The following is a 59,680-nucleotide window of genomic DNA, read 5'->3' as shown; positions in this document are numbered from 1 at the left end:
AAATATGCCCTGGAAGAAGTGACACTTGAAAACAAAGTGATTATATTTTATCGATTATTTGGAAAGTAACAAACCAGAAAGAAAGAAAGAACTGTTAAACATCGCAGATTGGGTTCGTATTGGAAAAATTTTACGCACTGGTCACACAATTCATTCACCCACCTGCACGATATAATTTTTTCTTCTCATGGAACAAGTACATATACATGATCTTCCTATCTATGCAATATAAGACATGAGCTGATAAATGTTTAAAGGAACTTTTTACTTTCTCGGGTTAGAACGAGTGATCAAGAAAAAATACGATTGCTATATCGAAAGCTACAAGTTAGAGTCCTAGTGATGTGTTTCCCAGCAACAACTTATATTGTTTCATGGTCAAATTACCTCAGTCCATACACTTAGACTGAAAGGCCCTTTACGAAGTGGCTTCGGTAGAAAACGTTCATCCCGCTCAAGTCTGGAATGTGGTTCGTCTTAATAGTCAATAAACAAGTGCAAGGACACTGAAAAACGATTCTGGTTGTTACGAATCGAACACACCATCGATAGTGAAACCCCAACGGAAATCCCACGCCAAAAACGGTGTCCATCACTTTTTCACAGTTTGTTTGCTATCCTGGATGTAAGCACGAGCACAGCACAGCAGTGACAAGATATCATCAAAAATCATCTTTCCTACATGTATTCTGGCTACCCTATCGAATTGGAGGAATCACTGAATTCGATAATTGAGTATTGTGATGTCGTCTAAGACACTGTAATCGAAAACGCCGCTGCTCAGTTGCTGAGTGTCACCCGTTTCAGAATGGATTCTATCGTGTCTGCTTACCATGAAGGAGGAAACAAGTAAACGTTCACCAAAAATTTGTATATCCTCGTTATCCTCCAGATAGCAAATCGGATTTTCACAGTGTCAGTGTTAGTACAAAATGAGATATCGAATACAATATTCTATGTTCGTAAGGATAAGTCACCGGGAAACTACATTTTTGAAAACGATTCTCGAACGAATTGCATCAGAGGTATTTCCAGTGTACAGACGAGTAGGTCAACAAGAATGACATGGTTAAGTATATATGTTACCTAAAGCAGGAACAATGTGTTGATTCAAACAGAAATAAAGATCTAGTGGGTCGCTGAGACACCCATATACATTATTTTCAAACCCATGGCGTAGAGATTAATTCGTTCTCTACGGCACACTTTCCTTCAATATGGTCGTATAACCACGTTATTATCATGCAAAACTACGGATATCTACACATCGTATCACACTTCACTGTGTTATTTTAAAATACTATGATGAAATTTGCACAACCTACATGGATACGGACACAACCCTGGCAAGAGAAAAATATAGCAACCAGACAGTTTTGGTCTTTTGAGCTTAGCTGCATCTTCAAACTAATCAATTATTATAGAGTAAATCCTCAACCAATACAAGTTTGATTGGAAGAATGAGCCTAAGACAAATTATGACGTAAACTAAACACAATCGCTGATAGCAATCTTTGTCCAATAAATTATAAATATTGTTTGTGAAAATACCGATATGTCTAATATGGTACTAATAGTACTTGTGTATGACAGGAGTTCGTATACTAGATATATACTGTACTATGTTTACGACGATTTGATAAGTTGCAATTATCTTAATATAATTATCTTTAACGTTAGTTAGTCACAGACATATAATTATCATCGATGTTACTCAGTCACAGACTGAATTTACCATGTACAGACTGATATAGGTGTCTTCAGTGTTAGTCACAAACTAGATTTACAATGCAAAAACAGATATAATTATTATTGTTAGTCACCAACTGAATTTAATATGTACATGTTAGTCAGTTACAGACTGGATTTACTATGTACAGACATAATTATCATCAATGTTAGTCACATACAAGATTTACTCTGCACAAACTGATATTATTATAGTCAATGTTAACCAGTCATTGACCGGGTTGATGTATTATTATACACATGGAAACGCATGACAAAAACTAGTATTGATAACAGTCTGTGTCAAAATGGACATGAGTAAATCACCGGATATTGCTTTCAGTATTGTGTTAGTGTCTTATATTTATGCCTATACGATCTGTCATCATGCAAATGACCAGATAGTGCTTTTGGTGGGAAATTGGACCCCAGTTCGATTTCAAAACTGATGGCATCTCGCAGTAAGTAGAGCTTTTAACTTACACAAATAGTAACATGAATAGTTTTGTTCACTTAGAAAAGGAACACGTGAGATGTAAAAGCTTGAACATACAATTTACCGTATTTGTCCTGAATAATACACTCAACTACTTGCAAATAAATGCCACTGATCCTATATCCCCCTCTCCTCTCTTAATATCTAAAATATTGCGAAACTAAATAAGATTCGTATACATGTTACAGAAACATTGCATTGTCCAAAAAAAAAAAAAATCTCAGTGAACAACTGTTGGTAACTACATGGGGATGAAAAAGACTCATATGTCCAAAGACAAGTGATACTAATTATCCGTCATATTCCATAGAGTCATATGCCCAAAGACGTGATACTAATTATCCGTCATATTCCATAGAGTCATATGCCCAAAGACAAGTGATACTAATTATCCGCCATATTCCATAGAGTCATATGCCCAAAGACAAGTGATACTAATTATCCGTCATATTCCATAGTCATATGCCCAAAGACAAGTGATACTAATTATCCGTCATATTCCATAGACTCATATGCTCAAACACAAATGATACTAATTATCCGTCATGTTCCATAGACTAATATGCCCAAAGACAAGTGATACTAATTATCCGTCATGTTCCATAGACTCATTTGCTCAAACACAAGTATCCGTCATATTCCATAGACTCATTTGCTCAAACACAAATGATACTAATTATCCGTCATGTTCCATAGACTCATTTGCTCAAACACAAGTGATACTAATTATCCGTCATGTTCCATAGACTCATTTGCTCAAACACAAGTATCCGTCATATTCCATAGACTCATATGCCCAAAGACAAGTGATACTAATTATCCGTAATGTTCCATATATTCATTTGCTCAAACACAAGTGATACTAATTATCCGTCATATTTCATAGACTCCTATGCTCAGACACAAATGATCCTAATTATCCGTCATATTCCATAGACTCATATGCCCAAAGACAAGTGATACTAATTATCAGTCATGTTTCATAGACTCATTTGCTCAAACACAAGTGATACTAATTATCCATCATATTTCATAGACTCCTATGCTCAAACACAAATGATACTAATTATCCGTCATATTCCATAGACTCATATGCCCAAAGACAAGTGATACTAATTATCCGTCATGTTCTATAGACTCATTTGCTCAAACACAAGTGATACTAATTATCCGTCATGTTCCATAGACTCATTTGCTCAAACACAAGTGATACTAATTATCCGTCATATTTCATAGACTCCTATGCTGAAACACAAATGATACTAATTATCTGTCATGTTCCATAGACTCATATGCCCAAAGACAAGTGATACTAATCATCCACAGACATATGTTCCCAAATCGATAACTATTTTATAAAATGTTTAAAGGACATTGAACATGTAAGGAGTCATCAAGTGAAAAAGAGAATTAAAACATATGAAGTAAATCGATTAATTAAATCAAAACGCTTAAATGACATGCCCGAATGTACAATGTTGTCATTAGTAATCCAGAGCAGTTATATCAGATATTACTGTATACCTGGAACACTTTTGGAACTTAAGAGAATTTAACATGGATGGGTCAGTATGGGGCCGTATGGAAAATTAACATATAATGGTCATGACAGCCTGCTTTGGGATTCAACAAGGATGAGCCGACTTGACCCTCTATTGGAATTTAACATGGATGGAACATGGATGGGGCAACATGTGGCCCGTATGGGAATTAAACGTTCATGGTCCAAATGGGGAATGGGTCGGTATGATTCTCTGAGGGAGATGAATATAGAAGAATGCATCAGTGGGAATTCTGACTTCAAATATTTTGATACTTCTCGAAACATACTCACTTCCAATTAAGCATTGTGGGATTGAAACTACAAACCTAAAACAATTGAAGAGTTTGACAACGCGGAATAACTGCTTACTTCCGAAACTGAAAAAGGTTTGACAACGGAAGCGCTCAAATTATTTTTGTTCAGTTTTAGATTTTTATAAAGTAACACGTATTAGCACACTTTTGCCAAGAATATTACTTAGTTACAATTACAGTCCAATCATATGTTATTGTAACTTTAGTCAGTAATCAGAACAATGCAAGTAATGGGGTAAAGACTACGAGGAACTATTTTGTTGGACTCTTAACAATGCACATGCGTCTGCCGTGAAATACTACATACGATGATGATGATGGTCACACGAGATTTAGAAGACAGCTTCTCTCTATAAGCTCTGACTTGCGTGACAGCAATCCATTAATGGAATTGGGTGGATACCATTTCCAGTATACTTTCACCTTCTTGATATGACATTTTTCCTATTGTGCGTACTCTTTATTTGAAGATACACTCTGTATTACTGACGCCGTTCTCTCTCTTTTTCACTCTATTTAAACTAAGGGAGGGAAACGTATCTTTTAAAGCCTATATCTTTATATCGTCCCATCTTTATGTGAATTCACCAAGTCTTCTCGTCACAATAACAATTATAGAGTGCAATTTGGTAAGTACCTGTTGACGAAAGTGTTTCTTTCCTTATGCAAACCCGATTTCCCGTTTTCAGCGGAAGAGAAGGATGACGATTACTGGTGTGATCCACTTTGTTCTTATTCTCTGATATCTCAGTACATTTCTAGGTATATTATCCTTTTGAAGCAATTGTTATATAAATACAAATATGAGGTTGTATTCATGTAAACTTGATAAGTCAAGTCCTTACTCTATAGTTATGAAATTATTTGGAACATGATAAGTTAAGGTTCAAATTACAAAATTAAATTACACACACACACACACACAGATATATATATATATATATATATATATATATATATATATATATATATATATATATATATATATATATAGAGAGAGAGAGAGAGAGAGAGAGAGAGAGAGAGAGAACACGTAGAGTAAAGAAATGAAGCAGTCTATGCAAAAGACTAAAATCTGTAAAATTCCCAGTTCACAATATCTATCTAATGTAAATCAGTGTCAAAGTTTTGAGACTTGGAGCATGGGTCTGGGTTTTCAGTGCTGGATGCGGGTGGGGGTGGTGGCATGTTTTCCGGCACTCCCGCTTAAAAAAACAACCCCCCCTACACACACACCCTAACATACAGTCCCTTGTAACTTGACAAAATGTGACTATCGTTTTATTCTTTCGCACTTTTCTTGGGTATTATGCACACGTTGATTAAACAGACACATAGAATTAGCTGCGGTGCTCATTCGAGGAAAGTCAGGGCCCTTTTCAAATTTTGGAATCCCCACCCCCAATCAACACTTGACTTGATTCGACTCTGATTTTGAGCATATATTTTACCAACATAACATAAGGTTGGACTGATACATAAAAATCAAAGTATAAAGTTAAAATGTTCATATTATGCATCAGCAAAAGATAGATTACCAACTTTGTGGAAAAGAAAAGAAAAATATATATTTACAGTACAGTATAATTATCTTTTACGACAGACACGAAGGTTGATCTTAATGTCCTTCCGTGTCCATGTTATAGTTACATCTCACAATCGGACTAAAACGCCCAAGGGGTGGTGGTGGTGGGACCGTCATAAGACGTTTGTGTGTATGTACTGCAGTAAAGACCTCCTTATATCAATATTACCTGTCCCCAATATATCCTCTGTCTTCAATATTGCATGTCCCCAATAGACCCTCTGTTTTCAATATTGCCTGTCCTCAATAAACCCTCTGTTTTCAATATTGTATGTCCCTCACTTTCAACCTGAACCGATATAGACCACTCCTTATCAGTACTCACAAATTCACCTCGGATTATGGTCAGTTATATTAGAGTTCAGGTTTTGGGCGATTACAGTTCCATGAAGTTTTAATTCTGAGCTGGATCGGTGTAAAGAGACCGATGAGTACTGAACTACCTCCGATTTCTAACATTAGGAGGTTAGTGTTAAGATTGCCTGCCTGGTGTCAGGATGATGTGACTGTCTCATGCGGCATGATGCCCCAGTGCTAGATATCACTATAATTTCCCGCACTTCAGACATCGTAGCTATGTTAAAAATCTAAATCACACACACACACACACACACACACACATAAACTTGTACTGGTGATTGTATACAGTTTTTTTTTACCTTCAGAATGAAAACGATGGTCAGTTGTAGTTATTATATTCAAACACAGTGATAACAAAAAAGAAAGCTATGTTGGAAATTGATACATAACAAATCATCCTCGCATATTTCATACTTGTAATTAAATAATATAAGGTTGAAAAAGCGTAGACATATTTTATTGTACGTTGAGGTACATACGAGGAATATAATCAAGTAAATCGGTTTCATCTAGCAAAACTAAATCTTAAAATTGTCACAGCTTTCATTCCCCTAGAAATGCAGGTATCGCGATATGAATATTAGTATCGGCATTGTTCAATACGCTAGAAATAATAGAACATGACTTTGCATCTGACGAAACAGTAAATGTTCGCTGACGGACTGGCCCATCTGATGAAGGCACATGGGACACGGAAGTTTAGATAGCATTACAAGGGAAAAGTCATCATGATGTTGGGTCGCCTGATCTTTGGGTATTTACGAATTTTTGACCCAGCCCGTCATGGACAATGTTCGCAGTGATGAGCTAAACTGCACATATAGTATTATCTTTAGTCCAATGTTTGATAAACACGGCCTTTGCCCGTTGTATGTAATCATACATGTATATCCTGGGTGTATTGCTACATACTCGTTAACACGTTACATTGATGAAAGTAATCATTAATACTGAGTCAGTGTTTTATGAAAATGCATGACAGTAGAATAATGTATATCGTCTCACATAGTCTGCTATTTCTTCTTATTTTTTGCCTATTCCGACCAGTAGTAGGAAAATGCAGCAAGACGGGACCTTGTTCGTGTCAAACAGAAGATGGCGGGAAATTAGACCTACATCCAATTTCTAAAACGGACGGCACACCGCAGTGAGTAGAACTTTCATCTTATGCAGATGGTGAAAAACATTCCTTTGTAACAAACATACGTGTATTCTACATGTACTTCTTTTGTTAGAAACAAAAATTGTACCTTTTATTTAGGATATAAATTGTAAATTTTACGTCCGTCACATGTAATCTCTCTCTCTCTCTCTCTCTCAATATCTTTAAAATTATATTTACTACTCATACAGAGCTGTCAACATTACCTCAGAATACATAATTTATGAGTATTGAGTAGTGATGATAGTGGTGCATATGGTACGGGCCCCTTTATAGTATGTAACAGGAAGGAAGTGAAACCAACATTTATGTAAAATCAACAAGCAATTTATTTATCTACAATACAAATTGAAACTTCAAAATACACTTAAATTTGTTTAGAATTATATTCCAAATAATGGTATATCACAAGTCCAAATATATAGAATGTTCCGAATGAATTCCATCAGTATTCAAATATAATGATACACCAAAATGATGCAGTCAAGAACGTCTTTGAATTGTTCACAACAAAATTCAAAGTAATAAATTAATTCAAAGTCAATGAGCACTTTAGAAATTCCAATGAATGTTTTAGATGTTTTATTCCTTTCAAATTATATTTGGGGCCCCGAGTGGCCGAGTGGTCTAAAGCGCTCTCAGTTACGAATCAATGCCATCTCACCTCTGTCTGCGTGGGTTCGAGTCTCGGATTGAGCCAATGTGGGTATGTGAGAAAGCTTGCCAGTAGCTTCTCGTGGGTCGGTGGTTCTTTCTGGTGTTTTCCCGGGTTCTTCCTCCACCATTAATACTGGCCGCCATGTATAGCCTATCATGTGCTGCAAAATGGCGTTAAACCCCACAACAACAACAACAACAACATCAAATTATATTACAACTGTAACCCCTGAGCAATGGATTCCGTGAGTCTGATATAAAACAGGAGTGAATTATTTGTTTAACAAACCCTATTTATACAAGTAATAACTTGATCAATAACCTGATATAATGTGAATATTTCCAAAGGAAAAACCTAGTCTAATTGTAAGCAAGACTGACCATTTTTTAGAACTTATAACCACGGACAAAGGTTGTCTATGTAAACAGTCTGCTTAAAACTTACAATCATGTACAAAAATTTTGCACACTATATAAATTAAACATGCATAACAGATTAATCTTACTAATGGATTACATTGTGAATATTAACTTTCAGAACGTACCTTTCTAGCTTAATATGTTGACCTTTAAGCGGTAATATTAAAACAATACATCCAAATGAAAACGACAAGCTCAACAGTAATTGAATACGACAGCCATACGAGACGTTAACGGTCAAGGCCGAATTTAAAGAGCATTTGTCTCCAAGGGATCGTTTTATTTTGTAAGAAAATATGCAATAAATGTGAGATTGCGTCGCAAATTAAAACTCAAACAATACAAAAAAAAAATCATTTAGTTTTTATTTTTCCATATGCTTTCCTTAATAGAAAGCAACAATTACTATCGACGACACGAGTACCTTTAATATTTATTACAAAACATATCGTTGTGGTAGTGATACTATAAGAAGGGACTGAGTTGCGTTTTATATCTTGTTATGTATATTCTTCGTTTCCATTGTTTGTTATTTATTTATTTTTAAATTGTTCTATTTCATTATGTGCTATTGAAATGTAACATTCTGCATGTTGGTCTTAACCTTGTCGAAAATCAAGTTTTTTCTTCTAATTGATCTGAGTTATCGAATTTTTTAATATTCTGTAAACAACTGATACATAGCAAACATATTCTTTATGTGTATGGGTTTAATATTATTATAATTATTAATATAAGTAAACATGTTTATTTGGGTCTGGGTCTAGGTTACTGGGATTCCCCTGGCGTACCTGACATTGTCCAGGTTATATATTAGTAACAAACTTTCTAATTATATCTAACCTTCTATTTTGTAATCATTAAGAAGTTTTTAGAAGGTTAATTTCCATTAGGTAATATATTTTTTTAGAAATTGATAATTGTGCCCTCAGGTCATGTGGGGGACTATATAATCTTATCGCGGTATAAAATATTCATTCGTGTTTTTACGTCCGAGCAGAATCATTTTATTCTTGTATACAATATTTAAGTTGGAATTATTTAAATTATTTTGTCTCTGATAATACAAAAGTTCTCTTATAAGATTCTTTGAAATAGAGACTTGAATTTATACTGCAATTTCCAATAAGGATTTCCTCTAGGATTGTATTATTGTGATCCAACAAAAGAGATTTGGAACATCAGCACCTTACAGGTACATCAACACTTTACAAGCCATCAAGGCACATGAACCCTTTCAGCGTTGGACTTAATTTGGATTTCCAGTAATGTTTATTCAGAACTTTTGTTATTAGGACTTGTGTCTGTAATTCTAAGATTTTTTCTGGGTATTTAATTCCCAATATCATAAGTCTTTTGTTTTTATTTTTACATAGTATTCAATTGAGAAATAAATTATTGGTTGAATTTTATAATGTTTGTTGCTCTTCACCTTTTTCTTTTACTTATGTTAAGAGCATAGACTCGTAACAGAAAATTGTGCGCTCGTCTGGGATACGAATTTGTCGAAAACATTTCAGGAAACTGTTTTTCAAATTTAAATTCACCTTGTTTTTGGAATTTCCTTTGACAAAGTTTTTTTGTTTTATATATACTCAATTTGGCCTTCCTAAATCTGTACAATCTGATCAAGGGTAAAATTTTATGTCCGGAATTTTTCAGCAAGTTAATAATAAGTTAGGTATCAGTATGTTAAAGGGGTATGCTGATAGAGATAGCCATGTTAATCACGCAATCAGTTTTGTTGCTACTGTCCCATACAGTGAGGAGTTAAGCGATGGAATGCAATCGGACTGTAATAACATTGAATCAACCAGTTTTCGGAATTCAGAAATTACTTGTAATCTGAACCAGAAACGTCCACATCTGCAGCAACAAGAAAACAATGAACTAACAGCCGTTATTTGAATATGAGCACATGTTTCCAGATTAATTCCTTCACGAACACATACAATCTACCATGATGTTGAAATTCTCGATTCCACACTTGTGAAACAGCATCCGTACAGGATGAACCCTCTCAAATATAAATGTTTGGAAAACGAAATTCAGTATTTGCTGGAGAATAGTTTCATATAACCGAGTAACGGTGACTGGATTTCACCATGTGTACTTGTTCCGAACACAGATAATACTTTCGGCATGTGCACTGACTATAATAAGGCGAACAGTGTGACTACAACAGGCCAAGGATCGATGACTGCATTGATAAAATTGGAAATGCAAAGTATGTCACCAAATTTGACCTTCTGAAAGGATTCTGGAAAATTTCACTGACGGAAAGAGCAAAAGTAAATGTCGGCATTTGTTACTCCAGATGGATTATATCAATATAAAGCGAAGCCGCTTGAGATGAAAGGTTCGCCTTGTACTTTTCAACGTTTGATGGACTTGATTACATCTGATGTAGATAATTGTAATGCTTACATCGATGATGTCATCCACTACAATGACAGCTCGAAAAATCACTCAGAGATAAGTCGGGAATTCTATTACAGACTCAAAAATGCAAATTTGACAACTACATTTATCCAAAGAGAGATTGGTCGTGTCTTAACATCAGAGCAGAATCAAGTTATTCTTGTGTACAGTATTTGACTTGGAATGATTTAAATTATTTCGTCTCTGGAAATACAAAATCACGCTGATAAGACTCTTGGAAATATAGGCTTCAATGTAGGCTGAAAGTTTACATAAGGATTTCATCTTGGATTGTATTATTGTGACCCAACAAAAAAATGTTGGCATATCAACACCTTACCAGCCATCACATACTTATCAACACTTTACGAGTTATCACAGGCCCATCACCACTTTCGTCGTTGGAGGAGGTAATTTGCATTTTCGCTAAAGTTTATTCAGAACATTTATTATTAGGATTTGTATCTATAATTCTAGAAATTAATTTGTTATTTGATTTGCAATACCGTAAGTTCGCTCCGGTGGCCTAGTGGTTAGAGCGTACTCCTTGAATGCAGTAGGTCGCGTGTTTGAACCCGGCCGAGTCGTACCAAAAAATGATAATCAGCATTAAGAGGTTAGTATTAGGACTGGATGGCCTGTTGTCAGGATAATGTAGCTGGGTGGGACATCATGCTACGTGTCTGAGGCATAATGTCTCAGTGCCCCCCCCCCCCCAGTGCCAGACATCAATATAAACTGTCAAAATGCAGATCTGGTAGCAATATGACTGAAAATGTTTTAAAGCTACATTAAAATCCATATCACACACACGCAATGCCGTAAGTTCTTTTTTTTCCATTTCCACTTCGTATTCTAGGGAAGTAAATTATTTGTTGAATTTTACAAAGCTTGTTCCTGTTCACTCTTTTCTGTTACTTATTTTAAGAGCATAGACTCGTGAAAATATAAAAGTTACCTTTTACCAAAATGTAAAATGCTTTTTCAAAACTTGTACTGGTTTCATTTTAGTCATTACTTAACGTTATTACTCTTGTGTTTTGAACAGCTCATTAGTTCCCATGTACAGACAGCGTGTCACATTAATCGGTTAACAGACTGCCCCAGACGCGCGGCTTGTTGTATCTGGAAGGATCTGTTAACCTTGATCACAATTCCCTCGGGACACGTTAACAGTCAGTACAGAATAGACCAGTCTGCTGATGATGCCATTTGTATGAGGACGAAAGCTTCAAGTTAGCTTTCTATATTTATTGTATATGTGATTTTAAAGTTAAGCACTATCAAATATAGGTTTCGCATTTACTTTCACATACAAAACTATTGTCTGAATCGTCATTACCATATTCTGATGAACAAGCTTTTGATCCAACATCCTATTTAAAAATACATAGTATAAAATGTAATAAATACTTTACTATTCCTTCTAAGCATGAATGGAGATATATCACTGTAAACAAATATTATGATATATAATTACTACACAGAAGATAAAACAGTAGATCATGGCAGTAAATAAACTACGCCGGAAATTAAAATTACAATATTAATAAATGAGAAAAGAATAGGGTGCTTTATATATGCAAGACAGCAACGGATTTAAGTAGAAAGGGATATCTATTCTAGACTAAATAAAATAATTTGGTCTTTTTATATATACTTTACCTGAGGTTTCAATACTTTATATTGATCTTTATCTGTCTATAAACTATGTATACCAAATTTTTGTATTGATTAAATCTATTTGAAGTTGACTGCAAAAACCCATTGATTGATAAAATTATCACTAATTATTGCATCCGTAGTTTGTTCCACATTATCATCGTTTTAAAAAGGTAAAAAATCGTCTAATTACCATTAACCAAATCATGTCATTTTATACTATTTAAATGGATATAAAAACAATTTGAAAAATAACTCAGTACGGTTGAAGAAAAATTTAAGTGAGAGAACCGGTGCGAAACAAGGCGATCGAAAAAAAAAAACGAAATAAGCGTAGTAAACAAGAATAAAGAAGTATAAAAGAACTGTAAATGAGAGAAAAGCAATAATGTTAAAACCATTGTCAGATTTATTAATATATGGAGTAACATCTCTAATTACAAAATTACATCCACTTTATAATATTAATGAAATACTTAGAGAGTTAAAAAAAAGATTATATTACATTAAACGGTATGGTTTGATCATTCAGTTTCGGAATACCTCTGCTGCATTGAGTGCAACTGAAATAACATTTAATTGCATATCTTTTAAAATAGCAACATAAAGAAACCAAAGCACATAAATCATGGAAACAGAAAAATGCTAAACAAATAGCATGCAAGAAGCGGAAAGGAGTGATAACAACGCATTGCTCTACACAAAAACAATAAATATGCAACTTTTTCAATTAATATACCAACAAAGCTGGATAAATCGCATTTTTGTTTTTAAATCCAGGAGGCATATTTCTTTATTACCTATGATACCTTATTACCTTTGAGACTATATACTTTATTGTGTTTCGTGTTGATCTCGTCAAACACTGAACTGATGACTTGTTGTTGTCTATTATTTTAGTGTTATAGTTTTAAAATACTGTTTATTTAGTGAATGAGTTAAACGCACTGACTATATCTTTTAACCAGAGACTTGGAAATTAAACAATTTTTTTTTGGTTTGTGTGATTAGGATTTGATCTGGAGGGTTGAACTATGAAAATACTGGGTTTGTTTTCAGTCGACGGGTCATGCAAACCGAATGAATGGAAGCTTATAACACCTAACCAGATGCCTATATCTTAAAATATTGTGGTCGCTTTGATGGTGTTGAGGTTCGGAGGTCATTTGTTTAAATTACTTTTTGTTTAAATTTTGTTGTGAAAGAGGTATTTGTGTTTTTTAGAACTGTCTCAATAAATGGATGAATTGTTGCTCTTGGCTTCGGTTAAAGTTTTAGGGTATAATTATAGAATACGTAAATGTTTGCGTTGATTCTACAGTCAGTTTTGAATGTTCATTTTCTCGTTCTACATTATAATGTTGTTATGTTGAATGCATTTAGTTTAATTTTCGCTTGGATTTATAATATATTTTAATTGGTGGAGACATTCTAGTTTTCTTGGTACAGGTTAGAGGGAATAAAATAGTGGGATACATGAACTCGAAACCGTTTGCCTCGGTTTGATTGGTAAGAATAGAATAAACTATAATCTCTATTTTAATAAGCTATAACCTTTATTATTTAAATTTATTTTTGACTAGTAATGTTTTGCATTTTTAGTTTGATATTTTCACTTGTTTTTATAAGACATATTTTAATTGGGGAAAAACCGTGACTCTGCGCTGGAATAAAATACATAACTTTTATTTACCGATAAAGTAAAACTGCGTTTAATCTCTTTGCTTTATTTCAGATTCTTAGATATTGATGACCAAAAAGGACGGGATAAGTTTTCTTGGAACCCATGCACGCCTTTTAATGAAGGGACGGCTGTTGGTGTGATGGTATGGAGAAATATAGGTTGAATATTGTAGCTAAGTCAAGATACCTATGACGTAAATAAATTTATCGTTTTTAAATTATATAGTTTTCTTTGAAAAATTCATTTTGACGGGTGATGGCGGGGGTGGGTAGAAGGTAAGGTATAAACTATTGAAATGTTTAAGAATATGTTATTTGTGGCCGATCTACGATTCATTAGACGCATTAAGCTTTAATAAAAAGGGAACGAGGTTGGCCGAGTTTCCTTTCAATGAAGAAGGTTGATAAAGTGTGGTATATCAGATATGCAATATATATACTATACGTATAATTTATTTTTACCTAATACGAATGAACATATTTTCATTTCCATCCGTATTAATATCGATAACAGGAAACTTTGTATTGGCAGAGGAAGGGAACTCTTCATTTCCCTCCTGACTATGTCCGCTACAAAATGAAGTTTGGCGGCTATACACAATTTTGCTTTGGAAATACTAAGTTGCTTCATATTTTAACGAGATTATATTTTCATTCATGCTGATATTAAAAATAAGAAGACTCTTACGACTTAAACACGAAATTTGGTCTACATAAAAAAGTGCGCTACAACATTACATATCTAGCGCTCCGAACAGAGAAAACATGACTATTCCATCATCGGCGAGTAATGAGTATATACCCAACGAACGACGAATCAACAAGACTTCTATGCAGCGACAAGATAGTTAGTAACTTTCACAACATACGTTGGAATATACAATGAACTTACATTTTGTATTTTAGCAGCAGGAAAAGTATTCCAAGCCGCAATTTATGAGACTTTAGAAGGACTGGTTGGTACTAAAACAATGAGTGGTAACATAAATGTTTATGGCACGATTAAAGAACAACACGACAAACGCCTGCGTGCATCACCAATGCTTGCATAACTCAATATAGCGCTTGACAAAACAAAATGTGAATTCATTAAAGATAATCTAGAATTCTTTGGACTCATATTCTCAGAGGAAAGAAGTTTAATTGGGGCTAACATGGTGAAGGCAATCTAAAGCGCACAGGCACCGAAAAAAAGTAGCAGATTTGTTGAGTTTTCTTTGAATGACAAACATCGTATACAAGCTCGTAAATGACTTCTAAACCATCATTGAGCCAATGAGAAAACTCAATGAAAAGGATACAAAATATCATTGCGAAGCTATTCGCAGAATGCATTGAACAAACTAAAGGAAAGCTTGACAAGCGAGTCTGTCATGGCATACTCTCGTGCAAACAAACCAAGAAAGCTAATTACAAATACCAGCCTTGTGGCAAAATAATAGAGGTTATGCACATAAAAGCAAACTAATACTGAACAATGTTATTCACAGATAGAGGAAAAACGTTCTAGGGGTTGTTTGAGCCTGTGACCGCTTCTGTTATATCTCAACAGTCATATATTGAGACTTTTCACTCACTATCCACCAGCCCCTTCCTGAAGCAACTTTCAACAACCTCAAGGTAAAAACAGCCATCAAGAATTTAAAGATTGAAAGGTTCTACTAAAACCTTAGGACTATGATGTTCAGTACAGAAAAGTAGCTGATAACCCAGTTGAGAACATATCAAGGTACCCATCAATGGAATTCGCATTTAATTTCATACGAGTCTAAGATAGTTTAGGAATGTATCTTCTTCTCAGCACAAATTGCCAACCGATGGAAGACATTTCTTAAAAATTTTATTCGGATTTCCATCACTGAAGTGTTACTGCCTGTGTTTCTACAAGGAACTGTAGACCACAGCGCAATACAGGATAAAGCATACGTAATCGCCTTCAATCTTGGATTCTTCGTCGGGACTCGAACTTGAAATCATTAGAACATTTTGTTATTATGGCTTCAAACATTTTATTCGTAGATTATTCTTGGATTATATTTGGATTTGATTCTTAAAACCGTATGTTCATATTTTTTAATTTGTTTTACATTATTTGTCCAGGGAAATAAACTATTTGTTATATTGTTCAAAGCTTGTTGTTTTCACTCTTTCTTGTGTTACTGTTAATTCAATCCTAAACGCGTAACATAAGAATATGTGTTGTGGACATTCTCCACTTCCAAGCGTAAGTTAGCATCGTTATTTCCCCCTATAATTGCTCTCTCTCTCTCTCTCTCTCTCTCTAAATATATATATATATATATATATATATATATATATATATATATATATATATATATATATATATATATATATATATATGCATATATATATATATATATATATATATATATATATATATATATATATATATATATATATATATATATATATATATAATAATAATAATAATAATAATAATGAGGACTTTGTATAGCGCCTAATCTTTAGAAGCTCTAAGAGCTTTACAACATTAGACAACACCTATAAGATAAGAAACATAATAATATTATTACAAAAACAAACAACACGAAATAAAAAACATGCTGAGAATATTTCAGGTAGGAAACATTATTAGATGTTTAAGTTTGTTCTTGCAGTCGAAATACGTGAGTTTTGAGAGCCCTCTTGAATGTGATCACTGTGTCTTTGCGTCTAAGTTCGGTGGGCAATTCATTTCACATTGCTGGGCCCTGGTATGCAAAAGAACGCTGTCCATATGACTTTGTTTTCATACTTGGAATAATGAGTATACGATTGTCAGAAGAGGAGCGTAAGTATCTTGCTGGTGTGTACACATGGATGAGGTCAGATAGGTACGTTGGTTGGACTAGAGTCCGACAGTGAAATGGAGCACAGAGAACAAATTTCGTGTTTGATTCTGGATCGAATGGATAGCCAGTGTAGGGTACAGAGTAGCGGGGAGGTGTGCTCTGATCGTGGTACTCTAAGTATGATCCAAGCAGCTGTGTTTTGAACTTTTCGAAGTTTCTGGAGTAGATATTGAGATGAACCTGACAGAATTGAGCTAAAATAGTCCAGTCTTGAAAGTACTAATGAACACACAAGTGTTTTAGTGGCATCAACTGAAAGATATTTGCGAATTGAGCTGATGCGTCTCAGCTCAAGATATGCAGCCTTGCATATGTTCATGACATGTTGGTGCAACGTGAGAGTACTGTCCAGAGTAACACCTAGGTTTCGTACTGATTGTGTGAATTTAATGTTGGCATTGCTGATATTTATTGTTTGAGGTAAAGAATGTGAATGAGAAAGTCTTTGTGTTGTGATCAGAATGGCCGCAGTTTTATCATCTGCAGCTTGTTAAAAGTCATCCATGATTTCACATCAGAAATGGACCTCTCTACACCTTGGATGGTAGCATCAACTTCAGTTGGGTGGCTAGATTTGTATATTTGGGTGTCATCGGCGTACAATTGGTGAGACACTGGATGATGATCTATGACACTTGAGAGCGACTGACTGTACAGAATGAAGAGAACAGGTCCAAGAACAGACCCATGTGGAACACCACAACATAGATCAGCTGGGCTGGAGTGTATTCCATTTGCAGATACAATTTGTGTCCTGTTGACCAAGTAGGACTTGAACTACAGTAAGGCTGTATCATGAATGCCAAATATATGCTGGAGACGGTGAAGTAATATATCATGGTCTATTGTGTCAAATGCTGCAGACAAATCAAGGAGGGTGAATACTGTAATCTTTCCGCTATCCAAAGCAGAGAGAAGTCATTAACTACTTTTAGAAGAGTTGTTTCAGTACTGTGGCAAGGGCGATATGCAGATTGTACATTGCTAAAAAGACTATTTGAATTTAGATGAGATACAAGCTGGGATAGAACAACCTTTTCTAAGATTTTTGAAATGAATGGGAGATTAGAAACTGGGCGGTAGTTCTTTACATCGTTATGGTCTAGTGTTGGTTTCTTCAGCAGAGGCTTTACAATGGCAGTTTTGAAAAATGATGGGAATTCCCCAGATGAGAGAGAGGTATTAATAACATCAGTTAGTGAAGACAATACTGGATCTAAGCACTCAAGCAGCAGTGATGTTGGAATTGGATCAAGTTCACATAGCTTTGGTGCACTCTTCATCACGATTGTACGTACGAAATCCATAGAGACAGGTTCAAATGCTACTAATGGTTGCCGCTCAAATTCTGTATTCCAACTGTATGGTGACGACGAGTCAATTGAAATTGTGGTGTCAAGCTTATCTCTAATGGTTTGTACTTCGTCACGGAAGAAATTTACAAACTTGTCGACTGGGGAGAAGGCAGTTGTAAGTGGTGTTGATTTGTTCCTTGACATTAGCTTGCTAGCAATCTCGAAGAGCTCTTTGCAGCTGGAACTTTCCATGATCTTAGTAGTGTAGTGGGCTGATTTCGCTGCATGGACTATATTTGTGACATTCTTCTTAGCGGCTTCATAGATTTGCTTATGAATAGTGAGTTTGGTGGAAAGCCAAAGCCTCTCAGCTTTACGGCGGTCTCTTTTAGCAGTGCGAAGCTGGTCCCTAACACTGCTATACCATGGAGAACACTTTTGAATTGATACTCTGCACTTGGTAGCTTTGGCATGTTTGTCAAGTAATGAACGCAGACAGTTATCGAGTTGTTCTGCGGTAGGAGGTAAGCAAGTTGTTAGGTTAGCTTGGATGTCGTGCATTTAGTTTGGTTCTATTTATCATACTGAGGTTTCTCTTAGTAGCAGATAAAGGTGGAGGGTTAGGGACTGATGCGGTAAGATGGCATATAATGCAAAGGTGATCTATATATATATATATATATATATATATATATATATATATATATATATATATATATATATATATATATATAATTGCCACAAAATCTTATTAAATGACGACATTTGTTTCCATTATGTCCAGGTGGTTCAAGCTAGATTCGCAGTCCCACGTGCATTTTACTATAACCTGGGTACACAGGACAGTGCCAACTTCTATGATACCAGTACAGGTTTGGTTCTTCAATACAGCGCTGACGCCTTAAAGGAAAATACGCTCCGGTAATTTTTGCATTTTGCACGTATGTTTATCCATCCTGTCGTGTCCGTTGATGTGTGTTTAATTTCCTAGATTGATAAAGGATATATTTAGTTTGGGACAAAAATGTGATTGGTTAAAGAGTGACGAAACCAGGAGCTAAAATACATGATTTGTTTTACCGCACGGAGAAATGTATCATGTATGAACGCAGGAAATGATAAGTCTCTTTCAATTATATACCAGACGTGATACTGAACCAAAGCTTCGAAGATTAAACGCACTCTTCTGCGCCCACCTCCGACCCTTTTTTCGTAAATTCATATCATATATAATCGTACATAAACTTACCATCAAACTGTCATCAACTTAAGGTAGCAACTGGTCTGTGATGATATAATCCAGCGAAGTTAATTACAGCTTTGACTTTTTCTAAACTATCTCACCCTATCTGATCACAAAGCAAGTCCAATTCAACAGTGAAGCACTAAAGTGTTCCATGCCTGAAAAGCAATTTAATTTTCATCTATTTATTTTAGCTCTAAAATTTCTCATTTTCCTTGCCGCAAAAATAACGTCTACCTCCACATAAGTAGAACTTGATGATAAGGGAACATGGGAGCATCCGATGTTCAAACGGGTAAAACGTTTCTGTTGACAAGTATAATTTATCATTTTGCCGCTATGCTGAAATTTATAAGATGTAATATTAAAAAATTAGTTCATAGGTTTCATATGTTGAGTCTGGATGGATGGAAATGTAACCTGTGATATGTAGGTCTGTCTGGCGGGAGATGCAACATGCAGTCTGTCTGCCTCAAACTGAAATGAATAACATGATGGTTTAATATTAAAGCTACATTTTCTATTTACCAAGCCTTTTGGAGTGGCCAACATTTACTAACACACAGTGTAAGATGTACAAAATGCTATATAAAAGAGTAATAGGATGGGTCTGTCTGAGTGGAAATGTAAGAGGTTAGGTCTGTATGGTCTTTTGCGGAAATATAAGATTCTCTCTAAATATTGCTATTTATTACCGACAGTTAGTTTGCCAAAAACGTCAGTAAGATGAAGATTGCGAAATTGGATTTTTTGGGGGGTTATTGTTAAGGCTTATTATGTAGCATTACAACGGATTTGTGGACATTGTTGCCTATATGTGCATGACTGCTCACTGGATAAATCCTGTGTGGGAACTGGAATCAGCTATTTTGCAGATAAGGGAGACTCCAGAACGACAAACTGGGAAAAATAGCAGTGTTCGTCTGAGTGATTGTGCCAATGAGTGGAACATTCCGGTGAACAAAATAGCTGCAACAGTCAATGACAATGGATCAAATACTAGTTGAACCATGGACTTGCTGGATGACTGGTCAGACCAACGTTGCCACGCTCATACGTTGCAATTGGCAAACGTGTAAGCCATAGCCAGAATTATTAGTGCTGCCAGAAGAATAGTTGCACATTTTAAACGCAGTACAGTTGCAGCTGAGTGTTTGAGTGTAAAGCAGAAAGCGCTACAAAATAATGCCACCGCTTCAGTTTCGGAAGTTATCATAGATTGTTCCACAAAGTGGAATTCGATTCTGGATATGTTGGAACGCCTCGTGAAATTACGGTGGGCGATCGGTGCAGTTCTGTCTGACCCACATGTAACAGTCCGTAGCATCGTTTCTACTTTTGAAATGACGGACGAAAACTGATCATCGGCTGAAGCTCTCATACCTATACTAAAGCCGTTCAACCATTATATATATATAATTCTGTTGATATTGTTTTCTTTGTGTTGTTATATTTTATACTCATTGTAGATAAATTTAATAATATTGTGTAGATTTTGTATGAAAAATTACTCCGGCATGTTTATCATGGCGAAATGTTTCAAAGATTGTTTGATGCGTAAAGTATTTTGAATGGATTTATGAGCGTATCTAATGTGTGAGTTATTTTACCCGAAATATGGAGTGTTTGTAGCGTGTACGTAAACGATTAAATACTATTTCTCTTCAATGCATCATAAGTAATCTTCAAAGAAGCTCAAAAGATGTTTTTTGATTTTATATACGGATCTGAAGCGTCCTGATATATCAATCGACTTAGGGATTGTATTGGAAGAACAACAATGTAAACTCGGTCAAGCTTATGACAAAACGTATGCAAAGTCATATTATGATAAAGCCTAAAGTGTTCCGGTTCAAGTACAAGTTTATGATATTTCGTGGTATTGACACATAGTCTTGCAAACATTCATTGGACACCGTATGCGGCCAACCACTCGTGGATAAGTTTCGGAGTATATTTGCACGTGTCATTCAGGAATCGTATATTAATCTCACTATTGACTTGACCAGAACTTCCAGGGGAAAACATTGCTGTGACCTGTGACGGAAATGTGATAATTATGATAAATACATACAATGCCCCAAAAAAAACAGAGAAAACTGCCAACGATATCATAGTAGAGTTTGGAGAGCGACGCGGTTACATGGATGTAAATTCGTAACATACTTCAAGAGAAGACCTCAAAGAGCGTCTTGAATAAAGGTTTGCTGCTCTTTTCAAACACAAGCATCAATCCGCAACCAGAATGCGTCTCCATATTAAATTCTTTCTCTGGTAAGAGTTATTGGAATTATCATAGAGGTATGAGTGGTAGTTTATTTTATATAAGAGATGGGTAGGTTAGTTATCGGGGAATAAGGGTTTCATTTTGTTTATAATGGATTTAATTCTTGTTGTTGTCCGCTTTTTTCAAACCTACCTTGTGTGGTTAGTAGATACGTAATTGTTGGTCAGCCCAAACGACGTGCGAAACAGTCACACCAACACTCCTTTTAGGAAAAGTTAACATATATCAGTCCATGCTAGGGCATGCAGATTTGTAACATGGTTTCAACAACACACAATGAGTAAATCAAGGTCACAGTCAGAGGTAGGACAGTTTCAAGTCATTTAGGCTGACAATCTCGTGATTGATTTAAGAACCAAATTTTGGACACGAGAATGTAGCAAATAACACTTGTTTTCAGAAAGTGATGAATGACAATTTGTCTTGACATTGGATTATCATTTTGCAAACCCATACCTGGTCGACAGTACGGCTGATAAATCGATCTTCTTCCTAACTGATAAAAAAATCCAATCTGGCAAGCTTCACATTGGATATTTTTGGCGAACATGCTGTCTGTACAATACATTGCAATTTGAAGTGAGAATCTTAAATTTTCCTTATAGACCAGGACGACCTAACCTGTTACATTTCCATCATGTTACACTTTATATAGCCTTCTTTTACAAACCTATGTTGTCAGTAAGTGAGTGAATGTTGGTCATTACAAAAGGCATGTTAAATAGTAGGTGTAGCTTTAACATTAAATCTCGTGTTATGTGGCAGAAAAAGCCACCATCTTAAACTTAAGATGTAATACTCTTTTCAGTTGGAGGCTATATACCTGCATGTTAAATTTCCCGCCAGACAGACACCTTTGTCACATTTTTACATTTCCATTCAGACAGACTCATTATCTGAAATCTATGAACCAAATTTTAACATAAGATCTTGCCCCTATTAATTTCAGCATGGCGGCCTAAAGTTAAATTCGTTTTGCTACAAGAATCTTTTTATCCTTTTTAGCTTTACCCCCTTTCGGTTTTCGCTGCCATGCATATAAAATCAAGAGTCAGATACAATTATGATGTTTGCGTTTGTGGGATTTCACGCCATATTTAAACACATAATAGGCTATACATAGCAGCCACAAAATTTGGCGGATGAAGACTCCGTTAAGATTCTGGGAAGAACCACCGACCGACGGGACGCTACTGGCAAGCTTTCTCACATACCTACGATGGTCTAGCCGAGACTCGAATTTACACGGACAGAGGCGAGATGTGTGAATGATCTGTAAAGGCGAGTTAGTTAGACCACTTGCTAGCGTGTGTCCCCTCTTGGTATTATGAGAAATGTTGTAGTTTCACAAGTGAACATGTAAGGATACAATTTTTACATCAGAAAATACAGGAATGAAGAATAATTATGGTAAATATTTTGCCAACAACTGTATCTATTACAAAATAAAAATATGATACATTGGTTTGTCATGTATTTTACGCACGTATAATAACTATCATTGATGTCACAAGTTACATGAGGACATCTTAGAAAGTAAAGTGGAATATCAAAAACATCCGAGTATACTCGAAGGACATTTCGTTGGATCTTACCGGGTAATCTCTCCATGTATATCCTATTAGTTGCTAAAACAATGGCGTTAAAACCCACCAAATCATATCACATCCACTCGCCCAGACCAGCCTGTGTGGGACTGTCTCAAGGTGTCCCTTGGAAAGGCGCTTGCCAAGCAAACTATTGTAGTTAAAAGTGCCCTTAAATCCCATCACTTACCTTTTGCACTTCAAGTGTCTTTTCCAATATAATGTACATCTTCAGTATATAAAAAATTTATATAGAAACATGGAAAGATTAATCAGTAAAATTTCTCTAATATATATATATATATATATATATATATATATATATATATATATATATATATATATATATATATATATATATATATATATATATATATATATATATATTTTACAATTTAATTTATGGTATTAAAATTGATGTCCCATGTTTCATTATTAAAATTGTTACGAGTCTATGCTGTTTTTATTTATAAGTAACATAATTTTATAAGTATATTTATAAGTAACAGAAAAGAACCGAAGAAAACAAGCTTTGTAAAATTTAACAAATAATATTTTTGCCAAGAATACAAAGTGAAAAATGAGAAAAAAGAACTTATGGTATTGCGAATTAAGTCCCAAAATAATCCAAGAATCACAGACGCAATTCTTAATAATTTAAAATCCTGAATAAAACTGAGTTGAAGTCCAGAATAAACCCAAAAACTAAACACGATGACTTTTTTTGTTATAGCTCCTAGTTTGCTGATGTGCCAACAGTCTTTTGTTGAATCAAAGTAATATAATTCCAGATTTGAATTCCGTATAAATTCTATTGAATGTTTTATCCACTAATTTTATCGGAGCATTTTTGTATTTCAAGAGAAAATAACTTTAATTCAGTAATTTGAACAAAAACGATTCCAGCCCAAAACTACTAGTCACAACATATAATATACAACTTGTAGGTGCTAGATGTTAAAGCACGAATGACATAATCCTATCAGTTACAATGTATATAGTTCGTTATTTGACCTCAGGTCACAATTAACACTACATGATGGAAAACCTCCTTTTTTAATGATCCTGACGTTAATAGAACAAAAACCTGGAGTATGTATAATTCACGTAGGACCCGAAAAACATATTTATTTATTCTATTAATAATGATAATATTGATTTTTAACCCATACATAAACTGTTTACAATGAATAAAAAATGCACTTTTGCAATTTAGTTAGCAGATTCAAGCACAGTATTCATCAAGTACTATTATTGCTTCTTACTCTGTATATAGGTCATCCTTCTTTTGTACTCATTTTTGAAAATCTGAATAATTATCTAAGTAGAATCCAGCTAAATATGGTGCTCTTAGAAACGGAAGAAAAAACCATGAAAAAAGTTAAAATTTTATTGGAAATATTTTGCCACGAGTGCCTCTAGCCACGTGCTATTGTTGTTCAAAATACTGCACACTTATACGAATATGTTAATTATGGTAATGGAGTACCTGTCGACCCTAAGTAAACAAGTTCTACGCATGAGTAAAAAGGAAACGTAAAACCATTTGATATTACTATTGTAGTAGCACATTTAATCGATTGATGTCATATGAAAAAAAGCAATAAGTAAATATATTTTATACAGATAACTTAGCTTTCATCAGTTCTAATTTGGAATAAGTTCTATGGTTGGCGGCAGTATGATACATCATAATATTGGGTACAGACTACATTACAGTTCTAAATCTTGGAAATAAATATTTGTTCTTTCGTGGAAATTTGGCAAGTGTTGCTGTTACTAGTTCAGTGATATGCTAAATGGTAATCTTGTGGAATAGCTCGTGGGCTGATGAATGAACGACTCCGATTTGTAAGTGAATGCATTTTCATATGCTTACAATGTTTGATTGAACTCGAACAGATGTTTGGAGGTGTTTGACAAAGTTTGAAGAACGCAGGTCTGACAGAGCACATTTCTGGCTGTTGCCGTATTAGCGGTAGTTCTTGAGAATTACTTTTTTTTAGTCAGTGATGTGTATCGCCTGTCCGCATGAAAAAGTTTTCTATCATAGTTTGTTTCACACAGCATTGCGAATTTTACCCAATCCATAGTTTTGAAACGTTCAGGTCATCGCCATTAAATGTAGCTAATATTACCTAATTCATTTCACACGAAGTATTAAAAACTAATTACATACTTTTAGCTACACTAAATGACGATTACCTGAAACTTTACTAAGTTAGGCCTAGATATATTACACAACCGACCATGCTGTGTGCAAAAAAAATATAGTTTCTTGCATAATGCCAAATAGTTCGACTTCTTGTGCGTGTGTATATCTGTCTCCCTCAAAATTGTTTTGTGTCCTGTGTTCTTTTATGTATATTGGATTTAATTTATTTCTGTTTTAATTGTTTATAAGTTTTACAATCTTTCTTTTTTAAAATTTCATTTTATGTCAAAATAATCTAGTATTATAGTAACTCATATTTTTTCCAGAAAATAGCTTGACCGTGACTGTTCATTTTTGTAAACATAAAGCTGATTTAATTGTTTGTAAGTTATAAAATCTTTCTATTTTTTAATTTCATTATATGTCAAAATAATGTAGTTCAGTTTACGAGGAACTCATATTTTGTCCAGAAAATGCTTTGACCGTGACTGTTCATTTTTGTAAACATAAGGCTGACCTGCTTCCCTACCTTAATTCAAAATTAGTAACAACCACGTGAACAAGTTATCTTTAGTTTATTTTTATTGTCAGAATCATAGGTTTGAGATCGAGGCTGTGTTGGATACCTGACCCTAGACTTGTAAATAGTTTTAGTGAAGTAAACAGCTTTTATTCTCGGAGTACAATGATTGCTTGTTATCAAGGACATACAGGGGCTATGTGATTTTTTTTTGCATGTGTAAAGATGATCACGTGACTCTTATCTGGGTATCTGTTTTGGGTAAAATTTGAGTTTTAAGTAATCGTTTTAGAGGAATAATCTCAGTTGGGCTTCTAAACACTGAGACGTAAAGGTGTTTCTTTTGTTGTGTCATTGTTGAATTACAGTTTAGTGTTTATTCACATTATTTGGATTCAAAAGGGTTAATTCGTTTCTCTGGAAATATTTTTAAGCGCTCATACATAATTTTTGAACAAAGACCTTTCTTGAAAATTTTATTTGGATTTCCGAAACCTGAGGATTATTTATTGTGTTTCTACAAGGAACTGTAGACAACAACATTGAACAGGATACAGCATACGTCATCGCCTTCCATCTTGGAGTCTTCGTCGGCACTCGAACTTGAAATCATTAGACCATTTCAATAACAGTACTTCTAAAGTTGTATTCGTGATTTGTTCTTGGATTAATTTTTGGATTTGATGCTTAAAACCTTAAGTTCTTATTTTTTCATTTTTACAGTATTTTTCCAGGGAAATAAATTATTTGTTAGATTTTTCAAAGCTCGTTGTATTCACTTTTTCTTGTGTTACTGTGTATTTGAGCCTAAACACGTAACATAAACGTTCTAAAGGTTGGAGAAACCTTAAGTTGCTATATGGGTGTTTTTTAATATTTTGTTATATATCTTTTGTTATTGCTGTTGTTTGATTTGATAACAACTCTTTCAGGTACAACAGCAAACAGCAAGAGTTTCTTCTTTTTAAATGTAGTTCTTAGGTCGTGGACACCATGACTGACCGAGACGACCGTCTGAGAAAAGAAAAGTAAGGTTAAAAAACCAGAGAGATTTCTCTCTATCTTGTGTGAGCAAAGTCTGCACTTTTGTATTGTGTGGGTCTTTTGTAATTTATGCTGTAAACATTGCTTTTTTATCAGTACTTCAGTTGCCTCGGCAGTAAAAATGACACACTCATGTCGCCTTGCTGTAAAATCACCAAACCAAACTCTTTTTTTCAGCACATCAATCTTCACACTGATCTGTGATGAGAGTCAAGAAGGAACACTAACTGCATTGGGGGAGAGAGGGGAGCAGGCAATTTATGTAAATCTCGGATTTAAGAATTTGATATTTTGCTACGATTTTAAATAATCATGTGTTCAAAAATACGAATTTGTAAATTTGTTGTCCGGTGGCGAAAAAAACCCCAATTCTTTCTTTAAATCTCAATCCGCCTTGATCATGTTTTTTGTATGAACGAACAACAACTTGTAATACCTTTATTTCAATGACTTTTATTTAGCAACTATACATATTTCTGACAATTCTCGGATGCATATTCAAAGACTAAACATTGAAAATAAGAGGTTAATTACGAAATTTTAATTAAAATATTTGCACGCAGAAATCATAAAATGTAAGCGTTAGGTTAATATGTATTTAGAATGATTTTGCACAGTTTTCCTATCTTTTGGCATCCCAATACGCTATGGTAAGAAAATTGGAAGCACTGAAGTCAAAATCAAATATATCATTACTGATTTTATTGTATTCACAAGTTTGTGTTGATGGAAAGGAAAATAGGTACATACATCTATACATACCCAGGCAAATGCATGAAATCTTTGATCTGACATTCCAAGGACAGCTCAATTTGTGGAAACATTCTTTATCTACTTAATCTACTATTTTATAATTTCATTAGTCGTTTTCAGTTCTTTCATCCTTTGTTAATATTTTTTAATTTGATTAGTAGCGGTGGTAATAGTAGCAGTTGTGATATTATCAATACTAATACTACCCAGTAAGTGCTAAATATAGTTTGTATGTCATTATCTTATTATATTACATAGTAATATCGCGATTAAATCCTGAGTTGTTTCCCTTTCTTTTGTAAACGTGTAGTGTAAATTTTCCATATTGTTCGTGCTGCAAATGATTCAGAATAACTGAATGCCCCTGACCTGACATCGATGTTAAAGATCATCTTCCCCATATTAGTCCCTTAAACAAAGCGCTTCTTCTAACTTGTATTACGTCTTTGTATTAAATGAACTACAGTATTTAATCTTTTACCTCTCTTCATCACTGGGATTACTTCTACTAGTCAGACTCTGTCCGCAATTTGAAATAGAATGGTTAGTCATTCCAAGGATTTGTTCTTCTTTAAACTATGCAACTCCCTAGGAGCCAAATAGCATACGGGACATTATCCAGTCTGAGCCAGGCGATTGTTCAGACATGCTGTATTATTCCTTGCATAGTTCAATCGACAGTTATGACACTAAAAGACCATCAACTTTTGGCAAATATTTTAAGCAGTTATAAGTTACAGGATGTAAATACAATACGAAAATAGATACGGATATCCAATTTAAACACGAAAAATAATAGTAAATCAATCCGGTTTTCTGCCTTCCTATTCTAAACGTGGTCTTGAATAATACCTTACTTGTTTAATGACGAATGATGCTATATAAGATACTATATAAACAGTTGTCTAAAACTTGACTAGTTTGCCTCATACCAGCACCAGCGTTGTATTAATTTGCATGGTACCTCCTTTTTTATACATTTAAATTGTTGGGTTTAGATGACTCTAAATATTTAGCCATTAGCAGCAAATTATTGTAAATAGCTCTTAATACCATTGCATTAAAAATTATCACCATTGATTAGAAATCCTCTTCGATTCGGGTGTTTGGCCCAACATGTGTAAGATCCAGTCTTGGACAAGAAAAATTCAGGGCCGCAGAAAACGAGAACATTATTCATTTTTTATTGAAACATATATACTTGTGATAATATCTAATTATCTAATTTTAGTACTCCGTAAAAATCAACTTTTCGCCCGATGAATTGTTTCAGCAATACCTCACTTGACAAAGTTAAAGATAACATTTATAGAAGAACGGACAGCTTTGCTCACTGTTATTTGCAGTATATCGATATCACGTGCTTTTATTTCGAACTGTTCGACATTTCTACATTAATTGGATAGCAGTTACTAAATCCTAGTGGAGTACATAGGAGAATCATTCATAATTCTTCTCTGATGTGTCCTGTAGATGTGATAACCAGTGAAGAATATTTTACTTGCATTTGATAGAAAGCAACGCTGAAGTCGAAACAGAAAATATTATTTTACTTTAAACTTATGTCCCTTAGGCTTTGCCAACAGGCGTGATTCGGCCACTTCGCTTGAATAAACATGTAATTCAATGTTTCAAATGCATTAATTTGTCGAAAATGCAACATCTAATTTGTATATAGTGTACACGTTAGTGCCTAAGTTTAATAAAACGGTCTTGGCGTATCTGAATTCGTAAATAATGCATTTAATTTAATAAAGATCTAGAAAAATGAAGGAAATATTGTAAGAACTCAATTGGCATAGTTATGTCAATATATCTTCTCGCACAAATGTTAGCAAACAGTGCAGCCAGAAAATAAACGTAGTGATGCAGCATAAGGATTACGATGTCACTACGACACTAACGTCTCAAGGCTTGACCACCGTAACTTCACAAGGATTTGCAACCATCCCTTCACAAGGCATGACCATCATGACTTCACAAGACTTGGTAACCATATCTTCAGATGACCTTACCCTGCATTCTCGAAATTATTGTAAGCACAAAACTCAATTTCAAGCTCACAAACCTCCAAAATCAGAATTAATATATATATATATATATATATATATATATATATATATATATATATATATATATATATATATATATATATATATATAGTTTACAAAATGAGGAATATATATATATAGTTTACAAAATGAGGAAGTCTATGTGTATGACCCAAGCTAAGACAATTATATGGTTCCGATATATTGTTATTTAATGTGACATACTTCAAAGTTTTAATACTATGGGCTTTCAACCGAGAATCGTTCTTAGATGTATTGACTTACCTGGCTCGACTTCTACCATTAGTGCATTATTATTTACTTGAGTATATCAATTAAGGTCTAGAATAAATGATGAAATATAAATCTGACTTAGCTTTGACTAATAATATCTCCTGAAGAATGCTACTGATATTTTACACTTCCAGTGGAAAAAGACGGTAGTGTATTGCCTGTTGCTGTAAAACTTGTCCTGTAACAAGGGCATGTATACGTTGTTTTAAACGTGTCACTGTCAAACAGCCACCGTATAAGTGTTACACGTTCACGTGTTGCTATATTGGTCAATGCAAATGTAACAAATTATCAAATTCGTGATATTGAAATAGAAAAAGCTTGTATTAAGAGCACAATGTAATTAGCTTTAGCGAAAAGGTAGAAAGTAGATTCTAATATCGGCTGGACAGTCACATTTCACCTTGGAATATAATGGATGGTTATGCGCCGATGTAAAGACCATCTTTCAGTAATACTGCGTATTTCAAAATTGCCTTTCTCAAAAATGCCAACAATTTCAACCTGAACCTCTCAATAGATCGCTGTTAAGCGGTCCTGAACTCCGATCACATTCGGTTCTGACTACGGCCAATAGTTATGTCCTCTTAGTACGGTTGTGATCAGCGAGTTTAGAAAGAACTCAGGTCCCTAATCGAACAGGACACGTGTCCCTAGCGAGTCCATGTAAAGAAATATATGTCACTTGATTGATATGCCTTATTTTAAATTGTAGGATTTCGAATTAAGAAGTAAATATGCCTGCATACAAAGAGGCTCTAGTATTTCTGCTGGAACTGTCCTGTGTATCGTGTGAGTAAATTATTATGTATACTTCGTATTCGGTCTCTTTACTGTCTGTCCTGTTACCATTAGTTCAGTTGGAATATCTCTCTCTCTCTCTCTCTCTCTCTCTCTCTCTCTCTCTCTCTCTCTCTCTCTCTCTCTCTATATATATATATATATATATATATATATATATATATATATATATATATATATATATATATATATATATATATATATATATATATATATATATATATTAGACAGACTAGAAATAACAACGGAGGCAGTTTTAATTTTGTATTGAATTTCTTTCTTTCTTTACTATAGCTGAATCTCTTTAGTCTATAATTCCAAAAGTTTACAATTGCTACACTGGTAACTATGATTTCCAATGCAGCAAGACATTCACTTATCTGTCAAATGATACAGTGGTAATTCTACTTTCCAATACAGCAAGACACTCACGTACCTGTCATTATTACAATGGCAACTCTACTTTCCAGTACAGCAGGTCATTCACTTACTTATTGATTGCCACATTGATAACTCAGTTTTCATATATGGCAGGCCAATTCCTTAATTCTCAATAGCTAAACTGGTATCTCTACCTTTCTAAAAGCAGGCAACTTCCTTACATGTCAATTCGCTCCGTTGGTAACTCTACTTTCCAAGATAGCAGGTCAATGCCTTACCTGTCAATTGCTAAATTGGAAATCCTATTTCCCAATACAACAGGCAACTTCCATAACTGTCAGTTGCCACATTGGTAACTATACTGTCTAATATACTGTTCGGATGGCCCAAGTTGTTAGAGCATCCGTCTCGGATGCAGGCGGTAGCTGGTTCGAATCCTAAAGACTTATAACAATGGTGCTATCAGCTCCCTTGCTTGACTCTCACCATAAAGAGGTTAGTCTCAGAATAACGTGACCGGGTGGAATGTGATGCTACATGTGTGCATCATGATGAGCTAATGCTAGACATCACTATATGCCACACTGTAGACATCGCACTATATGACTAAAATTGTTAATGTTCGTTATAAATACACACACAGACGATCTTACTTTACAATACAACAGGTCAATTCCTTACCTCTCTACTGGAAACTCAGCTTTCGATATTGCAGGTCAGTTCCTTACTTGTCAGATGTTACATTGGTAACTCTACTTGCCAATATATCAGGTCAATTCTCTGTCTTCAGTTTAAGTAGAAATTTTCATATTTTCGCAGACTAGAATTGTTTCCATGTACAACACGTGGTGAGTTTTTTTTTTTTTTTAAATTCCAGTAATAATATTGCCCGTTGTTTTACAATGTCAAAATTGTATTTGAAATGTATATAATAGTAATCATATACATATTGAGAATTTTTAATTGGAACTCTACGACAGAAATCAAGGTATATAGAATTAACTATATAAAGAATTACAAGTGTACATCAAACTAAACGGAAAGTGCTATCCAGGGACGTCATTTAAACTTTTTTTCAGGGGAGAGAGGCAAAACTTGATGGGGGGGGGGGGGAGGAGGCAAAAATTGACGGGCTAGTTAATTTTTGTATACAGGCAACAGCAATATTACATTTTGCAGCACATGCAAATTCGGGGGGTGGGGGTGGGCAAGTGCCTTCCTGCCCCACCCCACCCCCTAAATGACGTCCCTGGTGCTATCCCTGGAGTATACAAAATAATGATTTATAATACTCGGCAGAATTATTATATAAATACAAATGATACTATCATACAGGTTAGGGGATTTTTAAATTGTACTTTTGAACAAGATACACTTATGGCTGTCTCAGAACGGTCAACCATATTAAAGTTTCGTTTCTTCATCTTCATTCCTTTCTGGTTCCTCGCAGGTTTGTCGTCTTGGTGTTCATTTACATCGTGGGAGGAATCCTGTTCCAGACATTTGTGCGGAAAGCTACGGGCAAAGAAAGGTTTCCAAACTATGATATGTGGAGACAGTTCCCAATTTTTGTTAAGGTATGTTCGAAAAATTGTTATGCAATCAGTATATCGTTGGGGAACATGCGTGCTAAGTATAGTCTTGAGATAACATGTAATCCTCGACTGTGATGAATGGGAGGACCGGAATCTAGCTATAGGGACAGTATTTTGTTTACTGCAGGTACGTATATGAATATTGTTTTTACCGCATTTATGTATGTTGACAATGTTTGTGCTGAAGCAAGGTAAAGAGATGGGATCTTTGGAAGTTACTTAGCACTCCATGCTTTTATATTTCTTAAAATCTTGCTCCGAAAGACTGAGATCCTAAATTAGAAACGATCAGGTTTGTTTCTCACGTCAAATTCTAGACACTGGAACCTTTGACTCACCCACCCATCCGGTGATACACTGATGAAACAACTTGCTGTACTGCTTCGGGAAACTTGGCTCTGGAGCATTGCAGTCCTAAGTTAGATACGATCAGGTAAGTTTCTCACGTCAAATTCAAGACAATCAATCCTTTGAGCACCACTGTGATATACAGCTGAAACTAGTTGATTCCATCTGGATCTGTCCTTTTACTTTTCCAACAGACCTCACGGTGATATATGCATAGGAATGGAACTTAGATATGGTTTGTATTTTCTTGTTTTATTTGTCGGGGGAGGGGCAAGAGAAGTTTTTTGGGGTATCTTTTGCATATGAACATCACACACACACATTCACATCCCTGTCTGTCTGTCTGTCTGTCTCTCTGTCTGTCTCTCTGTATGTTTCTCTGTCTGTCTGTCTGTCTGTCTCTCTCTCTCTCTCTCTCTCTCTCTATATATATATATATATATATATATATATATATATATATATATATATATATATATATAGAGAGAGAGAGAGAGAGAGAGAGAGAGAGAGAATTATAAATATATACCATACAGAATGGAGAGTGCTATCCCTTGATTCTATAGAAGAATGCGTGATAATAGTAGTCAGAATTAATATTTAATACAAATAATACTATCATACAGCTTAGAGAATCTTTTAATTGGTACTTTACGGATATTCGAACCCAGGTCCGCGGGTAAACGGTACTCACGCCTTGCCTCATCGCCTTCACGACTAAGCACACATCACCAAAAAATGATGCTACTATAGAATCCAGAGAAAGCACATTCCATTCTGTCTGGTGTGTATTTATAATTCTCTTTAATTAAATTAAATGTACCTTGCTGTCTGTCATAGGAATCCGGAATGACTATGTAGATAGATGAGAATTAATTACTATGTCGTAATGCGAGTGTGTCTGCTACACACGGGTGCATATAACACCGACTGAGTAGCATCAGTGTTTGGATTAGTGTGCTTAGTCGTGAAGGCATATGGACCACGTGTGTGCAGGCAAGGCGATGGGTGCCGTTTATCCGTGGACCTGGGTTCGAATCTCCGTACAGTACGAATTAAAAATCTTCTTACCTGTATGATAGTATTATATATATATATATATATATATATATATATATATATATATATATATATATATATATATATATATATATATATATATATATATATACGAACCCCTAACTTAATCTCTTATTTAGCATGACCGGCCGCAAAATGTCGGTAATGTTACGACATTAATTGATTCTTTTCCCTTCACTTTTGATTGTGAAAGAAAATCACATCCCAGAGAATATGGATGGCACCTGTAGTCCTTATCTCTTTCATGTGAATCTGAATCGGAATTAGTCTTACAGATTTCTTGATTTATAACCATTTTCATATCGTATTTACGGTTCTGTCAGCATTCGGATTCGTGTTAAAGCCGTTTTCCATTAGCAGAAAGTCCTTTCCGATGCATATACTGTTATTTACAATCTATATGAGATGCAAAGAATGACCTCTGTATTCAGATCTTCGGTGGCCAAGTTGTAAAAATGACAGCCATGTTTTTTTCTATGGATGGAGCGGGCATAGTGAGCATATTTCCGTCTGTCGCTTCTTCGCCAGTCTATCCTTTCGTTGGGCCGTCAAACTTGTGTGCGCCATATAATTTGAGACTCATTGCGAGAATGGATTGTTTATTTTGTTTTGTTATGCCCTAAGCTGTATTCTCGTGATTAATTTTAAAGTTCAAGATTGCATGTAATCTTGTTTACTTTTCGTACTCAATTTATGATCCTGAAGTAGTTCGAAATAAGTCTGGAATAACTGATCTGCGAACCTAAGCCATCTTAGAATTGTAGTTCAAAGGTGACTTGAGGAAATATTATCAAAGCTGTTACGATGCATATAATAATAATAATAATAATAATAATAATAATAATAATAACTATTATTATTATAGTGGTATTCGTGGTTCCATAAGCTCCGCCTTGGTCGATATGTTAGTCTTTATCATATGACAGTTTTAAGTATGCAAAAAGTTATGCTCTTTAACATAAACCTGAAGAAATACTTTGTAGACCCAAATTAGACTCAATGTATTTATATTTTACAAAAAGTCCTAGAGTTGGGAATAGTTTACTTACTATTCGATATTTCTTTATCCAAAACTTTCTATGGGACGGATAAATCTCCGCAGGAGAACTACTTAAGGGTAAGTTTCCCGCTCGAAAGTTTGGTCCTAGAACATTCTTCCCGGATAAATATATTTTCATGTTTTTTAGTTAGTAAAAACTATTTACAAAGTTTATAAAGATTTATGTGTTCTCGTCGTTGGAGCGCAAAGGTTTTATTCATTTCGCTCTATTGTTTTTATTTTCTTTTTTCAGACTGGTATCATGTTTGTAATTCGGAGAGGAAAAAACGTGCCAGTGTACCAGGCTATATGAGACCGGATGTCACAAATTTAAGGCATAAACTTGGACATAAACTGTTTCTAAATGAAGGATCCACGAATATTTCTAACTCATACCAGATATTCTGGAAGATTCCTCATCTAAAAATCGAAATTGATAATTATCATCTGATGTCGCACTGACATTACATCATCCATGTGATATAAAACAGCACAAAGCATATTACGACAATAACTCTTTTCCAGTTAAATACCTTTGTCATTGTCTTTATTTATTTTTTGTGCAAAAATTAAAAGCAACAAATGGCGTTGTTAAGCTCTGTGTATTCGGTTAATCATATTCATTGAAGAGTAGGAGATCGTCTGATGAAATAATACTAAAGCAATATTACATTTTCATTTTAGAATGTGTGTTGCCGATTTAGCAAGGTCCTTCGTTTTGTTCCAAAAGTGTGTGATTCCAAGCGCTAAGTTTCGTGTATTGTGGCAATTATTGAAGTATGGTTCATACTTATGGGACGATCAGAAACATTTGAGGTTCTGATAAGTCTTTTTACTTAAATTTGTTTGGATAGAATGTGTTTACTTTGGATGCCTTATTTGTTTACCTTGGAGACAAAAGTAGTTCTTGTTAATGAAACAAGTTACAAGACAGTTTCTACTTTTTATGAGATATTAAATTAAGTGCTAATTCTATCATGTTTATCATTCAGCCATCAATTATGAAAGTTGAAAGCATTCACAGAACCACACACTTTTTTAATATTTAGGAGCCTGTACACTAAAATTTCTTCTGATAGGTTGATAGTAGTGGGGTGGGGTGGTGGGTTGGGTCTGGGGTGAGGAGCGCAGAACAATAAATAATATGGCACTATGGCTGGTATGGAAATTTTAGATTGTTGGCTAGTATGGAGGTTAAGGGAATATGAAATGGAATGTGATCATGGGCGCCTGCACATAGGGGAAAGGGTTTTGCACCTGAACCCCTAGTTAAATTTCAGCAACGTAGTAGTTTCGTCTCGATTGTCAGCGGATTAAAGACATAACGAATGCTATGTTCGTGATTTTTGAGAAAATAAGTCACATTCCTATCGATTTCATGCAGGTATATCTCGATGAAAGGTCGTTCGAGTTTGCTAGGCCGACAAGAAAGCGTATACGCTATGCCGCCACCTAATGGTGGCGGCCAATTCCAACATTTCGATAGGCATTGGACTCTGACCCTACACCCCAACATAAATGTCCAAATATCAAAAATGGGGTAGCAAGGGTCAGAAGAAACTCGGACTAATGAAGCCCTGACCAGATTTCACCTCTTAACATGTTTTGTGTTTTGTCCTAAAGCCGTAAAACTTAATGGCTGACCACTACATATTTGTCTCACACTTATATGTTCAATAATGGTTTTAATACTTAACATATTGTGTTGTATATCTCTGCCTTTTGGGCCACATGTTTGGTTGATATTTATAATTTTCCACATTCCGTTTTTTATCCTATCCGCTAAAATTTTGCTTAATATTTTATAATTAGTATTAAGGAGGGAGAAGGGCCTCCAATTTTTTAGTTCTTCTCTATCTCCTTTCCCTTTGTATAGTAAGGTTATTAACCCTTCCCTCATGCTTTCTGTCATTACATCATCTCTAAGTAAAATATTATTATACAACCATTCCAAAATGGGTGACAACTCACCACAGAATTTTATGTAGAAATCCGTGGTGAGTCCATCTCCCCCTGGGGATTTTCCTTTAGTAAGACTTTGAATACTTTTCATTATTTCTTCTTGTGAGATGAAATCATCACATATGTCCTTATGTTCTGATGATATCATCTCGTACTGGATATCTCTTAGATACTCTTCAATTTTTTCGTCTGCAATTCCCAGTGATGTGTACAGATTAGTGTAGTATTCTTCAATGTGTTTTAAGATTTCAAGCTTATCGGTTGTTTTCTTATCTCCATTAACTTTTAGGCTATCCATAATTTTTTTCTCCCCCCTCCTAATTTCTTCACGTTTATATAATCCTTCTGCCCTTTTTGTAGATATATGTGAATTTTCCTGCCCTTATTTCTTTTCCCCTAATCTTTTCTTCTATAATTTTATTTAATTTGTCTTTTAGTTTTTTTCCTTTCTATTGTATTAGTTTCCTTGAGTTGCCTTTCAATCGCTTCCTGTTCTAGTTTTAGATTTATACTTCTTATCTGCGCGTGTTTTATAGCTATTTTTTTAAATTAGTTTTTGAGTTTGTCCCATTCTTCAATAATGTCTCTATTCCCGTTTTCCACAAAATTGTTAAAATCATTTTTTATTTCTCTAACAAAGTTTGGCTCTTTTAGTAGTTTGTTGTTTAATTTCCAGTTTCCTTTACCCCAGTTCTTTTGTGTGTTCAACATTCATTTTAATATATATTAATTTGTGATCGGATACTTTAAAATCTAAAATACCTGCTTCTTTATACTTTATCCCCTCAAAGTTGGTACACAAAAATTTGTCGATCCTACTTCCTTTATTTATTTTATATTCATAGGTGTATTCCTTCCTTGGCATATTCAGGATACGATATACATCCGTAAATTTATGTCTAGTTATAAAATTTTCCATTTCTAATTTGAACCTTACATCATGTGGTGTTAACTCCCCTTCCCTATCTATAATATCCCCCTACCCAATTATAATCCCCTCCCAGTACCACCTCTTGCATCGTGTATTTCTCTAAATATTTCGTTAGTTTTCCCAAAAACTCTTGTTTGCGATATTTGTTAGCTGGTATGTATAGATTTATAAAATGTGTTTTTCCTAATTTTTATATGTAAAAGGTGTTGGCGGACCGTCATGGGTTCAAGTCATGTGTTTTGGAGCTCCCAGTTTTTCATCAAATTGGATGGTAAAATGTGATTGTATTCATTGATACATGTTGTGGATATATTCTTGAAGTGATCAGTTGTATTGTGGTGTAATTACTATTTTTGGAAGTTTTCTTTCAAGTATTAATTTTGTGTTTTTAATATTTCTTAGTCATATATTCATTGAACCCATTTGTACCAGGAGTACCAGGAGTACGGACAATTATAACTCACTTATAGCTCACTTATAGTTCAGTTCTATATTTGGTTTGTTTAAGCCTTAATGGATTTAGTGAGTGCAAGTAAGAGCTAATCTGGGCTAAACACATGACTTGGTATAGGCTCTCTTGATAACTGCTAACTCATGTTCATCTAAAGAGTGTGAGCTCTTTCAGAATCTATATTGCATGAGAAAGTTAGATAAAAGTTGACAATATGGCTGAAATGAAAATATACTACCAACAATAAATAAAAACAAAATAAATAAATAAATAAATACTTGAATGTTTTGGGAGATTTTCATTAGAAAAGAACAAAAATGCTCTCTCAGCAGGATATTATAGATGATGTGGACATTGAGAGAAAGTCTCAAAATAGTTTTGATGTTGCTCAAGACATGTTAGATAATGAAAATGAGGACAACACCAATTCAAGGCCGGATTTAAACTTATCAGAGATGGATGATATGGGGAAACCGAAGGGAAATCTGAGAAACATTGAAAATGTCACTGATGCTGATACCAAAGATGATACCAATGATGATGCTCTATTTGTCTCACAGACATCGCAAGCAGAACAAGATTCAGATGTAGACGAAATTAATGAAGGCATATACATGCAAATCAAAACCAAATTTGGAACTCTTAATAGAAGTGCCTTCAAAAAAAGATTGAAATCAACACTTGATGTCAAAGGTCTCAGGGATTCTAGGCAAGCTCTCTTTGATCTAGCAAAAAGGAAGAGATATGATTGTCCTGATGGTCGATTAGTAGAACGTTTACCTCGAACAAATAGTGCTCCTGTGGAGGATAAGTTATCGGAAGATATTTATATTATATTCCATTTCATTGAAGGAGAAAATAATTACAGTGACATGAAAGCATGTATATCTAAATGGGCATTGAAACATAATTCTGAAACAAGATCATCCCAGCGTATAAACTCAATTCGCAGTGATTGTATATCACAAAGTCCGAAAGCTCCGGTCAATGATAGCGCCTTACAAAGAACTGATGAAGATGCTGATAGAATGAGCACAATATTTGCGCAGATAGCGATAATGAATGATAAGTTTGAAGAAAAATTCTCCAGATTGGAAAACCAGTTGGGTGATATTATCACACGGACAGAAAATGAGATCCTAAACTTAAAGTCAGACTTAGTGGAAACTACGAAGAAACTCAAAGAGGCGAACTCTCATATAGAACAACTGAAATTAAAGGAAGAAAAACTAATCAATGATAATAGAGGAATGTATTTCCAGATGTCATCAATGGCAACCCGGGAAAATGAGATTAAAGAATTATCTTCTCATGTACATCAACATCTAGATGTGATCATGAAAAAGATTAACTGTATTGAGGGAAAGTTAGACACAATTTGTACAAGACACAAACTTTTATTCAATCAGTCTAACAAAGGAAGTGATAGAAACGTAGACTTGCAAATGAAAGAAAATCATGGAAATCATGAACTATCAGCATACAAGGAGAGTAGACATGTTATCTCTCCATCTATTGATCAAGAAAATGTAGTACATGGACAAAAAGAAATACGTAAAGAGCCTGCTAGAGCTCTTCCAGTAAATTTGCCTAGCAATGGTCCCGCTATGTTTACATTGAAAGATTTCCCGCCACTTTCACGGAATGATCGGACTAACATAACGGAAAATGTGAATCATAATCAGCGCACAGAAATAACATCTCACAATGCAAGTACATCAACCTACAATCAGCAAAAGAAATTAAGATATGAAGATAGAGCTAACATAAATATAAATGAAAACATAAATAAAGATCAAATAGGGCACAACAAATCACCAAATGATCAAAGAATGATTCCGAATGACGAGGAGAGACAAAAAAAGGAAGATACATCGTATAGACATATTGAGACAATTATTACCAGACCCAATCAAAGGAATATAGAACCGGATGTGTTTGAACCAGTTGTAAGAAACAAAATAAGACGCATTCTGCTATCAAATGTCAAATCGAGAAAAAATATAGATGTAGTAAGGACAGCTATTGCAACTCAGTGCAAGGAGGAAGGTGTGACAGTAACATTCGTCCGCCTCATAAAGGAACGACCCCATTGGGATGGATCAAATATATATACATTTCGACTAAATGTACTGGATAAAGATTTTGAACTGATGATGAATAATGAATCATTTTGGAGTTCTGGAATAAAATGTAGGGAATGGATAACAAACAGAAAATGGAGAGAAGGCTACTTACTTGATGAAACGCATGAGAATTACAAAATATATTCCTAATGAGCATAACCATATGACTAGTAATTGCTTCTTAATTATAATTATGATCATTATTTCAACATGGAATGTACGTGGTATAATGTCTAGCACGCAGAAATTAATTGAATTGTTACCAGACACAGATATATTTGTTATCACTGAACACTGGCTTTGTACAAAGAATCTAACGTATTTAGATAAATTACATGATGATTTCAAAGTAGTTGCGCTACCTACTGAAGAGATACAACAATGCTATAGAGGTAGTGGCGGGGTTGCCGTATTTTATAGATCATCACTATGCAAAGCAAGCACCTTACAAAATGAGTTCCCAAATATTATGGCGGTGAAAATCTTAGTGAGAGACTTGGAACCTATAATTTTGATTGCAACCTACTTTCCCTCGACAACTAGAACTGATGATGCATATGACAAATTTTGTGAAAATGTTTTTGATGTGTATGATAGGTATTCTGCTGAAAATATATGCATAATTACGGGCGACATGAATGCAGATCTTGTGTGTAAAAATCCATCAAGAAGAGATCTTGCTCTCAAAAAAAGAATAGAACAGAGAAACATAGTTGCTACGCTGGTGATAAAACCACATGAACATTACATCACGTATAGATCAAAAGACATGTCACGAACGTCCACACTTGATTATATATTAATACCTGAAATAATTAGAGGTGCTGTAAAAAGACACATAGTAAATGACAAAATCGATTTCTCAATATCGGATCACCTACCTATTACAGCGGCACTTGCAAAAGATATACTGAAGGAAAATAAAAAGACATGTGTATCTCCAAGAATGAAATGGAACTTGGCAAATCCATTAGAAATGAGCATGTATAAATCTGATGTTAGTGCATTCTTGAATTTCACCTATGAGTGTAAAAAGGTAGAAGATATAGAGAAGTATAATGAATTGATAACTAAGAGTGTAATAACTGCATCAGACCGATATATTCCAAAGTCCGAATTCAAATCGCACTTGAAACCATATTGGAAGAAAAGTGGGCTTGAAAATTTACATCAGAATATGAGAAAAGCGCGCGGAGAATGGATCAAAGCAGGAATAAATAGAAGCACAGAGTGTAGCATCAAAAGAAGATACAAGGACGCGAAAAGAAAGTTTAGAAAGAAACATAGGCAAGAGAAAAAGGTATATAAAGAGTGTATATTTGAAGAGATAGAAAAGAGTGCAGAAATGGGAATAGACGAATTCTATGCAGTCATACGGGAAAATAGAAAAGATAAATCGGACATTGGTAATATTGCATTTCGAGGAGTAGAATCTAATACTTTGGATGAATGTGTCAATCTATGGAAACTATATTTTTCTGAATTAAGTGGTACAACAGATGAGGAACATAATGATTGTGTCAAAATGAAGAATATGTACGAAGAAAGCAAACTAGAGAATGATAACATAAAATGTAATAATATTACAGAGGAAGAAGTGTTGCAGCATATCAAGTCTCTAAAAACAAAAAAATCACCAGGCATTGATTGCATATCGAATGAACACTTAAAGTATGGTGGAAAATATTTAATCAGACATTTAACTGCCCTTTTTAATTACATGATCCAGTATGAGTATTTGCCTAATGTATATAGATGTGGGATGATTATACCGATATACAAACAAAATGGTAAAGATAAAAAGGATCCAGTGAATTATCGTGGTATAACATTGACATCTTGTCTGGGAAAATTGTTTGAAAAAATATTGATGACTAGAATTCAAAAGTATTTAGACAAAATAAGCTTTCCACATCCTTATCAATTTGGATTTCGTAAGGAGGCTGGATCTATCTCCGCTGCTTTTACTCTTCAAGAATGTTTGATGTACTTTAATAATCATAACTCTAATGTATATGCTGTTTTTCTGGATAACGAAAAGGCATTCGATAGACTGTGGCATTGTGGACTATTAAAAAAACTAAAAATATTAGGAATTAATGCAAAAATATGGAGAATAATCGCCCATTCCTACACACAGTCAAGTGCCTGTGTAGCGTGTAGAGGATGTATATCTAACACATTTCCATTACGGAGAGGCGTTGGTCAAGGGCGTGTAATGTCGGCTTTTTTATTTCTCGTGTACATAAATGACCTATTGAATGAGCTAGTAATGACTAATTGCGGGATAACAGTGAATCAGATGAACATACCTGGCATGCTTTTGGCAGACGACACTACTCTACTAAGCTCTACGCTGAATGGATTGCAAATACTCGTGAATACAGCTTATCAGTATGCACAGAAGTGGAAATTGAAATATAACTCTAACAAGAGTAATTGGATGATATTTAGTAAAAGAAAGGAAGTGTACTCATCAAATGGAATTACTCTGGGATCACAGAATATTCCTAGAGCAAAAAAAGTGAAATATGCAGGAGTTACCTTTTCGCAATCAATGAAAACTAATGATCGTATAATCTATTCCTACGATAAAGCTAAACGTGTAACAAACTCACTATACTCAACTGGATTAAATGCAAATGGAATGAATCCTATAGTCTCTGTGAAAGTCTGGGAAAGAGTTATATTGCCATCTGCTTTGTATGGCTCAGAACTCTGGTTTAATATGTCATATCAGGGCATTGAATCAATGGAGAAAATACAACGATATTTCGCCCGGAGAGTACAAGGTTTCCCTCAAAGATCGCCTACTGGATCTACGACATCGTGCTTGGGGATGATATCAATGGAAGCTCGCATAGATAAGCAAAAACTCGTATTCCTTGGTCGCATGTGTAGAACATCAGCAAATTTAACGGCTAAAAAGGTTTTCCTCTGGGCTGTTGGAAATTTTATTTTTGACCCCCAACATAGCTACAACTCTTTTATATATGATGTAAATACTGTACTAAAAAAGTATGATTTAGAAGACTATCTCAACGACTTTATTTTCACTGGAAAATTTCCAGACAAAATAACATGGAAAAACTTAATTGGGACAAGAATACAGATATTAGAGGAGAGAAAACATGAAATGAGTATCAGAAATCCATCAGAGGGATTTGGTAGATTTTTAAAAATTAATCCAGGATTAAAAATGCATCATCTATGGAAAATAGCTTACACTGACTCAAGCAGAAAAATGGAATATGGGACATTAATTCGTATTGGAGGAATGCAAGCAAGACCTGGACTGTGTCCCCTATGTGGCAAAATGAGTCATGACCGTATTTTGCACATTTCGATGAATTGTGCCTTAACCTCAGACGACAGAAACCACTTGATGGAAAGTCTATTTTCGTATATGCCTCCAGTGATTTACCGTGATTTCTGTGATCAGATCGATGATGTTATACTGATTATACTACTTGGTGGTTTAAATGATATATCAGAACGTTTAGAATTTGAGGCATGGTTAAATATGATCAGACTATCTACCAAGTATTTCATTAAGATAAAGGATATTATATATTCGATTCAATAGAGAACTCACTCAAAATATAAGGAAAGAAATACTTGTACTGGATTGCAAAGAGAGTAGGAAACTATTTTTGTTGTGAGGATACATTTTCAAATGTTTTATCGTATATATATCTCTATCTAGATTAGTAATGATTTTAATTTATTTATTCGTTTGCTATTGGAAATAATTCAATAAGTAACGAATCTACTATTTTTGTGATTCTATGTATTTAAATGCATTTCTTTTTTTGTCTTAAAATCTTCAGAAAATGGAGGAATAAAAGAATATCATCATCTATATATATATATAGAGAGAGAGAGAGAGAGAGAATTATAAATATATACCATACAGAATGGAGAGTGCTATTCCTTGATTCTATAGAAGAATGCGTGATAATAGTAGTCAGAATTAATATTTAATACAAATAATACTATCATACAGCTTAGAGAATCTTTTAATTGGTACTTTACGGATATTCGAACCCAGGTCCGCGGGTAAACGGTACTCACGCCTTGCCTCATCGCCTTCACGACTAAGCACACATCACCAAAAAATGATGCTACTATAGAATCCAGAGAAAGCACATTCCATTCTGTCTGGTGTGTATTTATAATTCTCTTTAATTAAATTAAATGTACCTTGCTGTCTGTCATAGGAATCCGGAATGACTATGTAGATAGATGAGAATTAATTACTATGTCGTAATGCGAGTGTGTCTGCTACACACGGGTGCATATAACACCGACTGAGTAGCATCAGTGTTTGGATTAGTGTGCTTAGTCGTGAAGGCATATGGACCACGTGTGTGCAGGCAAGGCGATGGGTGCCGTTTATCCGTGGACCTGGGTTCGAATCTCCGTACAATACTAATTAAAAATCTTCTTACCTGTATGATAGTATTATATATATATATATATATATATATATATATATATATATATATATATATATATATATATATATATATACGAACCCTAACTTAATCTCTTATTTAGCATGACCGGCCGCAAAATGTCGGTAATCTTATGACATTAATTGATTCTTTTCACTTCACTTTTGATTGTGAAAGAAAATCACATCCCAGAGAATATGGATGGCACCTGTAGTCCTTATCTCTTTCATGTGAATCTGAATCGGAATTAGTCTTACAGATTTCTTGATTTATAACCATTTTCATATCGTATTTACGGTTCTGTCAGCATTCGGATTCGTGTTAAAGCCGTTTTCCATTAGCAGAAAGTCCTTTCCGATGCACATACTGTTATTTACAATCTATATGAGATGCAAAGAACGACCTCTGTATTCAGATCTTCGGTGGCCAAGTTGTAAAAATGACAGCCATGTTTTTTTCTATGGATGGAGCGGGCATAGTGAGCATATTTCCGTCTGTCGCTTCTTCGCCAGTCTATCCTTTCGTTGGGCCGTCAAACTTGTGTGCGCCATATAATTTGAGACTCATTGCGAGAATGGGTTATTTATTTTGTTTTGTTATGCCCTAAGCTGTATTCTCGTGATTAATTTTAAAGTTCAAGATTGCATGTAATCTTGTTTACTTTTCGTACTCAATTTATGATCCTGAAGTAGTTCGAAATAAGTCTGGAATAACTGATCTGCGAACCTAAGCCATCTTAGAATTGTAGTTCAAAGGTTACTTGAGGAAATATTATCAAAGCTGTTACGATGCTTATAATAATAATAATAATAATAATAATAATAATAATAATAACTATTATTATTATAGTGGTATTCGTGGTTCCATAAGCTCCGCCTTGGTCGATATGTTAGTCTTTATCATATGACAGTTTTAAGTATGCAAAAAGTTATGCTCTTTAACATAAACCTGAAGAAATACTTTGTAGACCCAAATTAGACTCAATGTATTTATATTTTACAAAAAGTCCTAGAGTTGGGAATAGTTTACTTACTATTCGATATTTCTTTATCCAAAACTTTCTATGGGACGGATAAATCTCCGCAGGAGAACTACTTAAGGGTAAGTTTCCCGCTCGAAAGTTTGGTCCTAGAACATTCTTCCCGGATAAATATATTTTCATGTTTTTTAGTTAGTAAAAACTATTTACAAAGTTTATAAAGATTTATGTGTTCTCGTCGTTGGAGCGCAAAGGTTTTATTCATTTCGCTCTATTGTTTTTTTTTTCTTTTTTCAGACTGGTATCATGTTTGTAATTCGGAGAGGAAAAAACGTGCAAGGGTATCAGTCTATATGAGACCGGATGTCACAAATTTAAGGCATAAACTTGGACATAAACTATTTCTAAACTATTTTTAACTTATACCAGATATTCTGGAAGATTCCTCATCTAAAAATCGAAATTGATAATTATCATCTGATGTCGCACTGACATTACATCATCCATGTTATATAAAACAGCACAAAGCATATTACGACAATAACTCTTTTCCAGTTAAATTCCTCTGTCATTGTCTTTATTTATTTTTTGTGCAAAAATTAAAAGCTACAAATGGCGTTGTTAAGTTCTGTGTATTCGGTTAATCATATTCATTGAAGAGTAGGAGATCGTCTGATGAAATAATACTAAAGCAATATTACATTTTCATTTTAGAACGTGTGTTGCCGATTTAGCAAGGTCCTTCGTTTTGTTCCAAAAGTGTGTGTGTGTGTGTGTGGGGGGGGTAGAGTCTTCGGTGAGGAGCGCAGAACAATAAATAATATGGCACTATGGCTGGTATGGAAATTTTAGATTGTGGGCTAGTATGGAGGTAAAGGGAATATGAAATGGAATGTGATCATGGACGGCGGCACATAGGGGAAAGGGTTTTGCACCTGAACCCCTAGTCAAATTTCAGCAACGTAGTAGTTTCGTCTCGATTGTCAGCGGATTAAAGACATAACGAATGCTATGTTCGTGATTTTTGAGAAAATAAGTCACATTCCTATCGATTTCATGCAGGTATATCTCTATGAAAGGTCGTTCGAGTTTGCTAGGCCGACAAGAAAACGTATACGCTATGCCGCCACCTAATGGTGGCGGCCAATTCCAACATTTCGATAGGCATTGGACTCTGACCCTATACCCCAACATAAATGTCCAAATGTCAAAAATGGGGTGGCAAGGGTCAGAAGAAACTCGGACTAATGAAGCCCCGACCAGATTTCACCTCTTAACATGTTTTGTGTTTTGTCCTAAAGCCGTAAAACTTAATGGCTGACCACTACATATTTGTCTCACCCTTCCAGAAAATAATTCTGCTGGCGCCCCTCAGTGCGGTGTTATGTAGTTTATGATATGTAACTTCTGGTTGCAATTTCGAAAGAAATCACATTGGCGGTTATGGGAATTTAAATTTAAAAAAGTACATAGATTAAACATTGTGGGTTATAGCGGTAATTGAAATTTAATATTATAGGTCAGTGTAGTGGTTTACGCTGATCTAACACACGGAAAGGCAATCCAGTAAACATCTTTGCTAACAAGATGTTATAAAGCAATTAGGCGCCAATTGATATAACATAGAAAGTTCACGTGACTAGGTGAAATTAAACATATGGCGGTTCTAATGAGGTTATATAGGTGAGGGACGTGGTGTATTTAACATGGTGGTCTTTATGTCCAACATAGCTGTCGTTAGATTGGGACTAAATGTAGGTCTCGCTGGTTAGTTACGTATTTTGACACCTTTTTTATTTTTAAGGTAGAAGGCATGAACCTCATTATCATAAGCCTAGCATTTATAAATTCACACAGAAGCTAAATCTGTAACGTGGTTTAGATTTACTTTGAGCTAGGCTTGAAAATTGATTGTCTTGTTAGGTGACTGCCTGTCACAGCTAGAGTAGCACTGAAGATCAAATACGTAACTTTGTTGAAAATCAGCAGCCGATTTAGCTTACGTATTTACGTATGTCTGCTACAGAGGTAAAGATATACAAATCGAGATGGTTGATGGGTAATGAAATGTATGCTAATTTGTTATAGTACTAGTGAACTTTATCCATGCATAGGGCATATACTGATTATTTTAGCTGCCTTGTCACTGGAAAATATTCAAAATAGCTCTTTGCTGTCAAAAATGAATGTATAAAGGAGGGGTTGGTAGCAGTGTTGTTTCAGCATAAAAGCCACCAGTTGTATAAGGAATTAACTGATTGCCGCAGTCAAAATCTCGCATGTATGCTTTCTACAAAAATCATTTATTTGTTTTTATTTGTATCTTCAGTGTAAAAGTATTCTCATATTTCTGCAATAGGTCATTGTCGGACGAAAATTCACCAGATAAACTGTCCAGTGAGACTTGTAGTTCAAATATTCCATGACTGAAACAGAGTTAAGCGGAAACAAAATAAAAGCAAAACGGTTTTCAAAGTCGAGGAGACTAAATGTAATGATAAATGTGCGAGACTGCAGCAGAATTTAGATGTGTTAGTCAGAACATAAAGTCATTGCTTATCGTATGTCCGATCGTTAATGCTTTCTGTTGATGATTTTTCTGGATATCATTAAGGTCACGCTACACTGACTAACAGCAGCAGAGAGGGTGAACAGACCTTTTGCTGAAATGTCATTTTTGAAAAATATAAAGATTCCTACGAAAATTAAAAATATGAGCGTAATAACGCCAAATCAAAACGTATAACTTACCGAGACTTTCTCTAATTGGGTTAGGCTCTTTTGGTTACTTTATCTTTGTCGTTCGTGCTTTTCTTTATTTGCATGCGCGTTTTCGTTTACCCACCGGATGTTTTATTGAGGCCGCACCCTCTCTGCTGCTATAATTAAATCATTCTTATATCAATAATGACACCGGGTACGGAGTCTAACACTGTTAGATTAGCTAGAGAAAGATTAGAAGCAATCAAAAAGTTTTTGCCTGTTCGTGATTCTCTTAGACAAAAACTTCAAGAACGTCAAGAATCACAAGTCAAATATGCAGAAGGTACAGAAAAATTATTTAAACCTATTATAAAAGTTACTGAAAAAATTGCAGAAGCTAATGAAGGCATTCTTCCAGCAGTTAAACAGACTGCTGAGCAAACTGAAAAGATAGCACGAAGAACTAAACAAACAAAAACGATTTTAAGAGTTCTTCCAGCTGCAATAGCTGCTGCTCAACCTCCCACCATGGCGGAAGAAATACTTGAAGGTATTGGCAAAGTTCGTACTGAAACAGCCGATGTAAGAAACGATCTTGCACCTAAACCTTAAGTAGAAAAAGAAAATGTTGAATTGATTAAAAAATTTAAAGAAGGTGTTATTAAAGAACTAAAAGAAAAAATTGAAGAGAAAGTTTTTTCTCGTTTTTCATTTGATAGTCATTTACGAAAGTTTGAAATTCAAAACCTAAGTATGCTAAAATAAATAATGATAGTTATTTTAAATGGCTATACCGTGTGTATTATAACAAATCCCAAGTTAGAAGTGATGACGAAGTATATAATAAATACATTGACGACATAAATACATTTTATTCGGAGTTACAACTTCAACAACAACAACAACTACAACCTCCACAGCACGAACCTTCTTATCAACTTCATTCACCGCTGCAACAGATAGAACGACAACAACAATCTCCCAGGTCACGAATTCCTCGGCCACAACAAAAAACACAGTCTTTCCAAGAACAACAATCACAACCTCATGAGCAATAAGAAGAAGATCCAGAACTAAAATTAAGATTAGATTTTCGCCTAAAGGTATTAAAAATTATTAATTTAAACCACATCCATTTAATAGGTTTTGCTGCAAATAAAGCTGAATTAATAAACTTTGTAAGACTTGATCTTTTTAAAGATTATTATGGAAAATAGAAGGGATTGGGTTAAGGATTTATATTCTGTGTACAGTAATAACATTCCCAGTGATGACAGTCAGAATTTTATCAATTTGAAACGTAGTGTAGACTATCAAAGAAGATGAGGAGTGGGGCAAGACGAGAAAACAAAAAGGAGACGAGAAAACCTAGAAGCACAAGTAAGACTTTATAATCCTCCAGAAAATTGGGAAAAAGATTCTGGCGATGACACACCTCCTAGCGCCACAGGAAGTGGGTTTTACGCGACCACGCCAGGAGGAAGTGGTCTAGGAACTTGTCCTGACAGTGTTCTTGCCGATGTTGGCCGACTAGATCGGAGGAAAACGCGCAGAAAATAATTCTCCATAAATTATTAATGAAATATCTGATATTTGTCGAAGGTTGTTTACTGGCGGTGTTATGGATCGTAACATTTATCATTCTCTTATTAATGAAATTGCCGTTGATTATTACAGCTACTGAAACAATTAATTAATGGGCGTATAATTTAAAAAATGATCATACACATTGCTCAACGTGGGCCTATAATGGTTAGGGTATTGAACTCACGATTGCCAACTTACAAAGCGATTTACATAGATGGACTCGGTGATGTCGTTATGGGTTTATTCAGAAGGATGGCTCCAAAATCAGTACCGATTGCAAAACAATTATGTATGAAAACTACTGAAATTATTCGACATAAAGGTAATAGTGCTGCTTGTAATGTTGCTAGTAAGGCTTTTTTAGCGATCAAAGAAAGATTCGCTCAATTAGTGAGAAAAAAATCACACCCAGTAAAATTACCCAGCATTGAAATTATGCCTGCAAAAATAAGTAAAATAATAAATCAAGCTGCAAATGAAAAACTAGCGGAGTTGGCTGTTAATGAAGTGGTTCCTACAAAGTTGAATAACGAAATTATACCGACAAAGAAAGGCTTAATAGCAGGAAGCAGTCTTCGTGTTAGACGAAGATAATAATAATAAAATGTTTAAACGTATATCGGATCCAGCGTTTGATATGGACGCACCAATGCTCAAAGATGGATCTATACACGATTATCAGTTGTATTCTTACGACGCATGTATACCAGATCAACGTGGTCGAATCGAACTACAAGTTCAAGATACAAGCAGATATTTCTTACCCGCTGAAGCATTTATTGATGTAGAAGGTCAAATTGTAAAAACATATAATACTGCATATAATGCTAATGACAGAGTTGGTTTTATTAACAGTGGTATTATGGCGTTGTTTGACGGCGCTACGTACATGATTGACGGAAGAAATATTGAAACGATTAAAAAAGACGTTGATGCTGCTACAACGATAATAAATTTAGCAAGATATTCAGATGATTATACACGATCAGCTTGTCCGTCAATGATGATCGTTAAAGATAATTTTGACAGTGCTGACAGCAGACCGTATCATATAAGACGACCAAGAAACGATACCGACACCAGTGATGCTCCTATATGGCCGATGGTTCATGGTGCTAATCCAGAATTTAATTTAGGATTTACTACACGTAAATTAGTGTTAAAAGACGCAAATAGAAGATTTGCATGCGCAATTCCGTTATCACATATTTTTGGATTCTGTAGAAATGTTAGAAAAGTTATCTTTGGAGCCAAGCATACAGTTATATTTGTGAGAAAAGGTAATGAGAATGATGCAATCTGGCGGTCTGATGTTGTTGCTGATGATGCTAAGTAGCACTAAGAAAACTTTCACTGTGGATGCCAGTAATGACTCCAACGACTGCTGAAGAACAAAAATTACTTTATTTTATGAATTTAGGTAGAAAATCATTGTTATCATGGTTAACAGTAACCACAGATATTTTCGAATATTCAGAAGGTTGTCTATGACTTTCAATTTCATGTATACCCCTCATATCAAACCCCGGGGAGAGTGCAAAACGCAATCACCACGTTGTTCGACGTCGTGAGGAGGTATACATGAAATTTCCTTGGGCTGGCGCCCTAATCTTATATAGAAAAACTGCAATTATCGCCATCGTCGACAGTATGTAAGTCACGAGACTCGAACGCCGACACTCGAGCATGAGAATCAGCCGCGCTACCACTGCGCTATGTTCTAATCTTAGTGAAATTGTTTTTAAAGTTACCTATGTTAGATTTTCCTACAAATAACCACGGCGTGAATTTCAGAACATATCGTATTAAAATAATCGTATATTGGAAATATTTCAGCCTTTGACAAAGTCAGATTTAAAATATTTCTGTATATTTCTGTATAACAGAAAGATCTAGAAATAACTGAACTGTATTGTACATGTAACGGCGTGTGTGACCTGTTTTCTGCCTTGATTTTGTCGATAAGTTAGAAAGTACAAATACCCTTCTACTAACTTGAACTATTATAAAATTATGTTACTCAAATAATTTTAATTGTCACATAAATGGATATTAATTAATTAAAATGATAAAAAATTAACCTCTACCGGAGAAAGTTAGGCCACAGACTTATCTCCCTTCTTAAGATAAGGGACATAGCAGCAAGCGAAGTAACTATTGAATGACTCTGCCGGAGAGAGTTTTAGATTGACAGAGCTATTTTCCTTCAACAACAAAAATCTCACAATGAGTATAATAATCGTTGTATTATGACATTTTAGACACACAAAAATATCTATACCGTTTGCGACTGGTGAAACCATCCTAAATGCAAATATAATATATGTATAAGATAGTTTCTCAACCAACGATATAAGAATTAGATCAATAAAATAACTGTTCTAACAATGAGTATAATGTTAAATTAAATAAATATTATTAAAGTAGATTAGTACCACAACACTACCGGATATATCTTAGTTTGACAGAGTTATCTCCCACCAGCAATGATAAAATATTATCTTTTGTTTATATTTCTTCGAAAAAGCAGATCTGTATATTTTATTTGCGACGTTATGTATTGAAGACCTGCAAATATCGAAATATTTCGTAGCTGCTTATGTCGATTGAAATTCTAATTTTCACCTTTCTCTACATTTGTAGATATAACTGCTTAAGCTCTATTATCATTACAGCCAGTATTTCCTAATCTGCAATTCTGCCTCTGTGTAACAGCTCGTAAATTACATAAATTATTATTTTTCTTATTTGAATCAATATAATCGATCACAAGACCGTCTTCGATTAATCCGTTGAAACATTCGAAAATAAATCTATAACATAAATATCTTTTCTTCCCAGTAGTAAATCTTAGATAACCAAAATTATTAACATAACCGACTAAAGGTCTTTATAGTCGACAGTGTCTGATGATACCATCACGAGATGCCTCGTAATCTTTTGTTGATAGGATGTTTCATAAATTCTTTTTGCTCCATTTATATATAATATCATTTGTTTAAATGATTATTTGTCTAAATTATTATTGTTTTGAAAATCTAGCCAGATAGTCTTCAGCTTTTCTTATAACTTTGTCATCATTGTGGTTGTTATTTTGTTATCATAATATCTTGTGAGCTTTCTGTATTTTTGTCACCACATTGCACACATAACTGTCTTTTTCTCTAACTCCAACACCACACTTCAGACACGGGTTTGGTCCAAAACTCCCTCTCTGTGCACTTTGTAAGTGATATCCGCAGGATTCGTTTACACAAGCTTTGTCACACAGAGTTATAAAACATATCATAAGCATTTGTTCTTTATTTGAATCATTATATATATATATATATATATATATATATATATATATATATATATATATATATATATATATATATATATATATATATATATATATATATCAATTTAAATATATACTTGTCTCAATTATAATCGAATTGACAGAGATTAAAATTAAGCCTGCTAAAAATGAATTTAATCTTGACAGAATATCCCCTAACTTACAGATGCGAGCTCTGGTTGATCCGACGAATAAAACTTTGATTAATACTATTCATGACGCCAAGAAAGAATTTAACAAAGATGGTGCATCTCATGTGTGGTCGATGTTCAAAATCATACGTAACACTGATGGTGTCGACAAAGTCGCCGATGCTACAATGAACGACAAACGAGCCGCAGCGATTATTAATTATCTCGACGATTAAAGATATTTTTTCAGAGTAAAGTTTATTGTATTGGCATAAAGAAGCAATAATACTTGGATTATCAGTTACAAGCGTGACCCGGTCCTTCATAATGAAACAGTTGCCGCGTTAAGTAAAAATTCCAAACGAGGAATGTTGACTGGTATTGACGAACCGTATTATGAAAGAGCGTATCTTGTAACCGTGGTTATTTACGGAATTTATCCGATAAATGATAAACCCAGTGTTAATAATCTGAAACCGATGAAATTTTCAAAAATAAATTGTGTAGCCGAACATTTTACAATAGCGATACTTGGAAACGCTTTAACTAACAAAAGACGTAAAAAAAAATAAACGAGTGTGGAGAAATAGTTAAAGATACCGGAGCATCTGTCAAAGACGTCGCTGACTTAGGAAAGAAATTAAAATTCCCGATAATGGTAAGAACAATAACCGGAGAGATTTTGTAAGAATCAAAGTATAAATCAAAAGGAGCTTCGATTGAAATTATTGATCATAATGCGCATGCGTGGACTAATGCAGTAACAATATTTCCACGAAATCGAATTGTTAACTTTTAACAAGGAGATATATTTGATTTTATTAACGAAATAAGTAAGAACGATACTGTATAAATATCATTATCTCAGTGTTCCGGTGGACAGTAAGATCAGTTTGTACGACCTAATGGAGATATTTATCGTACAGAATCTCTCCATGAAGAAATGAAGAATATTGCGTTGAAATCTACCCATGACACTGCTGAAAAATGACTCAGTAATTTTTTTTATACCGTTCCTTCAGTTGCTGTCCATTTTGTTAGAGAGAAAAATTCGTGGAAACCAACACGATTGGATTTTCTTGAAGAAAATAAAACGCATTTATGTAGAATACGGACACGGTGGATTATGAAATACTAAATACGATTATAGATATGTTATTTCGCTTGATATGGTTGCATGTTATCCGGGAAGTTTTCCTGGTATGGGAGAGTGTTCTAAGTATTTTAATCGATTTGGACATCCCAAAAACGAGATGACTAGAGTATCGATAAATGGAACATTACCGGATTTTGATTTGACTGGATTTGCTTGTATCGAGTCATTTAAGTTTCCAAAAATCTTCATCCGATTTGTTATGTCTGGTTTGGCAAACATTTTTCAGAAAAATTGTGGGCACCAACTGTATTATTACGGTATATGCTCGACGTAAAAATACTATTATTGTTAACAATAAGTGAAGCAATTATATCATATCGTCCGCAGAAGAAAGTTTGGATACCACAACAAAAGAAATAGTCCGATGATGGAAATCCTGATATAACTGATTTTGAAAATAAAATCGCAAAAGATCCTGTCAGAAAAATAATCGCTAAATTCACCCAAGGAGGATCAGATGATCATAAACGACATTGTACAAGACTGATTATAGACGATGCTGAGTTATATTTTATAATTGTTGATACAACGAATAGATATACGTTTATAAGTCGAAGTAATGTTGATTTATCAGACGGAACTAAATTAGGTACAATTGTGAGTTATATTGATGGTGAGTCACCGCAGTTTACTCATTTAAGATCTTCAATGCTTGCGTACGTTACGATAAATCTATTTTCGATGATAAACAGATTTCCTGATACCGCGGTTAGAGTCGCTACGGAATCATTTTATATCAATAAAACGTTTTACAGGATTGATAGAACAACTACATATCGGCACTTTTGCATCATGGGGTGAATGGAAAATAAAACAAGAAAATATACTTAATTATTCTGAATCCGCCGACGTTGAAATTAAGGATATGTATTACCAAAAAATTCAAATATCAAAATTGTCATCAGCACCATCTGTATTTGATCCTGTAGCTAGACATAATTTTTTTTTTATCTCAATGGGCCTGGACGTTGTGGTAAAACAACTCGTGTGATCAAATTATTCTTGAACAGTTGTTCAGAAATAGTTGCATTAACAACTACACATAGACTTGCAAGAGAAATGAGAGAACGAAATATTAAATCATGCACTTATCATAAATTCTTTCCATGGAAGGGAGATAAATGATTTTCTGAACGATTGGGGGAGAAATATATTGCAAGGATAATTGTTTGGGATGAAATATACACTGTTTCATTAGAAATGTTAAACATATTTCTTGATCGGTTATTGACAAAAAAATACTGCTGTGATAATGTGCGGCGAGCATGGTCAACCACCACCTTTTGTTGCATTGTCTTCACATGAATGGCTAAAAAATTTGTGAATTATCATGCGGAAATAATTGATGATCATAGATTACTTGATTAAGAGAGTTTAAGAAATTAATCAGACTACAACCGAATCAAATTCAATGTGAAGTAATGCGTGAAATAATTTCAGAAACTCCTATTAACAATTTTTGGAATTTATGGAGGCCAGATGATTTGATAGTTGCAAGTAAAAAGATAGTTCGTGATACACTTCAAAAACAATTATTTAGGTTACATAAATAATTTTTTTTCAAATCTACCTATACCATTATGTTATCGACTAGTAGATACGCGACGACAAAATATCAAAATTGATATAACAGGATCATCAGAAAAACAAAATATTGTATAAATGATGTTGTTTTAGTTCCTGTCAATGTTGTTGAGATCGCATTAACCACTGAAAAAACTCCATGGACGCTAGGATACGCAATGCCAATTCATTTATCTCAAGGATTAACCATCTCTGACACAAATTTTTGGATCGTTGATGATCTTATCGAATGGTCAAATTTAGTTTATCTCGCAAGTCTTGAGTCAGAAAAATATCTCAGCTGCGGAGAATTGTCATAGACTTTACTGAAACTGCTGGCAATAGCCATGACAATGATATAGTAAGAGCAAATTAGTTACAAACAGTGTGACAAAACAAATAAGCGCGACTTTTATATCGATGCTGAATTTATCGTGACATTGAAACAACAGCAAAATAATGATTGTGCGAGCTGTAACACGGTAATGTTGTTGCAGTATTCAAATAATAATCCAAGACAATTTACCGTAGACAGAATTAATAGTAATTTTGGTCATAATCGCGAAAATATAATGCTGACTGTCTTGAACATAATCGACGTCGAGGTGCTAGTTTACAAAAGTGAATGCGGTGGTAATTGTGTATCTTCAGGAATTACTTGTAATTGTTCACGTACAAATCCATTTTGAGGAGCTTTTGAATTTAATCTGTAAATTGCAGGTCTACCCGTGGATCTTACCACGGTAGAAATTTTAAGTGCCTGGATCAGTCGCTCTTTTTAACCACCGTCAAGTGCACCGGGTTCAAATAAATATCTTATAGTCATATTCCTAATACTGGTTGTTTTGTAATTTCATGTGGCTCTATTGGTATTTTTTTTTGTAATTGCATTAACGGGTTTCATGGCAGTTGTTCGAGTAATTTCATTAATCATCGCATTTATCACACTTGGTAATCTTGCAACCCATTCGCGAGATCTTATATCTTTCTGAATTATTTCGTTCGCATATTGATATCCAAATAACCGCTCAGCAAGTGTTCGATTAAATCGTTCAACAAATGTCTGATCATGATGAATTGCGGTATGTCCTCATCTAATTGTGACGTTATGTTCTTTCATCAGAGATGATACTGTACCAAGAAATTCCTTGCCGGGATCAACCTGTAATAGTTGTGGCCATCGTATGGGTCCTCGTTGATAAATTCGTTCAAAATAGAAGAAACTTAAGTTGCTGTTTTGCTTGATAGTGGTTCTGCTTCCTTATATCTACTTGCAACATCAACGACAGTTAACGTATATTTGTATGTTAACTGACGTCTTCCAATTTTAATAGCATCATGTGGTAAAAAAAATATCTGCTTGATGAACTTCATTAGGAGTGCTGACATCAAAATGTGTATGCTGATGTTTTTTAGGTGGTGGCAGATAAATTTGTCATATTGTCTGTCGTGGTAATCATTTTGCAGCAAAAGAACGTGTAACACTTGTTGCATCAGCTAGTTTACTAATCGCTGCTCTACCCCTTCAATATCCTCTTGGGCTATAATAAATCGATTCCATTATTTTATAATAATCGGATGATTAATTACCGGCTCCTAATTCTAATTTATCTTACATCGCAGATATTACCAACCAATTAGCTAATAATTATTCTCTGAAAGATTCATTTTTTATGGAATTTGCATCTGCAATATGTCGTTCTTGTAAATCTTTACTTTTATAAGCTATATCATGAACGTGACATGCTTGATCAGTAGCATTTATTGGATACTCTCTAGGTCTCGCTCGTCAAGTCGGATATCAAGTCGGGTTCCAGGACCACAATAATTATATCCAGGAAGATGTTTTTCTCATGGGTATTTAGCCCACGGCGTTCCTGGTAATTTTCCTAATGAAGTAACGATATCATCACCAATTTTATTATTAGAAATAATTTATATTTATTTGTACCACATTTTACACATTTACCTGTAAGTCCACATTTTTTATTATTGTTGTTAATCCATAGTATTTATTATATTTCTACAACATGGAAGTCATTGATTTCTCAGCGACACGAAAACAAGAGGCAGTAAAACATCAGCCAGCGCTAACGAATTCTATCAGAATGATAATAGTAGGTCCATTTGGATCGGGTAAAACTCAATTACTGCTTAATCTAATAACGAGATGGTTCAAGTGGGATAAGTTATATTTAGTAGCACCGTCTGTTGATGATCAACGATGTTATAATATACTTAACGATTTTAATGAGAGCGTAAAATTGTTAAACTAAGATGGTGATAATATTATTGATCTTATAAATGATTTTGATGAGGCACCATCCGTAGATGACCTCGATGGATCTATTAATAATTTAGTAGTTTATGATGATGTGATGCTGGACAAACAATCAAATCCCGCTAGTAGACGGCATAAAAATACAGATGGGATTTATGTTACTCAGCGATATATACAAAAAACTAAAGTCATCAGAGATAATTGTAATATCTTAGGTGTGTTTAACGGAGTCGATACACATGCTCTGTGAAATATTCATCAAACCTGGTGTAGTGGAGACATGAACATGATTAAGTTTAAAACCTTCTTTTCAAAAGCACAATCTGCTCCACACGGATTTATTGCAATAAATTTACACGATCCTCGATCACGATATCTATAGGTATTTATACAATATTTGGTTGAGAGACTGATATAATAATGATTTAATTATAGCAGCAGCGAGGCCGCGACCTCACTAAAACGTCCAGTGGGTAAACGAACACGCGCACACAAATTTAGGAAAACACGAACGACAAATATAAAGTAACAAAAACACTAACCCAGTTAGAGAAGCTCTCAGTAAGTTAGCGGTTTTGGTTTGGTGTTATTACGCTTATATTTTTCATTTTCGTAGGAAGCTTTATTCTTAAAA

General features: G+C 34.5%; 1 protein-coding gene across 3 annotated transcripts; it reads left to right on the top strand.

Annotated features, from left to right (window-relative positions):
• The first annotated feature begins 6,837 nt into the window (after positions 1–6,837).
• LOC149779486 (cation-dependent mannose-6-phosphate receptor-like) lies at positions 6,838–46,941 on the top strand. Of its 3 annotated transcripts, XM_089938633.1 has the most exons (8): positions 6,844–7,173; positions 11,735–11,921; positions 14,084–14,174; positions 18,984–19,120; positions 27,212–27,296; positions 30,848–30,924; positions 32,765–32,891; positions 35,630–35,971. In XM_089938633.1, the coding sequence occupies exons 3-8, from the start codon at positions 14,172–14,174 to the stop codon at positions 35,687–35,689; spliced, it is 489 nt and encodes a 162-aa protein (XP_089794759.1). In that variant the 5' UTR covers positions 6,844–7,173; positions 11,735–11,921; positions 14,084–14,171; the 3' UTR covers positions 35,690–35,971. The 3 variants fall into 3 exon arrangements, with proteins under 3 accessions (XP_089794757.1, XP_089794759.1, XP_089794756.1); XM_089938631.1 differs by lacking the exons at positions 11,735–11,921; positions 35,630–35,971 and adding an exon at positions 46,580–46,941 and having other exon boundaries at positions 6,838–7,173; XM_089938630.1 differs by lacking the exon at positions 11,735–11,921 and having other exon boundaries at positions 6,845–7,173.
• The last annotated feature ends 12,739 nt before the right edge of the window (positions 46,942–59,680 follow it).

The sequence above is a fragment of the Sinohyriopsis cumingii genome, chromosome 17, assembly GCF_028554795.1.
Source record: "Sinohyriopsis cumingii isolate HCF-2022 chromosome 17, ASM2855479v2, whole genome shotgun sequence".
NCBI lineage: Eukaryota > Metazoa > Mollusca > Bivalvia > Unionida > Unionidae > Sinohyriopsis > Sinohyriopsis cumingii.
This window is presented reverse-complemented; position numbering and strand designations above follow the sequence as displayed.

What these genes read in the sequence shown, in the direction of transcription:
- LOC149779486 (XM_089938631.1), top strand. Translation starts at nt 6,992, where the DNA reads ATGAAAATGCATGACAGTAGAATAATGTATATCGTCTCACATAGTCTG. An exon ending in GAGGGGAGCAGGCAATTTAT is followed by an intron (nt 27,297 to 30,847) that starts GTAAATCTCGGA and finishes TTTAAATTGTAG; the next exon opens with GATTTCGAATTAAGAAGTAA. An exon ending in GGAACTGTCCTGTGTATCGT is followed by an intron (nt 30,925 to 32,764) that starts GTGAGTAAATTA and finishes GGTTCCTCGCAG; the next exon opens with GTTTGTCGTCTTGGTGTTCA.